Raw genomic sequence first — 72,089 nt, forward strand, 5'->3', positions numbered from 1 at the left:
TCCCCTTCTCGAAAACAGGGGTCTTGTGTCTACCTCTTCATCAGCATTTACTCCATAACTCCCCAGGAAATTACTTAAAACATCATCTGCCAAACCCTCCCCTTTGAGGGTTGAAAGCGGCCATTCTGTTTTATGAACAAGGGATGCAATTTGCTTACTTCCCTCCCTAAAACTTTAAACAGTCGAGATGAACAGATAGCAGCCTTGAAATTTTGCAAGCAAATGCGTATCTCTTTCACAAACATATTCATCACTATACTTAGTGTGCACTATTTGCCAATTTGTTTTATTCCTCTCCTGTGCCTTAACTAATAAAGAAGAAATTCCCTCTCCACTATCTCTGCCTACTCCTCTGGTTACTTGTGATACAATGAGATGTGGCCAGTAAAGAGTTTCTCTTAGTCATTCCTCAAGTCTTCCTCCATGAAATTAACTTCCTAAAAATACTGAAAATTGACATGGTGAGATTCTAGATAATTTTGCCTATTAATATTTTTAAGGGCGTAGCTGATATATGCACAGTGCCCCCTACCAGTAGATAATAAATAATTATTTGTTCAATTAATAAATGAAGGCTAATTTCAAGGCTCTTCATTATGAAATCCAACCCCCTCTGACACCTGCCAGTTTGTCAGTGTTTCTTTTTCTTTTTTTTTTTTTTTTTTTTTTTTTTTTTTTGACAGGCAGAGTTAGACAGTGAGAGAGAGAGAGAGAGTTATAGACAGTGAGAGAGACACAGAGAGAAAGGTCTTTCTTCAGTTGGTTCACTCCCCTATGGGCCACTACAGCCGGTGCTGCGCCGATCCGAAGCCAGGAGCCAGGTGCTTCTCCTGGTCTCCCATGTGGGTGCAGGCACCCAAGCACTTGGGCCATCCTCTGCTGTCCTCCCGGGCCACAGCAGAGCTGGACTGGAACAGGAGCAACCAGGACTAGTACCCAGCACCCCAAAAGGGACTAGAACCCGGGGTGCCAGCACCAAAGGCGGAGGATTAGCCAAGTGAGCCGCAGCACCGACCAGTGTTTCTTTTTTATACTAGAGTAGAAAGTCTCTGTGGGTGTCCTTGAAAAACCACTCAGTATTTGCTTGCTTAATCATTTGACAAGTATTTAATTTCCATCCTGTATGGCACTTAGTGGGTGCTCAATAAACAGTCCATGACATGACTAATTGGGAGATGGAGAGAGATCTAAATTTGATGTCCAATAGGAAACTTTTTTATAGTTTGTTTATTTATTTATTTGACAGATAGAGATAGACAGTGAGAGAGAGAGAGAGAGAGAGAGAGAGAGAGAGAGAGAGAAAGGTCTTCTCTCTGTTGGTTCACCCCCAAAATGGTCGCCACGGCCGGCGCTGTGCCAATCCAAAGCCAGGAGCCAGGTGCTTCCTCCTGTTCTCCCACATGGGTGCAGGGGACTAAGCACTTGGGCCATCCTCCACTGCCTTCCTGGGCCACAGCAGAGAGCTGGACTGGAAGAGGAGCGACCAGGACTAGAACCCAGAGCCTATGTGGGATGCTGGCGCCGCAGGCGGAGGATTAACCTAGTGAGCCATGGCACCAACTCCCTACCAAGCCCTTCTTTTAAATTTTTAAAAGGATGGCCATATTTTAACCAAGAAGGAGCGGCACTCAGAAGGTAATGACGCTTGTCTAAAAATGACCGGAGCATGGTCAAGGATCCCACCTTTGTTTTACAGCTTGACATATGTTGTTTATCATCGATCCTTTGCATTAATTTGATTTTTTAAAATTCTGCATTAAACAATTTATCTTTTTAAAAAGATTTACTTATTTATTTGAAAGTCAGAGTTAGAGATGGAGAGACAGAGAGAGAGTGATCTTCCATCACTCTTACATTAGGGAGTGGTTCACTCCCTAAATGGCCACAACAGTCAGGGCTGCACCAGGCTAAAAGCAGAAGCCTGGATTTATCCAGGTCTCCCATGTGGGTGCAAGGGCCCAAGCACTTGGGCCTTCTTCTGTCATTTTCCCAGACACATTAGCAGGGAGCTAGATGGGAAGTGGAGCAGCCAGAACGCGAATCAGAGCCCATATGGGATGCTGACATTGCAGGTGGCAGCTTAACCCTCTGCACGACAATGCAGCCCTATTATTTATCTTTTTTTTTTTTTTTGGACAGGCAGAGTTAGACAGTGAGAGAGAGACAGAGAGAAAGGTCTTCCTTTTTCCGTTGGTTCACCCCCTAAATGGCCGCCACGGCCAGCACGCTGTGCAGATCTGAAGCCAGGAGCCAGGTGCCTCCTCCTGGTCTCCCATGCGGGTGCAGGACCCAGGGACTTGAGCTATCCTCCACTGCACTCCCAGGCCACAGCAGAGAGCTGGCCTGGAAGAGGAGCAACAGGGACAGAACCTGTGCCCCAACCGGGACTAGAACCCGGAGTGCTGGCACCACAAGGCAGAGGATTGGCCTAGTGAGCCGTGGCACTGGTCAACTATTTATCATTTTAATAGCCTCCTTGTCACCCCTTTGAATTCTGTCCATAAAGTGACTGTCCTTCTCACACTGCCTTCATCTCAGCCCTACACGTGACATTTATCCCACAGGCTCAGTGATTTCTCTCCAGCTCCACTTACTCAAATCATAACATCTTTCAAAACCTACGTTAGGATTTCGGGCTGGGAGTTTGTAAAGACTGAATTAGCACTGGGATAGGGAAACCAGGTATATGCAAATAACTTCATCCCAGAGGGCTCAACAGGGAGATAAGTCCGGGCCGGGGGAGTGACAGATGGGACTCCAGGTAGCACTTTATTTTGAGCTTGTGGCAAACCACACTGGGACACTGATGCAGATTCAAGTCCTAAACAGGACTTTGTTGCGGACTGAATGATGATCCCCAATATTTCATATACTTTACCTAATACTGTGCCCCCTAATACTGCAGTCCTAACCCCCAGAGCCTAGGAGAGTGCCTATGTTCAGAGACAGAGCATGTAAGGAGGTAAAGTAAGTTAAAATGGGATGGTTGGGATGGCCCCGAATCCAGTGACTGTTGTTTGTAAGAAGAGATTAGGACTCGGGTACAAAGGAAAGATCACATGAAGACACAGCAGAAGATGGACATCTGCAGGCCAAGGAGTGAGTCCCCTGCTGACACCTTGATCTCAGACTTACAGTCTTCAAGAATCATCAGAAACTGGGCCAGCGCTGTGACGCAGTGGGTTAACGCCCTGGCCTGAAGCACCAGCATCCCATATGGGCACTGGTTCTACTCCCGGCTGCTCCTCTTCTGATCCAGCTCTCTGCTATGGCCTGGGAAAGCAGTAGAAGATGGCCCAAGTCCTTGGGCCCCTGAACCCATGTGGGAGACCTGGAGGAAGCTCCTGGCTCCTGGCTTCGGATCCGCGCAGCTCCAGCCATTGAGGCCATCTGCGGAGTGGACCAGCGGATGGAAGACCTTTCTCTTTGTCTCTACCTCTCTCTGTAACTCTGTCTTTCAAATAAATAGAATAAATCTTTAAAAATAAAAAAAATTGTCAGAAAACTGATTTTTCTTGTGCATCTTAGCTCTCAGTCCATAGAACTTTGGTGTGCAGCCATTAAGATACTCATACAAACATTCACTCTGCTCCTATGGCCAAGGTTAGATCTTACCATTGCTCTGCAATGAGAATGTGGGAAGCAGGATAGAAGCACCCTTGAAAAGAAGGACTCACAGGCAAAATGGGAGCCTCTGAGGAGCACTACCCACACAGCCTCCGCCTTTGTTGGTGGTAGGATTGAAGATGGAGATGGAGGAGAGTGATCTGTCCAGACCAGAAGATTTCAGACATTTGGACGCAGAAGAGAGAGTCTTGCAAAATGCACTTGACCCAGTGTGATGTCCTTTGGCCCTACTCAGTAGGAAATGCACGCCAATTCCATGAGTCACGGTCAGGATTTGAGCAAATCTGTGTTCCTTTCTAACAGAAAAATCAGGAGGATGATGGGAGACAGTAACAGAGGCCTTCTCCTCCCCAAAGCCCAATTCAATTGTTATTCTTGAAAAAGTCTGCAAATTTATATCCACCCTCATTCCCAACGCTAATGGTGGATTCTTCATCTTTTAAACTCTCACATAAACTAGTAGTTCTTTTCCCATGGGCTTACCACACTTTGACAACTACTCTCCAATGAGTCAGGCTACAGCAGTTTTCAAATTGTATGACATTGAATCTTACAGGTAGCCTATGCGTCCCACTTCAGAGGGCCTAGGGCCAATTCCTGACTCCAGCTCCAGACACCAGATTCCTGGAAGGCAATGGTGATGACTCAATAGGCTGATTCCTGCCAAACTCATGAGAGACCCATACTGAGTCCCAGACTTCTGGCATCAGCCTCAGTCCAGTCTTGGCTGTCGGGGACATTTGAGGAGTGAGCCAGCAGACAAAAGCTCTCGCACCTTATCTGTCTCTCTCTTTCTCTCTATCTCTATGCCTCTTAGATAATTAAAACAACAATTATGGATTAGATATTCCCTTAAAATAACTATGTCAGCAAATATGTATAAAGAACCTCTACAGAGAAACCTCCAGATATGGACTACCTGAAATGTTCTCTACACACAACAAGGATGCAAAGGTAAGAAACAGTTGTCTTCAAGAAGGTCTTAGTTTGGGGTGGACAGATGGCACAAGGATTAAGATGTCCACATCCTACATCAAAATGCCTGGATTCAAGTCCCAGCTCCACTTCCAGGTCCAACTTCCTGCTAATGCACACCCTGGGAGGCAGCAGGGGATGCTTCAAGTGCATGGGTCTCTTTCACCAATATGGAGACACAGATTGAGTTCTGTGCTCTTCTTATCATTGTGGCCTGATCCCAACTATTGCAAAAGTTTCAAGAATAAGCCAGCAGATGGATAATAATTTCTCATGTTCTCTCTCTCTCTCTCTGCCTTTCAAATAAATAAATATAAATAACTAATTTTTAAATGAAGGTCTTGTTTTAATAGAGGATGCAGACACAAAGCTTTAGATTATGATGTAGTAAGTCAATTTCTTCATTCAAAAAAAAATCTGTTGATGATCTACTCTGTCCTAGGCACTGTTTTAAGTATGAGAAATATATTAGAAAATCAGACAGAGAAAAACTGAGTATAACATAATATGACATAATCAAAAATTAGGAAGTTATAAATATAGAAAAGTGCAGTGGAAGTAGTATCATGGTGCCAGGAGATGTGGGAGTTGGGTTGCAAGTTTATTATTCTTTTTAAAGATTTATTTTATTTATTTGAAAGGCAGAGTTACAGAGAGAGGTAGAGACGGACAGAGAAAGAGAGAGAGAGAGAGAGAGATCTTCCATCTGCTGGTTCACTCCCTAGATGGGAGTCTGCCATCTGCCCATCTTTTTCTTGCGTGCACACTTTAATTTTCCTTAAAGAATGTCTGCTCCCCACTCTCAGTCTGTGTGGTTGGGTGGGCGCATAACCTAGATCCAGCCAGTAGAGTTGTCCAGCTCCCTGTCCACAGTGATTACCTGGACATGGTTGGCATTTTTTAAAAGATTTATTTATTTTATTTGAAAGGCAGAGTTACAGAGAGAGGTAGAGACAGAGAGAGAGGTCTTCCATCTGCTGGTTCATCCCCAGATGGCCACAATGGCCAGAACTGCGCCAATCTGAAGCCAGGAGCCAGGAACTTCTTCCAGGTCTTCCACGTGGGTGCAGGGGCCCAAGGACTTGGGCCATCTTCTACTGCTTTCCCAGGCCATAGCAGAGAGCTGAATTGCAAGAGGAGCAGCCAGGACTAGAACCGGCACCCATATGGGATGCCGGACTTAGGCCCAGCCTTTAATTCACTGCACCACAGTGCCAGTCCCAAGTTTATTATTTTTTAAAAGATTTATTTATTTATTTGAAAGGCAGAGTGATAGAGAAAAGGAGAGACAAAAGTCTTCCATCTACTGGTTTGCTCCCCAAATGGCTGCAATAACCAGAGCTGAGCCAGGCTGAAACCAAGAGCCTGGAACTCCATCTGGGTCTCCCACGTGGGTGGCAGATATCTAAACATGGGCCATCATCACCTGCCTTCCCAGGTGCATTAGCATGGTGCTAGATCAGAATTGCAGCCACCCACACTCGAACCAGTACTCCAACATGGGATGCTGGCATAGCAAGCAGTGGCTTAACCTACTGAGGCACTAAGCTGGGCCCTGGGTTCCAATCTGAAAGTACGTGATCACAATGGACCTTGTACAGAAGGTGCTGTTCAACCCAAGACGTCAAGTAGGTTCACCAAACAGATGTCTAGCATGGTAGACCTCTAGGAGGGAGTAGTTGGTAAAGTGATTAAGCACAAGGAGGCCCAGTGTGTTTAATAAATACAAGGGTACTTCAAAAATGTTGTGCAAAAATGGAATTAAAAGATAACTTTATTCTGGTGCAGAAAGAAAATGTGGAATTCATCCATTGCTTTACCATAATACACATTTTCATGAACTTTTTGAGTCTGCATGGATTTCAAAATTTTTGCCCCATAAATGAACTTACCTCTCAATTCCATTATTCTGTGAATGTTCTGAAGTACCTTCATTCATGGGGAGGAAAAGCAATCAGGTACTCAGAGTCTGATATGCTACAATTGCCCTCAAGAGGAGTCAAGGACCACACATGGAGAACACTGTACAAGTCATTTTTGCAGTGAGAATGGTTAGATTCGGGACTTTAAAAAGATTCTATAGTCACACATTAGACCCTAGGGTCGGAAGTCAGAGCTTGTAGCCCCTTCCACACATGTTCTCCTGCACCAAGAGACCTGCTAGAGGTTGAGACCCTCCTGGAAGACAAGATTTGCCCAGCTGATGGCTTCTGGGTGGCTGCACGTGGGAACTCATTAGCTTCTTCCTCATTCGTTTCTTTAATTCAGAACATTTTGTTTAATGTTCATGTTCCCAGCTAGCCTAAGAGAAGACTTGGGGACACTTAGAAGGAATGACTTCTCTTCTTCTCATCCCCAGCTTCCTAACACGCATGTGAACATGCGCACGTGCACGCACACACACACACGTACACACACTCTGTCATGTTTTCTCCCTTAAAACTGTTTTTCTCTTCTTTTCATGTGTTGAAAGTTTTGCCTAAGACTGGCATCTCTCCTTCCACCCAGTAGGGCTCATCTGGACTGTCAGAATTGGATTTCTAGGGGCAGAGCTGTGGCTCGGCCGGTTAAGCCACGACCTTCAACCCAGGTATCCCAGATGAGTACCCATTTGAGTCCTTGCTGCTCTACTCCTAATCCAGCTTCCTGCTAATGTGCCTCGGAAAGCAGCGGAAGATGGCTCAAGTCCTTGGGGCTCTGCACCCACGTGGGAGATCCAGACGGAGCTCCAGGCTTCTGGCTTCAGCGTAGCCCAGCCCCCACCATTGTGGCTCTTTAGGAAGTAAAACAGTAGATGGGAGATGTCTCTCTCTCTCCCTCTCTTTCTCTCTCTCTGTAACTCTGCTTTTATTTTTTAAAGATTTCATCTATTTATTTGAGAGGTAGAGTTACAGACAGAGAGAAGGAGAGACAGAGGGAGAGGTCTTCCATCTGCTGGTTCACTCCCCAAATGGCCACAGTGGCTGGAGCTGGGCCAATCTGAAGCCAGGAACCAGGAGCTTCTTCCCGGTCTCCCACGTGGGTGCAGGGGCCCAAGGACTTGGGCCATCTTCCACTGCTTTCCCAGGCCGCTAGCGGGGCGTCCATATGGGATGCCGGCACTGCAGATGGAGACTTAACCTACTACGTACACCATAGAACCAACCCCTCTGCTTTTCAAATAAATAAACCTTTTTTAAAAACTTTAATTTCTAGTGTTAATTCTCTTGTCCCTCAGCATCCTAGGGCATGCATGTAATACAGAAACCTCAAGAAATCAGTAACGGAAACACCCCCCCCCAAAATCTCTTCCTCTCTCTCTCTCTGTTCTGCCAACTTACAGAAGAGACCCAGCGCAAACTTAATGTTTTCTGGAAGCACCCATGGACTACAGTGAGAAGCCAATCACTTAATTCAGGTGTTGCCCTGGCTAAAACTCCTCTCCCTAAAATGTAAGATTCCTGATGGTTCAACAATAGCCAGAAATTTCAGCTACTTCTTTTAAGTTCCTAAGCCTTGACAATGAACATATTACAAATCTTCCAGCAAGAAACTCTGTTTTCAGATATGCATCAGTCATGGAAGTAAAACTAAATGGCTTTGCCATCTCCTCTCTGGGCCAGCTGCCAGAATTAGTCATTGTATTAAAGAACTCCTTTCACAGGGCTTCCGGCTGACTTTCCCTTTTTTCAGAAAGGAAGGTAATGTTGTTACAGACGGGTTAAGACCTGGGTCCTGAAATCAGACAACCAAAGTTTAAATTCCTACTTTGCCTCTGGTGAGCTGTGTGTCTTTGAGCAAGTAGCTTAACTTCTCTCAATCCTGGCATTTCTTTCATGAAAAATGGGTTAATTTTAGCAAGGCATTCACAAAAGACAGAATAATTCTCTCTCTCTCTCTGCCCTCCACGTGTCTCTGATTTTCAGTGTGCATATGCTGTGCTTATCAAATTCTGCATGCATAAGGTATTTGGAAATAACCCTAAAACTCCAGGAGAAATCATGAAAAATGTAGGAAACAGGGAATAGAGATTCTGGGAATACAAGGTAACATTAAAATGTTTGCAGAAACATGGAATTTAAAGAATTTAACTATATTTTGGTGCACAAACTTTTTGAAATCTATGCATAATTTTTTCATAGTATGCATTTTCCACTAATGTGCCAAAGACCTCTTGTAGCTTTTTCTCTCAGCAATCAATAGCTTGTGCCAGTCATTCTGTGGCTCAGTTTACCCACCTGGAAAAATGGTTGCTTCATTGAGAGAGATCTTTCCTGTAGTCTCTTCTCCTTCAGAATTATATAAAATTCATATTGATAAACAGGATTAAGGGGCTGGTGCTGTGGCGCAGGTTAATCCTCTGCCTGCAGTGCCAGCATCCCATAGGGGCACTGGTCCTAGTCCCAGCTGCTCCTTTTCCAATCCAGCTCTCTGCTATGGCCTGGGAAAGCAGTAGAAGATGGCCCAAGTGCTTGGGCCCCTGCACCTTCTTGGGAGACCAGGAAGAAGCTTCTGGCTCCTGACTTCAGATCGACACAGCTCTGGCCTTTGTGACCATTTGGGGAATGAATCAGCAGAGGGGAAGATCTTTGTCTCTCCCTCTCACTGTCTCTAACTCTACTGCTCAAATAAATAAATAAAAATCTTTTAAAAAGAAAAATAGCATTAAATAATACTTATTGTAGTGTTGCTAAGTCTGAACATTAAATATAGCTGTAAAAATAATCTTAGAGCCCCCCAAAAAGTAATTCTGTTTGACTTTTCTAAAATCCGAATCTAGCAAAAATTTCCAAATGACATATTTATCAAAAGCCATTCCTTTAAAAATATATTGATTTATTTGATCTATTTTCAAGGCAGAGAGATAGAAACAGAAAGCTCCCATCCTTTGGCTCACTCCCAGGATGCCTTCAATAGCTGGGACTGGTCCAGACTGAAACCAGTATATGGCTTCATCCAGGTCTCCAGAATGGGTAGTGGGGACCCAAGTACTTCAGCCAGCACCTGCTGCCTCCCAGGGTGCAATTAGCAGGAAGCTAGAGGTAGGAGCAGAGCCAGGACTCAAATCCAGGCACTCTAATATGTGCTGTGGGCGTCCCAAGGGGAATCTTAACCACTGTACCAAACACTTGCCACCCCCCCAATCATTCTAATTACCAATTCACCCACAATGTATGTACCAATTGAGAACTGCACATTAATTGTTTCTTAAGCAGCTAAAATAAGGCTTTGTCAGCCTGTTTAGCACTTGTAAGGGTAAACGCCTATGTTCCTGACATATTTTATGTATATAAAATGGTCAGAGAGCTTGCCACCCTTTTGGACCTCTTGCGATTAAGGAACCCTTAGTTGAGAGCCATTTGCCTATAAAACCCTGACTCAATGCTGAGAGAGCAAGAATAGCCTGGCCCACCATTGTCTCAGTAACAATGAATAGCACTAATCATTTACAAGAGCCCACGAGGGACTTCGGAAATAACCTCAAAGCAATTAACTAAGGACCTACTTTGATTCTATCTCCAGCTTTGAAAGCAAAAGGTTAGAGTTCATATGCCAGGCTGATGTTGAGAGAGTGACAAAGCAGGGTGGCCAGCTCTCTTCCTGAAGGGGACACATAACTCCTACCTGCTTAATCTCCCTTCCAAGTGCACTTCCAGCAGATGGTAATCTTTATAGCCTTTTAACATTTTTATAACGTCTTTTTTCATTCTAATTAAAAACTATTGCTCAAGGTGGAAAACTTGAAGACTACAGAAATGCACAAAGAATTTTTTAAAAATATTATCCGTAATTTCATCAGATTCACAAAAATTAGTTTCAACATTTTTTTGTTTGCCTTTCTGATTTTCTTCGTATAAATGTATACTGTTTTACTCGAGAAGCAACAAAATGAAGACGCTGCTATTTTGCCTGCATTTTTAAAATCACAACATACTGTGAACATATTTCTGTAGCTATAGATATTTTATCTGGTTGTGCAATCTTTTATGTGATTAACTTCTTTCTGTTGGACACACGTGTAGACAAACCCAAGTGTTTCACCAGTGTAAATAATACTGGGATAATGATACTTCACCTGTTTATTGACAGCAGCCGGTAGGCATCCTTTCGATCCAGAAAAGATCTCTTCCCACTTATGTATTTACATGGATAGTTTAAAAAAATGAGGAGAATCAACATTAATGACATTCATATGTTTTAAAGCATATTGCAAATATTTTCTCCACAGAACTAATGTTTGAAGCTTTACTCTCCTTGGGAGTGGATTTGCGAATGCTTTCTACACCCAAAAGTTAACCAATTTTAATATTTCAAAAATGGACACAAGTCAAAAACATCTCATAGTATTTTCACCTGCATGTCTTTACCTGTCAATCAAGTTGGACATTTCTCATATGGAAAAGAGTGGCTCTCCTTATCTTTTATTGAATTTCAATCCATGCTGTTTGAACATTTGTCTACCAAAATATTAACCTTTTCTTTATTGATCTCATAATCGATTTCCTTATTGACTTATTTTATTTTCATGGCCACCTCTACAAGCTGGTAGAAATGAAGCTAACTCAAGTATCTTCTTACAAGATTGCTTTAAAATGTTTTAAGTCTGTACCTAGAATGGACATTTTTACATAAATTCAAATATGTTGTATATGATGGGATTGATAATCCCATCTCTTTGTTTTTCTTGCCTCCCTCTTTTCCCTACCAAGTACACTCACATCTTCACCAGCACACCCATAATCTCCCATGTTAATGACTTAATAGATATCTTTAAATTTTTCCCCATTTTTTCATAATTATATTTCCATGTATATATACAAATATTAAAAGTGCACAGATGCAGGATTCTGTTATTTCTTACTTCATAAAAATGACATTATGTTAAACATTTTCTTCATCTTGTTTTGCTGTCTCAAAGGTACCCTGGGACCAGCACTGTGGCATATTAGTTTAAGCAGACACCTGTGATGGCAGCTTCCCATATCTGAGTGGCAATTTGAGTCCCAGCTGCTCCACTTCCAAGCCAGCTCCTTGCTAGTGCACTTGAGAAAGTAGAAGATAGCCCCATACTTGGGCCCCTGCCAGCCACTAGGGAGACCTGGATGGAATTCCAGGTTCCCAGCTTCCATCAGTCTCAGCCCTGTCCAGCCACGACATTTTAGGAGTGAAACAATGGATGGAAGATTTCTCTGTCTCTACCTCTGTCTCTGTCACTCTGCCCTTCAAATAAATAAATATTTAAAAAGTTATTTTTATATTTCATAAAAACCCTAACACGTAAATTCATGTATCTGTAACTCATGGTTTTTAATGGCTGTTATGAGGTCCTCTGGTTGCTCAGCCTGTGACTGGAGTACACTTTGCTTCCAGTTTTCTGAGGCATTAGAGGGCTGCAATAAACACCTGTGAGAAGGGTGACTTACAGGTGCCTTTATTCTGAAGGGCTCGATTTCCAGGAAGAACACTGCTGTGTCAAGACTGGGTTCCATATATTTTTATTCTAATGGACAAGACCAAGCTTTCTAAAGAGGCTGAAGCAACTCACAGCCTCGGAGGATCTCTCTGTGTTTGTCTCTGCCTGTTCCTCTCTCTCTGTAATTCTGCCTTTCAAATAAATAACTAAATCTGAGAGAGAGAGAGAATTACACTGCTATGATTATTCCATTTACGTCTCTAGTCCATGTGGATTGCTCTAAGTTTGTCATCTCTTTCTCCCCTTTTGTCTGGATTTTTTAATAGGGTGGGGTGAAGTCCCAGTACCTGGCATAGCCTTTGTCTGGCCCAACCCAGCCAGTGCAGGCGTTTGGGAACCCTGTCACTGCATGAGAGCTCTTTCTGTCTCTCTGTTGCTTGGAAAATAATAATAATAAAAAAAGTACAAGAGAACATGAGACTGAGATGTAGATTTTGCCACATGACCAGGTTTTTGTTTTTGTTTCAACTCCAGTGATTGAGAAACTATCCATCTTGGCCTTGTTTTATTTTATGCTAGCTGTTACTCAATTTTACACAAGAAATAATCATACATGTATGTATGTATATATGTGTGTATATGTTCACATGTACACATATACATGATCTATAGCCTCTATCCTCTGCATAAATGTATTTTTAAAATTTATTTGACAGATAGAGTTATAGACAGTGAGAGAGAGAGACAGAGAGAAAGGTCTTTCTTCCATTGGTTCACCCCCCAAATGGCCATCACAGCCGGCGCTACGCTGATCCGAAGCCAGGAGCCACGTGCTTCCTCCTGGTCTTCCATGAGGGTGCAGGGGCCCAAGCACTTATGCCATCCTCCACTGCCCTCCCGGGCCACAGCAGAAACCTGGACTGGAAGAGGAGCCACTGGGACTAGAACCTGACACCCATATGGGATGCCGGTGCCGCAGGCGGAGGATTAAACAAGTGAGCCACAGCACCAGCCCCATAAATGTATTCTATTCAAAGATTCTGTGGTCAGTCAAACCAGCCACATGCTGTGGACAATGACTAAATTTATATTCTAAAAAAATGGGTGGAAAGTGAAATTTTCTTCTGACAGTGAACATGCACCTATTATAAGAAAATCAATAAAGTATATTTTTAAAGTCATCACATTTGAGCAAATATTTTTCTCACCTAAAAAATAAAACTATATACTGGCCTCCTGCTTTTTCATTCAGAGAGAGCCATTCAAGTACGCTTTCCACATTCTTGATTTGATTTCCGTAGAAGAGATTCTGCCTTGAATGAATTTTTAAATTCCATTAGAGTATGTTTACTTATCAGAAATTCTTTTCTTATCTCATTTCTTTTTAATTTCTGCTTGGTTTCAATATGTTTCCTTCTCCATTCAAACTTCTTGTTTTTCATCTTTTATCTCATTTGTGCATGTTTCCTTGAATCTTGGGAGAACAAGGCACACGCTGGTGAAGAGCTTCTTCTGTTTATTTCAGTAATAAACAGTATTTTGAACAGTGTTTTCGCCTGCCTTTTTCTCCCTTATGTTATGGTATCTGTTCCCAGGCCCACACAGGTTTGCATCCACAAGTCCAATGTCAAGCTCCGGCCTCCAGAAGACGTGGCCTCTGCTTAGCTCTCTCATCTGAACATTGCTTATCCAAAGGACAGAGTATGAGAAAGGTAGTTAGCTACATTATTTTTATCCTTTTTACAATTGCCATCCTCTCCTAGGAAAGAAAAACCCCCTTCTGCTTCTCCTAAGATCTTCAGAAACCCATCACTCCCACATTCAAACACTTCCCCCTTGAATGAACTGTCAGGACACTGGTAGAGAGAATATTCTACCTTTTCTGGTGAATTCTCCTGGCTCTGAATTTACTGCTCACTTATAGATATCATCCAGAGTTCCCCAAGACAATACCAATGCAGGTGTAGCCATGGTGCCCTATCAGTAGTAAGAACTTTTGCTTAAGAACAAGCATCGGGCTGGCGCCATGGCTCACTAGGCTAATCCTCCGCTTTGTGGTGCCGGCACACGGGGTTCTAGTCCCGGTTGGGGCAATCTTGTAAGAAGATGCTTGAGTTAGCTTCATTTCTACCAGCTTGTAGAGGTGGCCATGAAAATAAAATAAGTCAATAAGGAAATCGATTATGAGATCAATAAAGAAAAGGTTAATATTTTGGTAGACAAATGTTCAACCGGATTCTGTCCCGGTTGCCCCTCTTCCAGGCCAGCTATCTGCTGTGGCCAGGGAGTGCAGTGGAGGATGGCCCAAGTGCACCCCATGGGAGACCAGGAGAAGCACCTGGCTCCTGCCTTTGGATCAGCGCGGTGCGCCGGCCGCGGCGGCCATTGGAGGGTGAACCAACGGCAAAGGAAGACCTTTCTTTCTGTCTCTCTCTCTCACTGTCCACTCTGCATGTCAAAAAAAAAAAAAAAAAAAAGAACAAGCATTGTGGTACAGCAGGTTAAGCCACCGCCATCCCATATGGGTGCTGGTTTAAGTCCCAGTTGCTCCACTTCTGCTAATGCACCTGGGAAAGCAGATGATGGCTCAAATGTTTTGGCCCCTGCTACCCATGTGGGAGACCTGGGTGGAGTTCTTGACTTAGGCCTGGCGCCACCCTGGCTGTTGTAATCATTCAGCAAGTGAAACAGCCCATGAAAGATATTCTCTCTCTCTCTCTCTCTCTCCCTCTCTCCCTCTCTCCCTCTCTCCCTCTCTCCCTCTCTGCCTTTCAAATAAATAAATATATATTAAAAAAGAGAAAAAGTGCAGAAACTCAGTCCTCACCCAGGCCCGTGAATCAAAGCCTTCATCAAGATGAATCCTCAGCATACAATGGAGTTTCAGAAACGTGGTTTTACTTTAGTTCAAAGACTTCTTCTCCACCTATTTCAGGAAACGTCCTGAAATAGCTCACAGAGATGTGAGCTGGAACCTGCAGGACAGTCTCCAGGAGGCCGGGGACTGACCCAGTTCTCCCGACTTTCCCCTTAGAGTTCTCAAGAATAACTGGGAAACACGCTAGGAATGCAACACCTGAGACAGACAGGGAATGCCTGGAACAGCCCAGGCTCTGTTCTTGCACCCCTGGATACAGAATACATTAGCCCAGCACACTACCCGTCCCCACTGGGGGGTCCTTCAGCTGTGCTGCAGGTGGACGCAGGCTGACAAGACGCCAGGCACCCCGGGCAGCTTCCCTGTGCCTCAGAAGACCAGCTCATTGCCATTTCTAGGCCTCCACGTCCCTCGCTGCCTATCAGTGATCAATTTGCATAAGACGGATGCTGCCTTGTGCCAGAGCCAGACAAGCTGGTATCCAGTGCACATTGAGCCTGCTGTATGGCACCTGCTGCTCCTTTTTCTGCCCCCTGAAAGAATTCTCTGGTGGCACACATGGCTGGATCTGTCACGGCCAGTGGAGATCAGAAAGCACCTGTGCCCTTGGTCCATGGTAGGCCCCTTGCTGCTGAGCAATGCTGCTAGCATCTTACCACCCCAGCTTCACATCTGCTAGTGCAGGTGAGCGAGGTCTTTAAAATTCAGAGAAACACAGGCCCTCCGGACATCACAGCAGCTCCGTATTCCTAGCCCATGAAAAAACAATGCTTCTGACCTATCTGTTGGATCAGTGGCTAAATTAAGTGTAACTGCACTCCCAATGTCTTATTTAGTGAAAACGCTTTTTAGGTTTTATTTGCATCCCACCTTCTCCTTACAATAGAGACTTGAATCCAAGGCAGGCTGAGGGGTTGCAGCAGTGGGGAGCCAGGGACTGAGTGAAGGATAACAGAATTCATTCACTAACTTATTTACCCACTTATCCATTCAAATGATACGTTTCTTGAATGCAGACAGAGTTGCAAGAAACATATCCTTTGATATCAGGCATTGCTGAAGACTGAGGACACAACACCTTCTATCATAGTAAGGCACTGACTTTTCTGTTTTGTTTTTAATCTTGTTGTGTTATATTTATTTATCTTATGTATTTGGATAGCAGAGATTCAGAGATAGAGACAAATAGGGAAAGATCTCTCATCTACTGGTTCGCTTCCCCAAATGCCCACGACAGCCAGCAATGGGCCTGGTCAAAGCTGGGAGCTGGGGATTCCATCATGTGGGTGGCAGGGATCCATGCGTCATTATCTGCCACCTCTCAGGGTGTGCATAAGCAGGAAGCTGTGATTGGGATTGGAGCTGGAACTCAAACTCAGGCCTCAGATATGGGATGTAGGCATCCCAACTGACATCTAACATTCTGTGCCAAGTGCCCATACCATTATTTATTTTTAATTGACAAATGATAATTGCATACACTTATGGGGTGCAATGGGATGTTTTGGTGTATGTATATATTATGGAATAATTAAAGCCAGATAATTAATAGATCCATCACTATGCATACTTACCTCGTATGAGTGTGTGTGTGTGTGTACTGACATTTAAGGTCTGCGTCTTAATAATTTCAAAATATGCTTTGCATTATGATTGATTATTGTCACCTGTGCAATAGATGTCCAAATAATTGGGTCAAATTTATATACGGAACTCCTTGCGCCCCCAGTGAATTCCCCCCATACCTCACAAGAAGCCCTCTCACCCTCCTTAGGCAAAATGATCTCAAGTCTTAGGGAAAGAACAGTCTAGCAGATTAAAGAATATCTCAGTAAGAGAGTGGTCACTTCTCTCTGTGTCTGCATCTTTCTTACATTCTATTTTATTAGATTCTATGTTCCCTAAGAAAAGGGTCACAAAGCCCCTGCCTGTAGTGTCGGCATCCCATATGGATGCTGGTTCGGGATCTGGTTGCTCCACTTCCTATCCAGCTCCCTTCTAATGTGCCTGGGAAAGCAGCAGAGGATGGCCCAAGTCCTTGAGCCCCTGCACCCACCTGGGAGACCCAGAGGAAGCTCCTGGTTTCTGATTGACTCAGCTTTAGCCGTTATGGCCATTTGAGGAGTGAACCAGCAGATGGAAGACCTCTCTCTGTGTGTCTCTACCTCACTCTGTAACTCTGTCTTTAAAATAAATAAAATCAATCTTAAAAAAAAAAAAAACAATATATTACATCAAGTGAATTAGAACACTTGGAATTTTTTTTTAATTTAGAAATACTTAAGTCTCACATCAGTGCGCACAGGGATGCTTAATAATGCTGATTCCCAGACTCACCCATGAACTCTCTGCTTCTCAATCTGAGAGCTGTTCATGAAACTCCAAGGAGCATCTCTGAACCTGTTTAACCTTTTCCCACTGAAGCCAAGTATGCTCTTAGATCTATGCCTGTTCACGTACTGGACATCTGCAGAAATTTCACTTTGATAATGCTTGTGGTTACTTAAAGGAGAGCTTGGTGATGATCAGTCTGCAACATCCAACAGAAGCACGTGGTATATGACAAGGGGAGAAATGAGGAGACATCGCCAAATCTTTAGGAGCCTAAAGCACAACAGACATGGAGGCAGGCTGGGTGTGGGGAACAAGCTACCTACAGAAACTAGGAGGAACCAGGGGTTGGTTTGCATGAGCATCCAGCGGCAGGGTCCAAAAGATTTAGCGAAGTGACAGGTGGAGAGATTATTGGAAGCCTTTAATGGGTGATCCAGATGGAGCTGCAAAGATCACATCAGCTGGATTCCCTCTGAGGGCCTGGTGTGTCTGCCCTGTAACGTGCGCCTCTGCTGCTCTCAGGAACTGTGCCTGGTCCTTGGGAAAGCCCCATCTGAGCTGAGAACAGGAGAGCAAGGGAAGCTTAACTCAGTCTCACGGGCAAAGCAGAGGAGCTGAGCCACGTGTCTCCCCACGACCCTGCCAGGGCGGCATGCTGCACTCACGAGGACATGGCCAGTCCGCTACTTGAATTTGAGCATCATCTATCTGATCAACGCCAGCGTGGGTGCAACAGTATTTTTGAGATCTTGTACATCCAGGTATGAAGTAATAACTGCTGAGCCTCCTACGTAGAAAGTTTAGTCTAAAGAAGGAAGCTGTGCTTGTGCAGGCCCAAAGGGCTTTTTCTAGGAAATAAATGACTGAGTTCAAAGAAGTGAGGGCATTCCTTGCAACTCATGAAAAGGCTTCCGATACAGGGAAGAGGTGGAGAAGATGATGGGAATCACTGCCGATTCCAGATCGAACTGGAGAGGAAGGGACTCCAAAGCCGGCTGCCTTACAGACAAATCCAGCTCAAGGCAGAGGCAGGCATCAGTTTAGTGGCCTCTGCTCCCTTGGGGAAACCATTTCCACTGAGATTTTTCAGAGGCCAGATCTGGATTCCAGGGCAATTTTATGAGGTGTTACTATAAGGTAATAAATATATTTTTACCAAATGTTCCAGAACTTACAGAAGTGAGCCTTGAAAATTCCCTTTTGTCAACTCTCCCAGTACCTGTGGCTCACCTTAATCCTCGGGTGCGTTTTGAGGTTTACAAACAGGCAGCACACCGTTGGGGTGAGGAGGGTGACTCAGACTAGTGCCCTACCCCGGTACTTGAGGTCATAGAAAGGTGACATTTCTCTGTCGTGAAGACATATCCTTTGTATGATAAATCAAAGTAGCTACTTTCGCAAAATCAGACTGACGTCCCTATGGGACTCAAATTAGCTTTGAGAACAATATGATAAGAGGAAAGAAGTATGGCTAGCAGGATAGCGTCATTAGAACTCAGAGCCGGCTTCCCATGGCGATGATACTATGGGAAATAACACTCGCCAGAAATGCAGGCCTTTTTAAAGGTCTTTAAGTAGAGTCCTGACACCAGCATCCTGTACAAGGATTAGCTATCACTAGCATTGCCCAGCCACAAAGGCACCCCTATCTGAAAAACTGAAGGTCTGGGCTTCTGAAACCTTAGCTGCACTTGCACTCTGCTACCTCTATTAGCCCAGGGTGCACCTTGGCCTCCTGTCAGGGACCCTGGCCTAGTCCTGAGAGCGAAAAAATGCTATAGGAACTGGAGGGAAACCAAAGGACCAGGCTGGCTGCCTAAGGTGTTGGGGGTGTTTTCAGTATACCTCGGAAGCAGGAAAACAAATATTCATGACCAGAGTGGGGAAGAAACACTAGGCCAAATCATTGGCCCCTCTGGAGCCACTCCTACCTCCCATGCACAGAATCCAACACTGCTGGTTACCTACTTGCCCTGCTGACAATTGAGTAAGGCTCCTCTGACCATCCCATTTTGCAGATAGATTTCAGCCCAGAAAGTTTAAGGTTGTGCACCTAACATCACTTTGTTAGTTAGTGACAGAGCGACAACTAACCTCCATTCCTCCAGACCAGTGCCGTATGCTGCTGGATGCTTCCACTCATATTCTTTAACCTGTATCTGTTTCTCTTCCTGCTGTACCTCTGGGAGTCACAGCCTTGCCAACTCTTGACTATTACATTACGGCTTTTTAAGCTAAAGCGTTTCTCTCTGCCTGACACAACTTGGTTCTGCACTCATCACTAACGAGATGCTGACTTGAAACAAATCATGGGATGAGAGAACCTTTGTGGAGGTCAAAATAGCCCAGTGGGGGTACCGGAGATCATCCCAAATTCCTTAGATAATCATTCAGACTTCTTGTTTGGATTTAATCAAAACATCGTGTCTACTGTTGAGAATGAGCATCAAGACTCTCTGAACACAATCCCAACACAAGGCATCAGGAGATAGTGCCTCTGGGCAGGATGCCAGAGCTGCCAGGGTTTAACTACTCCCAGAGGGAAACGCGCTCCTCCCAGCACGATTCCAATCTCCTATGGCTGATTCTTATCTCAAGGCCAAGGCCAATAGCATCTTTTTTCTTTATAACAACAGTTAATTTCCCCAGGGAGTTTCAGCGACTTTTAATAAGAGAAAATTTATCCAAGAATGTGGGTGTGTGTGAGTTTGAGAATGTGCGGGCTTTCCAATACCTGTTTGGGGGCAAAATGAAGTAACCTTGAACATGGAAGGCGTCTTTTTCAGCTCTGTTATGACCCCTGCTTAGTGGAAAATTAGGAAGTGATCTGCAGAATCGAATGGCGAAGACTCAGAAGCTGACCCCCTCAAAAAAATGCTCATTCACAGCTAACATCATTGGCATAGACAAAGAGCAAAAATAAAAAAGGATGATTGATCCCCAACGGTCCTTTCTCCAATCACCTAATGGACTCCTGAGCCCACTGTGTGTTGGGAGTCAAGTAGAGAGATCAAGGATATGCAGCGCCATCCCTGCAATCACAATGTGCTCTTCCCTCTATCTGTGAGAGTTTGGTTCCAGGGCCCCCGGAGACACCAAAATCTGAGGATGCTCAAGTCACTGATAGACAGTGGTAGAATATTTGCCTAGAACCTACGCACGTCCTCCTGTATATCTGAAGTCTTTTCTGGGTTACTTCTAATATCTAATGCAATGTAAATTCTGTATAAGTCATTGTTACATTGTGTTGCTCAAAGGAGAATGACAAGAAAAATGTCTGTACCTATTTGGTGCGGACACATTTTTCTAAATGTTTTTGACCCACAGCTGGGTTGAATCCATGGATGCAGAACCCAAGGATGATGGAGGGCTGACTCTATTTCGAATGCAGACTTTTAATACTTCCTAAAAAGAGCCTTTATCTCCTCAACTTGTTGTAACCCAAATTCTAAGCAAAGAGAGCTGTGGTAGCCCAGCAAGTGAAACACAATAAGGCACAGGCAATGGACATCCTAAGATTGGCCTAAGAATGTGATTCCCTACTCCATGCCTTATCTCAGCCCTAGTGCTCCTCGTATGTACTTCCAAAGGCAGAACAAGTTGGAGTGACAACTGTGGTCCCTTTCTTCACAGTGTCTAATATATAACATGCCTCCTAGTTGCATTTTTGGCTGTATTTCCCAGAAAGAAGAACCCAAAGCAAAGGCTTATGCCCACTATTGAGGTAGGAAGCATAGTACTAAGGGGCTAGGAAGGAGGAGGCGGGAGGAGGTAGGAGAATAGTCCATGTGAAGGTGTGTTACTGAGCTGGCCATCATCTGATGACAAAAGATACTTACAAGCAAATTCCCTTCACTGTAGAACAGTCTTATAAGAGGTTGTATAAGGGCTGGCATTGTGGCATAGTGGGGAAAGTCACCACCTGCAATACCAGCATCCCATGAGGGCTCCTGTTCATATCCCAGTTACTGCACTTCCTGTGGAACTCCCTGCTAATGGCCTGAGAAAAGCAGTGGAAGATAATCCAAGTGATTGAGCCCCTGCCATCCACGTGGGAGACCCCAGATGAAGCTCCTGGCTTCTGGCTTTGGCCTGGCCCAGCCATGGCCATTGTGATTATCTGGGGAATGAATACAGTAGATGGAGAATCTCTCTCTCTCTCTCTCTCTCTCTCTGTATGCATTCAATATCCATACTCCAAGGAACACTGTGCTTTTCTCCTCTAAGTTCTCACTTCCCCTCAGCCAGTGGAAGAGGAGGAAGAGAGAGGAAATGGGGAAGGAACCAGCTGTGTCTCCCTCTCCACAGACATCCAGTAGAAGGAGGAAAGAATTCTCAATTAAATAAGAGCCTTGAGTGTTGATGTGAGGTCCTCCTGGGTTGTATCATTGACCCAAAGACAAGAAACAAGGAAGCTCTGGAAACCTTGGGAGTTTCCATCCAGAGACTGAAAAAAATATGTGAATGGAGCAGGTTGGAAGGGGTCATGGTGAGGATGAAGGAATTGGTGCCAGTGTACAGTCACCATGGTCAACAGGGAAGGCCCATTGGTGATATCATGCATGTTGTTGCGTTAAGTAGATGTTAAAGTGGAGATTAAATGTCATTTGATGCCATCGACTATTCTTGTCTACAAAAATGAATTTGAAGATCACTGGAAAGTCTCTGGACATGTCAAGAATCCATTGAGTGGGAGGCCAGCATTGTGGTGCAGTGAGTTAAGCCACCACCTGCCACACCAGCATGCTATATCAATACCAGTTTGAGTCCCAGCTGCTCCACTTCTGATCCAGCTCCCTGCTAATGCACCTGAGAAATCATCAGAGGATGACCCAAGTCCTTGGGCCCTGGCATCCATTTGAGAGACTCAGAAGAAGATTCTGGCTCCTGGCTTTGGACCAGCCCAGTCCCTGCCATTACAGCTATCTGAGGAATGAATCACCAGATGGAAGAGTACTCTCTCCCTCTCTCTGTAACTCTACCTCTCACATAAATAAATAAATCCTTTAAAAAAAAAAGAATTAATTGAAAAATCCCTGTCCTCTTCTCCCTCTCAATCCCAATTGGCCTATTCCCACCTGGAAAACAGACTTTGCTTACAAGAAAGATGTCAAAAAGAATTTCTAGGTTAAAAAAAAAGCCCATTGTGGCTGCGAGAATACACATGAAAACTATCTCTAAATCTCTCTCTACACGCCAAGTTAAAAAAAAATGTTCAATTTGAGACTATGAAAAAAGCAAGAAGGAAATCAAGTGACAAGCAAGATAAAGCTTGGATAATATCAAGAGGAGGGAAGACAAGAGAGCCCCACCAAACTTGGGGCGCGTGAAGGAAGGGAAGGCTGACATGCTGGTTTCTGTTGCTATTTGAAAGTAACAGCCCTTGGGGACAAACGAAAAATAACAGAAAAGGGAAAAGTAGACAGCATATTTAAATACAAGAGATTCTAACAGGACCCTGAGTTTTCTAAACATGCTGCCAATGGTATGAGAGGGAGTTTTCGATTTTTCCCTGGGCTCAGAACAAGGGGTGGAAGATAGCTGCATGGTGGCTGCAACTAGCCCCAATAGCTTGCTGATGAAATGAAAGGAAATGCATCAAAGAGAAACACAGGGCTATTGGCCAGATGTGCGGCTGGGCAGCTGTGCTGGTGTGGGAGCAGCCCCGCCAAATCCCAGTGTGGCAATCAGGTGTGCCATCCTCCCCTCCCTCACTGCCGCCACCAGCCACCAACCGGTCCCTCCTGGGCCAAGTGGAAAGGCAGAACCCACAAGGATGACAGCTGCAGACCCAGAGGGGGACTTCACAGGCGCCGGCAATCAGGACGTTCTTCCTCCCAGTCTCCAACACCTGGCTGAGGTTGCAACAGCGGGATCAAAAGGAAAAAAGCCCAGAGAAAGAGCTTTGCAAAAACTGGGTCAGACTCACTCAATTGGTGGTAGCTCAGAAGGGACTCAATTACCTGATTTGCAAATAGTAAGAATTCACAGGAAAGTGGAGTTGAATGGGAAATTTATATTGGGACTCAAAATATCTTGAAATCCATATATAGAGTTTTTTTTTAATATTTATTTATTTATTTATTTATTTATTTAAAAGTCAGGGTTACAAAGGCCGGCGCCGCTGCTCAATAGGCTAATCCTCCGCCTTGCGGCGCCGGCACCCCGGGTTCTAGTCCCGGTCGGGGCGCCGGATTCTGTCCTGGTTGCCCCTCTTCCAGGCCAGCTCTCTGCTATGGCCCGGGAGTGCAGTGGAGGATGGCCCAAGTCCTTGGGCCCTGCACCCACACGGGAGACCAGGAGAAGCACCTGGCTCCTGGCTTCGGATCAGCATGGTGCTGGCCACAGCGGCCATTGGAGGGTGAACCAACAGCAAAAGGAAGACCTTTCTCTCTGTCTCTCTCTCTCTCTCACTGTCCACTCTACCTGTCCAAAAAAAAAAAAAAGTCAGGGTTACAGAGGGGCAGAGGCAGAGAGAGAAAGAGGTCTTCCATCCTCTGGGTCACTCCCCAAATGGCTACAACAATGGCTGAAGCTGGGCCGATCTGAAGCCAGGAGCCAGGATTTCTTCCAGGTCTCCCACGTGGGTGCAGGGACCCAAGGACTTGGGCCATCTTCTACTGCTTTCCCAGGCCATACTAGAGAGTTGGATCAGAAGCGGAGCAGCCGGGACTCAAACTGGCACCCATATGAGATGCCGGGATTACAGGCGGTGGTTTTACCCGCTATGCCACAGCGCCAGCCTCTTTTTATAGTTTCTTTAATAATACGTATCTTCCGTATTTTGGGGACCTCACACACATGATGGATTGGAGCAGGCATCAGAACAAAGTGGCAGCGACGGGGTCCTATTTCTGCAGGCTGTGTACAAAGGACTCACATAACTGAGAAATGACACGGTCTCAGGAGAATTTGAAATCTTGCTCTGGTGGCAGAGAGGGAAGCAGGGTGAGAGGGAACAGGCACGTCTGGCTCCATCCACAGGATTTTCTTTCCCTTCCTTGGTGACAATAATATAGAGAAAAACATAGCCCAAACCATCTCTTTGGGGGTGGTATTGTGGCATCATAGGGAAAGCTGATGACTGACGCTGGCATCCCATATGAGTGCCAGTTCACATCCCGGCTGCTCCACTTCCCATCCAGCTCCCTGCTAATGGCCTGGGAAAAGCAGTGAAAGATGGCTCCAGTCCTTGGGCCCCTGCACCTATGTGGGAAAACCAGAAGCTCCTGGCTCCTGGCTTTGGTCTGGCCCAGCCCTGGTCATTACAGCCATCAGGGGAGTGAACTAGCAGGTAGAAGATTCATTCTCTCTCTCTCTCTCTCTCTCTCTCTGTCATTTTAAAAATATACATTTCTTTGTGATTTCTGGGCTTTTTTTCTATCCAGATAAAAAATTCTGGGACCAGCATTGTGGCACAGTGCATTAAGCTCCTACTTACAATGCCCAAATCCCATAGCAGAGCCCTGATTCGAGTTCCAGCTGCTCTACTTCTAATCCATCTCCCTGTTAATGTGCTTTGGGAAAGCAGTAGAAGATGATGCAAGTATATGGGCCCCTGCCACCCACATGAAAGACCAAGATGGAGTTTCTGGCTCCAGGCTTTGTCCTGCCTTTTGCAGTCATTTAGGGACTGAACCAATGGCTAGAACATCTCTCTCTCTCTCTCTCCTCTCCATCACTCTGTCTTTCAAATAAATAAATAGATAGATAAATAAGTAATCTTTCTAAAAAACATCCTCTGTCCTATTCCCTTTGTCACATATCTTTCTATGTATTAAAGGAGCTTGCATGAATTTGTTCAAAGGTCATATACATCAATCACACTTAAATTTCCTAGAAGCTTTTGCAGTGTCTAGCAGATTCTACAAGGAGCTATGTTTTCCTTTCTTCTGAATATTAAAGAGGAATAAAACCATTTACAAATAAAAATAGGCAATGGCGAATCTTCCCCCCCTTATGAAACTGAGGAGCTGTCAGTTCAGGCCCCTCTTACTGAGAGGACATCAGGATGAACAGGAAGCAACGTGACAATTCCTCAAGGTTAATGGTGCAGAACCACCTGTATTTAACATCCCTGCTTCTACTCCATTAAAACACCTAACTCAGTTTTCTTTTATCTGCCACAGGAAGCAAGGGAACGAAAATCAATATCCTACCCCAAAGCACTGATGAGATTTTAGTCTCCCTCGACTCACGAAGGAATGTCAGATCACTTCATGGCAAGACTACCCCTGAACGGATTGCAGGTTGCCACTACCTAAAGCGACGCTACACGGAATCAAGAGTTGAAACGCTTGCCACCTCATTATTTTTTTTCCACCCTGCAATGTCTATTTCATGTTTGCATTAGTGCCTCCGCATGCCAAGGAGATAAGTACTTTAACAACGCTAAGACAGAAGTCTATGGAGGTGCTTGTTAATAGCTTCAATACATTTCCTTGTGTTGTAAATTTCAGCTTTCATATCTTTCCAAGAAGTTCCTCCCACTCTCTTGGCAGCTGCTGAACTTGCCAGGAGGCCTGTTCTCTGCTCCCCCATTCTGGGACTCAGGCCCAGACTCCCCGAAGCGCAAGCTGCACCCGGGGAGCCCCTCCCTGGCTACAAGCACACTCCGAGAGCCTTGCCACTCACACCCCATGAAGTGGGTCCTAAAACAGCTGCTTCTGCTGTAGGAGTGATGTGGTGGTACTGTCTTGGCGACCTTGATTTAGGCTGGTGTTTTTGACTCTCAAAGTGGGCAGTCGGACCCTTCTTGGCCTCCGGGACCAATCAAATAAATTGAAGGATTTGTGTCTGCGGGTTCAATCCCTCAGCTGTGATCCTCTCCCATGGCCAGATTCAATTTCTTCTTACTTTTAAGAAAATATTACACCTCTCCCGACGGATAGATATTTGTTTCAAGACACACTGCACCTGCTATTAGCGACACCTCATACCATAAGGTCCCCACGTTCCCTTTGTGTCACCCCTTGGCATGTATACCCAAAACATTGAATTCTGTCGAAGCCAATGTAGAGCAAAGTGCAAGGTCCTGAAAGGAATCCATCTCGACACAGTGGACTCATACTCGGCCAAATTTATGAGACATGACTGATTTGGAAATGGATTTTTTTATTGCGTGTTTGTAAGTAACAGGATATTTTGACTTTTGGTCTTAGTCTGCTTTAGTGCGGATACTCAGAGACAAAGTCTTCAGCTGCATCTATGTGAGAGACAAAGTGTTCAATCACTTCTACTGCCTTCTCCATTGCCTTTCCCTGAGTCTCATCAACTGCCTGCCGGTCCGACTCCTGCCCCACTGCTGTTGTGACCCTCAACATTGACCCCCACCTGCCTGGGGATGCTCCTGGCCCTAGCAGGTCCTTCGCTCCTGGGACACCCATGCCATTTCAGGTGAGAACACTAGAGCTACGTGCCCTGTGTTTGGAGGGTGCACTTCTTGTAGAACAGTCACCAGCAGTTGTTTCTCATACAGAGCTTGGGCTTTCAGAGCAGAGCCATCTCTATCCCAATAACGCAGCTCTGCCTTTGTGGTGGGAAAGCAACCAGGACAATATCTTAGCAAGTGAGACTGGCCGTACTCCAATATAACATTATTGATGCACAACTCAAGTTTGAACTTCATCTAAATCCCACATGTCACAAAACACTATGCTGCTTTTGATTTTTTTAGAAAATCACTTTAAAATGGTAAAACAGGAGCGAATGTCTGGCCTAGCAGTGATGACAAGGGTTAAGACGCCCATGATCCATATTAGAGTGCCTGGGTTCAAGTCCCGGCTCCACCTCCTGATTTTGGCCTCCTGCTAACAAAGACCTTGGGAGACAGTGGTGATGGCTCAGGAAGTTGGGTCCCTGCCCCACATGTGGGAGAGCCAGATTGAGTGCCCAGGACCTAGCTTCACTGTGACCAAACCTGGCCATTGCAGGCTTACTAGAGAGTCCTCTCTCTCTCTTCTTCTTTTTCTTCTCTTTTTTTTTTTTTTTTTTTTTTTTTTTTTTTTTTTGGACAGGTAGAGTTAGACAGTGAGAAAGAGAGACAGAGACAAAGGTCTTCCTTCCATTGGTTCACCCCCCAAATGGCCGTTAAGGCTGCCGTGCTACACTGATCCAAAGCCAGGAGCCAGGTGCTTCCTTCTGGTCTCCCATGGGGTGCAGGGAGCAAGCACTTGGGTCATCCTCCACTGCCTTCCCGGGCCACAGCAGAGAGCTGGACTAGAGGAGGAGCAACCGGGACAGAACTGGTGCCCCATCCGGGACTAGAACCCAGGGTGCCGGTGCCGCATTAGCCAAGTGAGCTGTGGCGCTGGCCAGAGAGTCCTCTCTTGCTCTCTCTCTCCTCCTCCTCCTCTGTGAGATTTCCCCGCATATCTCTCTCTGTCCATATTTCTGTATATCTCTCTCCCTTTGCATCTCTTTAAATATATGTCTCTCTCTTCATATCTCTGCACGTCTCTCTCAAATACTACTTTTTTAATGGAAAAACAGTTCTTCACTCAGCCCTGGGTTCTGTTTTGGTTGATCCCCGTGCCACAGACTTCGAATCAGCTTGTCCTGAAGCTCACTCAGAGTGGGTCCTTAAAAAAAGCCGTGATTTTGTGAATGAATTTTTCAGAAAGGACAAGGGAGTGAATGATGGAATGTAGACAAAATAAAAAGATGAATGAGAAATAAGGGAATGAGCGATCTGGGAGAAAGAGTTGATCCCCAGGAATTCTAAAAATGTTTTTGATCGTTTTTCTTTTTAATCCCGGTCTTGAGTTCCATGTCCAGACACCCTGTGGCCAATCTTCACCCTCACACTCGTGCTACAGATGCTCTCTGAACTCCTGCTGCAGTACCATGCTGTGTACTGAAGACAGCGATGGACAAGAAAGGCCCCACCATCGGGAACCCAAGCCCCATAAGAGGCTTTCACAAGTGAACGAGGGATTCAACTTCCACGTGGAATGCCTATGAAATAGTTTTCAAAAATACCCTGGGATCACATGGGCTGTCGCCAGGGTCCAGATGGAATCAGACTTCAAAAGGAACTGGGAAGGTCAAGGGAGAAGGACGCCAGGTGGACACTGCGACTTCCAGCCATGAAGACAGGAGCCTCTTGCTTCCTGAGCAAACAAAGCCTATGTAAGCCAGCAGGTGGATTCTGGAACCCTCGACAGAATGGAGCCCAAGAGACATATTGTGTAGTGAGCACCTGTGTCTTCCCAAAGTCACAGGCTATCAGAAGGCATTTGGATCGTGAGAAAGGAGTCCCCAGGAGTGGAATTAGTGGCCTTATGACAAGATGAGAGGGAGGCAGAAAGTGGTTGTGTGCGAACCAGGACAACAGCCCTCAAGGGCACTGCAGCTAGAATTGTCAGAAATAAACGTGCCGGCGCCGTGGCTCACTAGGCTAATCCTCCGCCTGCGGCGCAGGCACACCGGGTTCTAGTCCCAGTCGGGGCGCTGAATTCTGTCTCGGTTGCCCCTCTTCCAGGCCAGCTCTCTGCTATGGCCCAGGAGTGCAGTGGAGGATGGCCCAAGTGCTTGGGCCCTGCACCCCATGGGAGACCAGGATGGCTCCTGCCATCGGATCAGCGCGATACGCCAGCCACAGCGCACGGGCCGCGGCGGCCATTGGAGGGTGAACCAACAGCAAAAGGAAGACTTTTCTCTCTGTCTCTCTCTCTCTCTGTCTCTCTCTCTCTCTCACTGTCCACTCTGCCTGTCAAAAAAGAAAAAGAAAAAAGAAATAAACGTGCGTCATTTAACCCCCCCAAGTCTATAGCATCCAGTGCTAAGATGAGTCTCATCTGAGGTTCAAAACACCTCTCAGAAGTTCTCTCAGGTCTTTAATCATTCATTTGCGGGTTCCCGGCTTATCAATCCCAAGAAGAATGCGAGATAAATTGTAATCTTGAGACACATGTAAAATATTTTCTTCAAACAAAGAGAACGCAAGCCACAGCTGCCATGTGGTTTAATGAAAGATACAGAAAGGTTCTCAAAATGGATGTTTCTTGCACGGCACTCAGATAAAAGCTGGGGAAATAGCATTAAATCTTAACGGAGTGGAAGCGTTTCTGGAGGGGACTGAGATAATACGGACCAGACACATGGCTTTCTGAAGAGCTAACTCAATACCGGCCAGAGCTCCAAGAATGCAGATGAATGGATGTTTAACATGAGCCCGGGATGGTCTCTTACACACATCAAATGTCTCCAGCCAGCTTCTGGCAAGTGCTGAATTGTAGCAAATTCATGACGGGCTTCCCTGATGAGTTCCTGAAGTGTCAGTGGATTCCGCTTTAATCAGTGCAAGGCAGAGGCGGCCTTCCGGGGAGGTGGAAAAAGGCCTGCGCGGTGCGGTGAGGGAGGCAGGAAGGCCCCACCGCCCGGAGACATGTGCGTGGGGCCAGGTGCCGCTGCGCTGCCGCCTGCTGCCCCGTCCCCACGCGGCCGCCGCCACTCGCCGTTCTCCAGCGACTCCCATCAGCGTCCAAAGAAAACCCACACCCCTTGGAGTGATATAAAGGGATCTTCATAGCAGAGAATTAAGTTAGACCTCTACCTCATGCTTGAAACCCCAAATAATTTCCAGATGGGTGGAAGAGTTAAATGTAGGAAATAAAACGTAAAGGAATCTGAAATACACACACACACACACACAGACTTAAGCATTCTCTGTTCTGGGAATTGTAAAGATTTACCCAACAGACAAGCCAAAAGGAAAAGATGGATAGATTGGGCCGTATAAAACTTAGATGGGTCTATATATCAGACACACCAAAAAAAAAAAAAAAAAAAAGGCCATAGAATCCAAAGGTGACTGGCAAATGGAAGACACGATTTTACTGCATGATGAAGGGTTCGAGTCTTTAAAATGGAAGCAGTTCTGGGCTGAGAAATGAAGGGAGAGATGCAACAGGGGAAAAAATGCGTATAAGCCATGAATGGAAGAAGAAAGAGGAATCCATTGACTGCTTGAATAAATCTGAGGGTACTTGACAAAGTTCATAGAAATGGAATTAAAACTTTATTTTGAAAAAAAAAAGGTTTATTTTGGTGCAGGAAAAAACTGAAATCTCTACAAGCCTATCTTCAAAATGTCAGTGAAATATCTGTAATTAAAAAAAATAGATGGAGGCCAATGCTGTGGCTTAGCGGGTGGAGCTGCCACCTGCAGTGCCAGTATCCCATATGGGCACCGATTCGAGTCCTGGCTGCTGCACTTCTGATCCACTTCTCTGCTATGGCCTGGGAAAGCAGTGGAAGACAGCACAAGTCCTTGGGCACCTGAACCCCACCTGGTAAAAGCTCCTGGCTCCTGGCTTCGGACTGGTGCAGCTCTAGCCATTGCAGCCATCTGGAGAGTGAACCAATGGATCAAAGACCTCTCTCTCTCTCTGTCTCCCTCTCTCTCTCTGCCTCTCTGCAACTCTGCCTTTCAAATAAATAAATAAATAAATCTAAAAAAATTTTTAAATGCATGAATTTCAATTTTTTTGCACCAGAATAAACTTATCTTTTAATTCGATGCTTCCACGAACTTTTTCTTGTACCCTAGTATGTGTGCTGACTCAACGCTGATTTCACATCTGCCAACAAGGAGAATGTCCTTGTCTGTGCCCACAGAGGCCAGGAGCTGGAAATGTCAGCTGCTAGGGGTTCTGCTGAAGTCCTTCTCTAGAAATTTCTAGATTCCAGGCTGCCTCTTCTACAGTGTACTCTTTCAGTAGGAGACCCTATGCCCAATGATGGATCTGAGGAGGACTTACAAAGAGTAGACCCCTCTGACCTACACTCAAGGCAACCTTGAAGGTGACCCCAACCCACGTTCACAGCCCCCTGCCCTATCCCATTCACTTTCTCGGGCAGTGTCCCCAGCATTGCTGCCCAGCAGACACTGGTGGCCCCGTTACTGCAGGTATGTGTTCAGGAACCTCGTGGGAGGCAGGTGTGTGGCCTAACCAACAACCAAGCCAATGCAAACAGAAGCAATGGAATTCCCTTTTGCCTGTCAAGTTTAAAAAATTTCTTGAAAAGATTAAATAGGATTTTAAAATATATTTTAGTGATAATACCTTTAGAAATGAAATGTTTCTCAAGGAAGAGGGCACTCTCGTCAGCCCAGTGGGATGCAAAGTGGGAATACAATTCAGCCACACATGTCAAACTGCTGTGTGTGCAGCTGATCACTGCTCCTTCTCATTCTAGATTTCCAACCTTAGATCTCTTCAATAGTCATGTGACTTCCAATTCTAGACATGCCGAGTTGGAGGGGGGACTATTTAGGGAGAATCCAAATGTTCATCTAAAAGGGAATTCATTACCTAGGGCTGCAGTTATGGCACAGCCAGTTAAGCCGCTGCCTGAGACCCCGGCCTCCCATATGAGCACTGGTTCAAGTCCCAGCTGTACCACTTCCAATCTAGCTCCCTGCTAATGCACCTGAGAAAGCAGCAGAGGATGCCCTGACTGCTTGGGCCCCTGAACCCCTGTGAGATACCTGCATGGAGTTCCTGGTCCTTGGCTTCGGCCTGGCCCAGCCCAGGCCATTGAGGCCATGTTGGTGCTACTCATGCAATGGGACTATTGAAAAATCAAGTTTCCGAAGAGGATAGGATGACTTAAACAGGAGGCATGTTGAGTTCAAGGTGCTTTTGAGATAGTCAACTAAAGACACTCAGTGAGAAGCAAAATCTCTGGGCCTGAAACTCTGAATGGAGATGTTTACTTCTGCCGTCAGTGTGAGTGAAACCAACAACACAATGGTGTAATGTTAGCAGAGAGCACCAGACGACACCATGAGAACATGATGTTTCAATCCTCACGTTACATGACTGAGCACAGCCTGCAAAGCTATTGACCTCTGTTCCTGAGGTCTCTTAGACACAACCCTCTTCTGTCCTGACAGTGAAAGATGGAGCCACAAAGGACAAGGAAACCAGAAAAATGTCAGAGACACTGCTGCGAGATGATTCAGGGACAGCTGGAACACCAACTGCTTGGAACACCTACATCCCGTGTTGGAGTGCCTGGTTGAGTCCCAGCTTCTCCGTTTCTGATCCAACTCCCTGCTACTGCACACCTGGGGAGGCAGCAGATGACGGTTTAAGTACTCAAGCCCCTGCCACCACCCCCAGGTGGGGTTCCAGGCTTTTGACTTTGGCCTGGCCAAGCCCGGGCTGTTGTGGGCATTTGAGGAATGAACCAGGGGATAAAAGATCTCTCTTTGCCTGCCTTTCTTTTTCCTTTCAAATGAAATGAAAATAAATACATATAAATTTTATGAAGGATGTTTCAAAATGAAAATGGTGATCAATTCTAGCAAATGATGCAGACAAAGGAAGGAAGTGAAGGATTTTTAAGACCATCCCTTGCACTCAGCAATAGTAAGGTTTGCTGCAACCTGGGAAAGAGTAGCTTTGGAAGAGTGAGAAACATCAGAAATTTGAAAAGAGAGTGGGAGGTGAGGAAGACTTAAGAGCCTTCAAGATGTAATACTGGCCGGCGCCACAGCTCACTAGGCTAATCCTCCACCTAGCGGCGCCGGCACACCGGATTCTAGTCCCGGTCGGGGCACCGGATTCTTTCCCAGTTGCCCCTCTTCCAGGCCAGCTCTCTGCTGTGGCCAGGGAGTGCAGTGGAGGATGGCCCAGGTGCTTGGGCCCTGCACCCCATGGGAGACCAGGAGAAGCACCTGGCTCCTGCCATCGGATCAGCGTGGTGCGCCGGCCGCGGCGGCCATTGGAGGATGAACCAACGGCAAAGGAAGACCTTTCTCTCTGTCTCTCTCACTGTCCACTCTGCCTGTCAAAATAATAAATAAATAAATAAATAAATAAATAAATAAATAAATAAAGATGTAATGCTGAACAGCATCATATAAATTTCACAGGAGAACATTCATACCCACGTACACCATTCATGTTTGTGTGCTTTACATAACGTCCAAGAGTCAGGCTTGCCATGGTACTTCTGTAGAGAGCCAGTAGCAATAATTTTACACTATGTGGGCACGTGATCTATGCATGGTAGAATTTTCCCAGCACATCTCTGGAGGGGCTCTAGTACGGTTCTTTATTACAGAGATTCTTGGGCCTTTCATATGCATCAGAATCACTTAGATGGCTTGTTAAAGAGTTCATTTGAGAGGCAGCTGTTGTGACATAGTGAGTTAAGCCTCTGTCTGTGATGCTGGAATCCCATATGGTCATGGGTTCGAGTCCCAACTGCTCCACTTCCAATCCCGCTCCCTGCTAATGCACCTGAGAAAGCAGTGGAAGATAGCCAGAGTGCTTGAGTCCTTGCACCCATGTAGGAGACTGGGATGGAGTTCAAGGCTCCTGGCTTCAGCCTGGCCCAGCCCCACTTGATGTGGCCATTTGGGGAGTGAACCAGCGAACTGCTCCTCTATTTTTTTTTTTGACAGGCAGAGTGCACAGTGCACAGCCGGCGCACCGCGCTGATCCGATGGCAGGAGCCAGGTACTTCTCCTGGTCTCCCTTGGGGTGCAGGGCCCAAGTACTTGGGCCATCCTCCACTGCACTCCCTGGCCACAGCAGAGAGCTGGCCTGGAAGAGGGGCAACCGGGACAGAATCCGGCACCCCGACCGGGACTAGAACCTGGTGTGCCGGCGCCGCAGGTGGAATCATTTTATATTTAACGACCCAGCAGCAATTCAAAATCAGGTAGAGCCAAACATTTCTTTTAGGGGGAAGCTGTAGGGCTCACCTCATACAACCATGATCAAAGACCATTAGCAGGCTGAACTTCAAAGAACCTGGATGGATGGGGTGCAGCAGGTTAATGCCCTGGCCCGAAGCACTGGCATCCCATATGGGAGCCGGTTCAAGACCCAGCTGCTCCACTTCCAGTGCAGCTCTCTACCATGGCCTGGGAAAGCAGTAGAAGATGGCCCAAGTTCTTAGGCCCCTGCTCCCATGTGGGAGACCCAGAAGAAGCTCCTGGCTCCTGGCTTCGGATCAGCACAGCTCTGGCTATTGCAGCCAACTGGGCGATGAACCATCCGTCGGATGGAAGACTCTCTCTCTCTCTCTCTCTCTCTCTCTCTCTCCTCTCTCTGTGTAACTCTGACTTTCAAATAAATAAATAAATAAATAAATCTTTTTTTAAAAAAAAAGAATCTGGATGGAAAGAAGCCTTTCATGGCTCGGAGATGGAGGAGGGTTTTTTGTTTGTTTGTTATGCATGGAATCTGAGATGTAGCAGACAAGAGAAGAAACAGCCATGATGTATTCTCGATGGTGATTGGGTGTTGTGAATATCTGTCATCTGGAGAGGACTAAGCAGGGAGGGCTGAGCAGGTCTACTGTCCCATAGGATCAGATCTCTTCAGCATATACAGCTGAGCTCCCAGAGATAATACTGGCAAAACAAGGCCACACTTCTGCCTGGAGGGTCGGCCTTGTTGTCGGCTGCTCAGCCAGCTGCCCTGAGTGTTCTGAGACTGCTCTTCCAATGACTGTGGTGAGAATCAACTTAAACAGCACATGCACACAAATCCTGTCCTAGGGACCTGCTCCCCAGCCACCCATTCCATATGCTTATCCTCTGGCGTATAGCATGCTCTTGTGGCACAGACTCTAGTCTGTGAATGACTTCTAGTCATTCAGGCTTTGGAAATTACAAAGCAGGGGCTGGCATTCTGGCATAGCAGGTTCAGCCACCACCTGCAATGCCAGCATCCCATAGGGGCACAGGGTTAGAGTTTCAGCCACTCTGCTTCTAATCCTGCTACTTGCTAATAACCTGGGAAAAGCAATGGAAGATGACCAAAGTACCTGGTCTACTGTCACCTACACGGGAGAGCCAGAGCTCCTGGCTCTTGGCTTTGGCCTAACACAGTCCTGGCCATTGAGGCCAGTTGAGGAGTTAACCAATAGATGGAAGATCTCCCTCCCTCTCTCTCTCCCTCTCCCTCTGCCCTTCAAATACATATTTTAATTTTTTAAATATTTATTTCGTTAGTTGAAAGAGTTATAAAGAGAGACAGATCTTCCATCCACTGATTCACTCCCCAGATGGCCACAACAGGCAAGGCTGGATCAGGCCAAAGCTAGGGGCCTGGGTCTCCCATGTGGGTCCAGGGGCCCAAGAACTTTGGCCATTTTCTACTGCTTTTCCTAGGCCATTAGAAGGAAGCTAGATCAGAAGTAGAGCAGCTGGGACTTGAACCGGCACTCAGATTTGGGATGAAGGCATCACAGGTGGCAGATTTACCCACTATGCCACAATGCGGACTTCAAAGAGATTAAAAAAAAAAAAAAGAAATTATAAAGGGGGCAGAGCAGACTTCTCAACCCTAGATGCTCATTGGAATCTCCTGAAAAAGGATTATTAATTTTTTCATGCATAAATACCAATGCTATCTCCCTGATTTGATCCCACTCACCTTGAGTGTGAGTCATGGACTTGACTGAAGAAATTTTTTGTTTGTTTGGTTTTAGTTTTTTTTTTTCTTTTTGTTTTTGATGTATAGCTATGGCCAGAAACCTCTGAGCTGAAGCTAGATCATTGATTGTTTGTCCAAAGGGACCTGGACCCCAAAGTCCAACTCTCATTTCAAAGATAAGAAAATTGGAACCTAGGAAGACCGAGGGATTTTCTTGTGATCACAGGCCATCTGATTGCGCAAATGGGCTAGCCGTCTGTGCCCTGGGACTTCTAGTCCAGGGCTCTCTCTGATTCATCTCACTCATTCTTGAGGTCTAAAAGGTAGTGATGCTAAAGACATTTGCCCCTTCCCGGGCTTTCCTGTGAAAAGGATGTGGGGACTCAGCTACTCAGCCCGGTGCCCTTTATTTCCAGCAGGAAGTTGCTAGCGTTTATGTTAGAGGAAGACAAAAGGGATCTGCAATTGCTCCCTGCTCCTGTCAATAGTAAGTCATCTTGGAATCATCTTTTTTCCCCAACCCAAGAGAAACTGTTTTCTTGCATTGGCATGCTCACAAATACAGAAATTAAAAAGAAGAAGAAGAAGAAGAAGAAGAGTGATTAAATTTGCTTTTAAGTTACCAAATGCACCATGCAGGTCTGTAATTGACCATGAGAGTGTCGGGAAAATATGATCTATCCTCTATAAATCAGGAAACCTTAAACAGGCGCTCTCGTCGTAAATGCCGGTGCTGGCAGTGTCCAGAAAAGCTCATGTTTATAAATTGTTCCCTGATGTTTTAAGTAAGTGCACAAACACAAATCATACTAAGGACTTCAGAAAAGACTTAGCTGTGTGGCAATTTATTATAAGCAGTGTAATTTTCATCAGTCAGGCGGCCATAGACTGTAATTACCTCTCCACCGAAAGAGTTACAATTGCTTTCATTACATTTTCCTAGTCATGTGCTCCTCGACTTGCCACCGAGATGCTGGATGGAAAATGCATTTATTTATTGTTCGTTCTCCTAATGGCTCATTACGTGGATTCTAAAGATGTTATCAAGTCACTTGCTCTCCCTGCTCCTCTCCCCACCCCCAGTGGCGGCATTTGCAGAAAAAGAGAGAGAGAGAGAGACAACTTGAAAGCGCTCAGCTCAGGTTGAGCATCCAAGCTCTCTGCAGTCACAGAGAGCCCAAGTTCAAATACAGAGGATTAATTAAAACCACACGACACTGAGCACAATGACCAGCCTCTCTCCTCTTGACAACTGAAAGGAAACCGCATTTTGCTCCCTATAGTTAGAGCTTTACAAGAACATTTAAAGGACTCGGAAAGGGATCTCCAATCCTGTCTCCCACGTGGGTGGGTGCGCTAATTAGAGGGCATTGTGGCACCTTGGGCTTTGAAGCACACAGAGACATTTTCATCCCTGTCCTAGCACCCCGTTTCTTCCTGTTGCTGTGAAAGATAAAACTGGACACAGAGATGGTGCATTTGGAGATTGGGAATGGATGGGTAGAGGATTAGACTGGGTCTATGTACACACAGATGAATTTCATAAAGCCAAGGCAATCTGTCACTCATGGGTGAAGGGTTTGCTTTCTGTCTGAAGAAGTGACAACTGTGGGTCACGTTCTACAGAAGCTTTCCCACGCATCTGCTGTGTGCGTGCAGCCCTGTTACTCAGTAGCAATGACTTCGGCAGGATGTTTAATCTGCATGAACCTCTGATCCCAGATCTACTAAAGAGTTGACCGTGGGAGCTCAAAGCTAAGGCTTTTTCACCGTCGGCTCAAATGTGGGCACATAAGAAAGAGAAGGGGCCATGGACCAACACTGGGAAAGTTCCTCATTTGTTTTTTTTTTCTCTCTTGTTGTCTTTATTTTTCTTATTGAAAGCCATGTCACTACAAGACTGAAGTAGTAGCCCAGCCTGAGAGCTCCTCGCAAGTAGCATTGAGACAGAGGAGACTGTACTGACTAGTCCAGAACAGTGAATGTGAACATTTAAAATCTCAGAAGGGGCCGGCGTCGCGGCTCAATAGGCGAATCCTCCGCCTTGCATCGCCGGCACACCGGGTTCTAGTCCCGGTCGGGGCGCCGGATTCTGTCCCGGATGCCCCTCTTCCAGGCCAGCTCTCTGCTGTGGCCAGGGAAGGCAGTGGAGGATGGCCCAGGTCCTTGGGCCCTGCACCCGTATGGGAGACCAGGAGAAGCACCTGGCTCCTGCCATCGGATCAGTGCAGTGCGCTGGCCACAGCGCGCCAGCTGCGGCGGCCATTGGAGGGTGAACCAACGGAAAAGGAAGACATTTCGCTCTGTCTCTCTCACTGTCCACTCTGCCTGTCAAAAAATAAATAAATAAATAAATAATAAAAGCTCAGAAGGAAGTGAGTCATGTTGTCCACCTGAGTGCTAACTAAGAAACTGAGTTCCAGGAAGCTCAACCAACCAGAGCCACAGAGGTGCATTATCACCAGTCCCCCAACTCTGAGTACAGACTGCTCTACCAACTCATCCCTCCCTGATACACTTGAATGAGTGGCAGGGCTGCCGTGGAGAATGCCACAGTCCTGAGACTGCCCCTGCACATTCCAGCATATTCATCTTCTTGAGCATGTGTTGGAAGTGGCTTAGAACAGGAAACCCAGTGAATGTAAGCTAAATCTTAATGCCCTGCCTTCCTTCTAGAGCCTTCCTTTGGAATTACTCTGAGTTTGGAGTAAAGGAATAAAATCATACTCGGCCCACTGGGGAGACAGGCCCAAGGGATGCCACCCACGTAGCATGAACAGTGACCAAACAAGCATGTCCCTCCATGGCCAGCTGCTGAGAAGCCCAGGAGCAGCCTTAACTCACCCTGAACAGCTTCTCACAGAGTGGGAGATAGATATAATTTCACCTCTCCCCAAATGAGCCCACGTTAGCTATGCCACAGCTGGTTAAAGGTAACCCAAATTGCTCCCCAGTGACAGTTGGGTACAAGCGCATACTTTATGTGGCTGGGTCATTCGGAGTAAAAGTTTCTGCATGGTAGGATTCGTCAAATGGAGGAGCTCCTGCTGTTGGATGAGTGTGTCACTTCGGCAGAAATCCTATACCCTCCATTTCCTCCCATTTGCTTGTATTTCACAAATAGCCACATCATTTTGTCAAATTGTGGAGCCACTTGGAAATTGGGCATAGAGTTTTGCATAATCATTCATGGCATGCCTGTGACACTCTGTGATTATGTGTAATGGTGTCTGGGGAGTCCCGGTGTAGGGGAATGCTACCTGGTCCGCCTCCGAGCCAAGTCTCATTACAACCATTTCATAGAGCAGGACGTTGAGGAAAATTACTTGTAGCTACAGCTATATAAGGTGCCTGTGTTAACAACTAGGAAAAGCCGGAAGCCCAGTTTTCTGACCTTGTCCAATTGATGTCTGAACCTAGTCACCTAAGGCCAAATTTCACTAGAAGAGAAAGAATTGGCCTTTGCTTCAAACCAGTTTCTCTCTGGAGGTAAAGACTGCAAAATTTCTTAAGAATGGAAAGATGTCATTAAATATAGCTATTGGGTGACAGGTATATAGGGACCTGTTACTATTCTCTCTGCTTTTCTGTATAACTGACGTTTTTCATAGTAAGACTGATTTCTTATAAAACAGGTCATGTTTCTGTTTGGTTGTACTATTGGAATGTTTGACCGTAAGTTGAATTTCAGACTGTGTAGGAAAATAAATACACTGCAGGAAATCCCAGAAAAGTAAAATCTCCAGAAACATGGTGAAATGAAAGGGTAAGGGCATTTTGTGCCTCTTGATCCAAGAAGATGAAGGCAGCAAGTGCCCAGCAAAGGGAAAGTAGCATGGTATATTTGGGTGCAGGAATTTTATATAGTCTTACAAGGATCCCCAGAACTCACCTCAGTAATGGAAACACACATGGCTCACGTACCCCTAACAGTGACATAGAAGTTGTAGACATGGTTGTACCAGCTCGAGTCCTGACTGCTCTGCTTCTGATCCAACTTCTTGCTAATGCACCTGGGAAGGCAGCATATGGGAGACCTAGAATGAGTTCTGGCTTTTGGCTTTGGCCTGGTCCAGAACTGGCTGTTGTTACCATTTGAGGAGTGAACTAGAAAATAGAAGATTTATCTCTCTGCCTCTCTCTCTCTCTCTCTCTCTCTCTCTCTCTCTTTTTTCCTGAAATAATGAAAAGAAGGAATTTTTAAAAATGGTTAAATATAATTTTGGGTCAGATGTCAAATTTTACAGGGCAAATACATTTTAGATCAAGCATTTATTTATAAATAGAATGATATCTTAAATGACTTCTCTTTTTACCCAGTAACTGTTATTTTTATAGGCAGAGTTCCATAATCATGGGTATCATCTGCTTTGTGCTACAACTATCAACTAACAATTTTAAAGTAAACCCTGAAAAAATATTCATTAAATAACCGACAATGACAGATTCTTGGCATAAGTAAATCAATCATATAGCTGGAAATAAATAGAAGCAAAAGACATGTCAAAATAGAAAAATAGAATACCTTGAGGACTTTATAAAAGCCTGAGCATTCCTTATGATGGAAATGCTAGGCACATCACAATCTGAGTCCAACGAAGAATTTGAAAGAATGTCCACAAAAGTTCACCAAATTTTGCTCAGAAATGGTTATATTTTTCTATTTGCTCTAAGATGAAACAACATAAATGTTAGCTAATAACATCCTGTCTTCCTGTCACCGGCATTGAGGTCACAAGAGCATACCTAAGGAAACGCCACTGGAATACCCAGCCACCACTGATCTGCGAAGCTCTGCCTCTCTCTTTCTCTCTCTCTCTCTCTCTCTTTCTCCCTTCTCACTCCCTCCCTCTCTGTCACTCTGCCTTTCAAATAACATAAGTAAATAAATATATTTTAATGGCTGTTAGACCAGAAAAAGCCATACAAGGGAAATAAGGAGCAATTCCACCCCAGAAATGCTGGTCATGATTATTTCCAGAACTTTAATGTGACCCCAAGATATCAGAAGAAAATTTCTTGAAATGACATGTATCAAATTTCTAATAGGTAGTGGAAGTTGAAATAAATCAAATCATAGAAAACTAGAGTTACATTTATTGTACACTTGAGCATGTACGGAGATTTGTCCCTGCCACAAAAGCCCACCTGGAGAGCCACCCTCTCTGTCTTAGCACTTCTTGATTCTCAATCCTGTCTGAAAATCACCACTACCAGGGACCGTTTGCTGAAGTTTCTAATCCTTACTTCTCTCCTCCTCTTCATTTCTATGGCATTTTCTTTCCCCTCTCTGGTTTCAAGGATTATTTCCCAGTTACCATGCTCACTCTTGTCTCAAGCATTAGATTTACATCTCCATAGACTGAAAATTCTCCCAGGATTGGAGTTATGTTGTATAGATCTAATCTCTGCCCTAGCTCAGTTTAAAACCCGTCTTTACTGTGCAATGCTCTCCAGTGGTTACGGTCAGTAGCATCCTCACGTTGAATACTGGTGAAGTCTGTGTGACAGTTAACATATTGGGATATTCTGGCACTGTACCTATTCTGCCACTGTACCAAACACAGCATCTCTGTGTTAGTGAGCAACAGAACAACGGCAGTCCGTTTGGCTGGCATCACCCTTTGTCTGCTGCTTCTCCCTATCTTGACCCCTTTCACACTTGTGCACATCCAGTCTCAGGGTGGGAGAAACTGAAACTTTACCAATGGTCCCCAACTTCTGACAGTTCAATTTATGATTTGGGGGCTTTACAATAGCGTGTATATGACACAGGCTTAGCAGTTTGTAATTTTGAGTTCTGATCTTTTTTCCAGTTAGCAAAATGCCTTCTGATCCTGTCTGTCCCTGCCAGGCAGCAGTGGCAATCACAACTCCCAGTCAGCCCCGTGGTTATGGGGAGAAACAACTGATGTTCTACAGTGAACTGTGCTGCAAGGTAGGATGTGCGGCATATTAGGTGCATTTCATGTGCCTTTGACTTACAATATTTTCAACTTACAATGGGTTTAATTGGGGTGTAACCTCATCAGAAGTCAAGGAGCATCTGTACTTCTTTTCCTTAGTCCCCTTTGCAGCTAGAAGTGGCCAGGAGATAGCAGCATGGCCACTTGGATTGGAGAAGAAGCCTACGCAGCATGGCCACTTGGATTGGAGAAGAAGCCTACCCCAGACTTCAGGAAAGGCTTTTACTTTTCCCAGTAGTAGGAATAAATACGATGGGAACACCTCCCCCTTCCCTTTCATCCTTCCTAGCTCATGGACTCTGGATCTGATAACTGATGCTGGAGTAGCTCCCTTGTAATCACAAGGGAGAAGCAAAAGGGAAGGCAGAGTGGCTGGGCTTGACCTCACTGAGCTACTGAACCAACACCAGCAGCCCCGCACCTCTAGACTTCTTGCTGTGTGAGAAAATGCACCCTTCCCTGCTTAAATCACTGTTGATTGGAACATCTTTCACTTGCAGACAAAGGCATTTTGACACAGACTTCATTGTTTTAAGGAGTACCATAAAGGTAAATAGATGAATTTTAGAAAAGATGGTAGGGTGACAAAGAGAACTCAAGATTACCTCTAGGAAACTTAATGAAAATAACCGAAGGGCTGGCATTGTGGTGCAGTGGGTAGGCTGCCACCTGCAGTGCCAACATCCCATGTAGTCCACTGTTTCCAATCCCTGCTGCTCCACTTCCAGTTCAGCTCCGTGTCAATGAGCCTGGAAAATCGGCAGAAGATGGCTCAAGTGTTTGGTCACTGCACTCATGTGGGAGACCTGGGTGAAGCTCCTGGCTTCTGCTTGCAGCCTGGCCCAGCCCTGGGCATTGTAGCCATTTGGGGAGTGAACCAGTAGATGGAAGATCTTTCTCTGTTACTCCCTCTCTCTTTGTGTCTTTGCCTTTCAAAAAGTAATTAAATCTTAAGCCGGCGCCGTTGCTCAGTAGGCTAATCCTCCGCCTTGCGGCGCCGGCACACCGGGTTCTAGTCCCGGTCGGGGTGCCGGATTCTGTCCCGGTTGCCCCTCTTCCAGGCCAGTTCTCTGCTGTGGCCAGAGAGTGCAGTGGAGGATGGCCCAGGTCCTTGGGCTCTGCACCCCATGGGAGACCAGGAGAAGTACCTGGCTCCTGCCATCGGATCAGCACGGTGCACCGGCAGCAGCGCGCCAGCCGCGGCAGCCATTGGAGGGTGAACCAACGGCAAAGGAAGACCTTTCTCTCTGTCTCTCTCTCTCACTGTCCACTCTGCCTGTCCAAAAAAAAAAAAAATTAAATCTTTTAAAAAAATACCTAGGCCGGGTGCCACATCTAGACCAACTAAATATAAATCTATCTGTTGAACTGGGCAGTAGTGGTTTTGCAAAATACCACAGTTGTGTCCAATGTTCAGCCTTACGGGAGAACAATTGCAATAGACCAGATGTTTTAAATGTGGTCTGGGGGCTCACAGCTCAGTATCACCTGGGAACTTGTTAGAACTGCAAAGTCTTTGGCCCCACCCTGGACCTCATGAGCCAGAAACTCTGGAGATGAGATCCAGCAACTTGTTTTAATACAAAGTCTGGGTGAATTTTGGCAGTATGCTGAAGACTGAAACGCATCCTCAGAGATAAAGCTGTGAGCAAAGGTCATCAAGCAAAGCTTTTTAGGGCCAGTGTTGTGGCACAGTGGGTTAAGCCACAGCTTCCAACACCAGCGTCCCATATGAGAGCACTAGTTTGAGTCCTGGCTGCTCTGATTTCATCCCAGTCCCCTGTTAGTGCACCTGAGAAGGCAGTAGAAGGTGTCCCAAGTACTTGGGTTCCTGCCACCCCCATGGGAGACCTGCATTGAGTTCCTGGCTTCATTCTAACATGGCCCTAGCTATTGCAGACATTTGGGGAGTGAATCATGGCAGGAGGAAGAGAGAGAAATCTACCTTGCACTAGCTCTCAAAACTTCGACCTATAACAACTTTTGCTCTCAATTTTCATGACCAGAGAAAAATCCAATAGCCACACCAATCTTGAAAGAAGACAGCAAAATATTGTTTGATCATCTCGCCAGGTAGAGAAGAAAACCTGATTATGACTATCACAGGGGCTGATGTTAGCCCAGGAAAGTATATCAGTGTTCTTCAGCTGCAGTCAAAAATGAACTCTGGGAAATTTATGCAAAATAATTAATTTACTTATTTATTGGGAAGGTTAAGGTTGCTTACAGAAGTAAGGGAAATCTACCTCCAAGAGAACAAAACCAAGGTTAGCCCAAGGCATGCAGATGAAGGAACTGATTGGCAGGCTCTTCCCAGTGCTTCCGGTAGAATGAGTTAGCTACAGTTGTATTCTGTCTTGGCATCATTGGTGTAAGTTTCAGATTCTTAGGTGAGAGCTTCTAATTGGCTGAGCTTGGATGATTTGCTAACCTGGACCAGGGATGGGTGCAGAGCTGGAACTGTAGCCCCACTGAGACCGCGTGCAGTGGAAGAAAGGATAGTAAGCCAAAGAGAAAGCAAGACACTCTTGGGAGGAGGAGCAATAATGGAGGATGGGAAAAGGTACTCTTGTTTGGTAAGTATAGATGATTGTATAAAAATTTTAAAAGCTGACAGACAGATGGCATGCCTATGCAGCACAAAACTGTACAAAGACTGAATTCCCGTCTCCCTTGTCAGGAGACCATAAAACTGCAATTTTCTTTTGCCTCACATCTTTTTTTAAAAAAATGTCTAACTCTCACTTTTCTTATCAAGCGCAAATCCTAATTTATAGCATTAGCAGCAGTATCATACGATGGTGAGTATAAAATAAAAGCAGACATTTCCCTTTTAGAGAGCAAAGGCAGATGTCGACTCTGTCACAAAGCTTACAGCAAATGCACAGCTGGTTTGCTCCTGTTTTCCCCGGTAGGACCTGATCCTAAACTGAGTGGCCACATGCATAGACTGGGGACGACAAAGGAATCAATTGCAGATCAATCAGTCATGCCTAGCAACTCTTCCTACATCTCCAGACTATAAAACCAGAAAGCAACAGCCTCAAGATAGAGGGCTTAAGACCCATTCATCGGCCAGCGCAGCAGCTCACTAGGCTACTCCTCCTCCTGCGGCGCTGGCACCCAGGATTCTAGTCCTGGTTGGGGCACCGGATTCTGTCCCGGTTGCTCCTCTTCCAGGCCAGCTCTCTGCTGTGGCCCAGGAAGGCAGTGGAGGATGGCCCAGGTCCTTGGGCCCTGCACCCACATGGGAGACCAGGAGGAAGCACCTGGCTCCTGGCTTCGGATTGGCGCAGCGCCGGCCGTAGTGGCCATTTGGGGGGTGAACCAACTGAAAAGGAAGATCTTTGTCTGTCTCTCTCTCTCACTGCCCACTCTGCCTGTCAGAAAAAAAAAAAAAAAAAAAAAAAAAAAAAAAAAAAAAAAAAAAAAAAGAAGAAGCCCGGTCTTGTCTCCTCTGGATAATAGGTGACATGGGCCCAGCTGTCCTTATCATGTCTGCACATCCAGCCCTGTAAGTTGGTGATGGGCTGACTGCACTCGCAGTGTGACCCAGCTGAGAGCGGCACAAGAACTGGCTAGCAGAGCCCAGCCCTAATGTCTGACTTCCAGAATTGTGAGCTAAACTAATGGCTATTGTTGTGAGTCATTAGTTTGGGCTGTTCTGTTACATAGCAAAAGCTAACTGATACAACTTCAAACAGGAAAGGCCTACTAAAGGATGGTATTTTGTGCCTTCCAATTTGGTTTCACACAGGACATCTCTGATATGTTTATTCTTTTATGCAAGCTCTTATTTGTTCTTCTGAAAAAAAAAATTTAATTGTCTTGAGAGACAGAGAACTTCCAACTGCTGATTCACTCCCCAAAATGCCCAGGGCTGGACCAGGCTGAAGCCTCTGAAGCCTGCAGTGGGGAACACAATCTGGGTGCTATGTGAGGGGCAGGGACCCAATCACGTGAGCTATCACCCCTGCCCCCCAGGGTCTACATTAGCAGGAAGCCAGAATCAGGAGCCAGAGCTGGATATCAAAACTATGGGCTGTGGCTATCCTCAATGATGTCTTAACCATTGGAACAAATGCCTGCCCCTAAGATCTTACTTGAATAAAGGGCTCGGGTGGGTCGTTAAGGGTGTGGGGGCACTTTTTTTTGGACATAGGCTCTAGCATCCCAGAATACTCCTGTTGCTGATGAATGGGTCTTTTTAAAAAATTTTTTTTTATTTATTTATTGACAGGCAGAGTTAGTGAGAGAGAGAGAGACAGAGAGAAAGGTCTTCTTTTGCCATTGGTTCACCCCCCAGATGGCCACTACGGCCGGCGCACTGTGCCGATCCGAAGCCAGGAGCCAGGTGCTTCCTCCTGGTCTCCCATGGGGTGCAGGGCCCAAGGACCTGGGCCATCCTCCACTGCCTTCCTGGGCCAAAGCAGAGAGCTGGCCTGGAAGAAGGGCAACCGGGACAGAATCCGGTGCCCCAACCGGGACTAGAACCCGGTGTGCCAGCGCCGCTAGGCGGAGGATTAGCCTAGTGAGCCACGGTGCTGGCCTAGACCAGGCTTCTTTTTACGGTGACAGAGGCAGGGGTTGCCAAGAGCAGCAGAAGGGCACGCACCAATGCACAAACGCTTCCTGAACACTTCCTTGTCTTGTGATGGCTGACGTCCCTCTGGTCAAGGTAAGTCACGGGTCCAATAAGCATTCAAACAGTAGAGCAATATCTCCATCTCTCAAGATGGGAGATGAAGCTGCAATGGCACACTGAAAGGTCTGAAAAACGGCTGAAGCCAGATGGAACTCTGCGGGTCAGAATTTGGAACTCGCTGGGCTCGGCTACCCTGATATATCCATCCCCAGCCTGGACAGATGACTTCTAACCTACCTAAGTAATTCACGGGGAGCCAGTTCTGTCCAAATCTGTAATTTTCTGCAGGCTGCTAGGTGAATAGGTTAGCAAAATTGACTGTATTGCCCAACTGAACAGACATTTATCTTGCCTCCACAGCCTTGGCCATCTGCCCTGACACTGCCAGTTCCTTTAAAACGCAGCATTAGCAGGGAGAGACCACGGTGCCATCCGCAGACCTCGGAAAGCGAGGCCGCCTTTCAGTGCAGCACATTCTGCTGATGGTTGAGCAGTTCAAAGTGGGATCATTTAAAGCTCTTATTTGACTCAAAGAATTCATTTGTCTTTTGATCCACCTTCCACTCTGACAAATGCTCCCTTTCCTATCACATTTAAACACACACCCTCTTTAGAAGCCAGGAAACTCAACCCCTGCCAAGGAATGGATTTTCCCCATATTGCTCTATCTGAGTGATAAAAGGGTTTAATGTCCCAAGTCCGTTTTTCAGTAGCTAACTCAGATATACCCGACACAGCATAGCTCCTAAGCTCTTTCTCCAGTTATTAAACTGTTATCCCTAATTCCTTTGGAGCCTTGACCTAGCAGCCATGATTCTGGGGGCATTTCCTATTAAATCTGCATTTTGCGCCGTGAGATAAAGGCAGGCCAGCTTGGTCCTGTTTACAAGGATGACAGAGGCCTTCCCGCAGGCTGCCGGGGCTGTCAGCAGTTTTACCCGCTCCAGAAGGCCATGCACGATGGTGGCCCAGGAGCATTTGGCAACTTTGCGAACTTTTCAACAGCACACCACTTCCAAAGCCAGAGCGCAGAGCAGCCTGGGAGCTCCATGGGGAAGCTTTGCTGCAGGCACGAGACGAGCACATAGCAAACACAATCAACCTGCAAAAGACAGGGGACGTTTCCAGACACGTCTGTGGGGAGCCAAATATCAGCTTAGAAGGAAACAAATTTGCATGGTGCGTTATAGAAAAGAGATCTTCAACTTGTGCACACATACCCTGAGCAGGATGCAAGATGACACACTGATGTATAGGAACTATATACAGGCATGCATTGCTCAATGGAGGGCTATCTTCTAAGAAGTGTGTCATCAGGAGATTTCTATGTTGTGCAAACATAATACGAATTGCACTTACACAAACCTAGATTTGCAGCCTACTACACACCTTGAGTCTCTATTGCATCTAGGCTACAAACCTGTACAACTTGTACTAAATACAGCAGGTGATTGTAACACAATGTTGAGTATGTGTGTATCTAAACATAGCTGAACATAGAAAAGATAGAGTGAAATTACTAGATAGTAGTATATGCAGTCATTGGCCAACACGTACTTTTGGAGCTCACAGCCATGGTAGAATTATTTTCCTTTATTTTTGTTAAAAAAAAAAATACCGAGCACCCTCACTGCCTCACTGTAGCAGATGGTACAGTCTCATGTGATGTCTGGGCCTACAACATGTAAAAGTAGGGGGGAGATTGAAGAGATGTCCTTCTAATTTTTTGTGATTTATTTATTTATGTATTTGAGAGAGAGAGAGAGAGAGAGAGAAAGAGAGAGAGGTCTTCCAACTGTTGGTTCACAACCCAGATGGCCACAATGGCTGGGGCTGGGACAAGCTGAAGGCAGGATCCTGAAACTCCATCCGAGTATTTCATGTGGATGCAGGGGCCCAAACACTTGGGCCATCTTCCACTGCTTTCCCAGGCCTTAGCAGAGAGCTGGATTTGAAGTGCAGCAACCAGGACTCGAACCAGCTCCCATACAGGATGCCTGAGCCACAGGCAGAGGCTTAGCCTACTATGCCATAATGCCAATGCCAACCCAAACCCTTGTCTAACTTTAAGCAGACTTTGAGGAATCACATTTCACATAAGATCAGTAAAATGAATGGATTGATGACATAATCTATTCTAACCTAAACAGCCCCTTACAAAACACAGCCATGGTTTAAAAAGATCTTTGAAAAGATATTAAGGATTGAAGAGCATACCGCTAACGTAGATAGAAAGCAACAATAGCCAGCTTGTCCATCCTCTCATTGCTGCTTTATCTCTCCAACAGCCACATTGTGAGAGGGAAAAAATGAGACCAATTTGAACTGAGAAAAAGTCCAAAGCTTCAAGTGTAAAATATGAACATACACCCAGAGTTATTGATGACAAATCTCACCCAGAGTACCTTGAAATAAGAGTTAATGGTGACTTGAAGCCTTTAGGATTAGAGAGGGACTAAAGTATTGCTTGTTTCTTAATTATCACTAATGTTTTGTCATTTCTGGTTTGTGCATTTTTTTCCAACATAAATAAAGATCACCAGACATTTTTAAACAAAAAGGCACACAATCAAAAATAGTTTGGAGGGGTGAGCTTTGTGGTGCAATGGGTTAAGCTGCCACTTGTGATGTTCATATCCCATATCAGAGTTCCTGGGATTGAGTCCTGCCTTTACCTCCCCTCCAGCTTCCTGCTAATGCACGTGGGAGGAAGTAGATGCTGGCTCAAGTACTTGAGTTCCAGCCACCCACATGGGAGACCTGGATGAAGTTCCTGGCCAGCTTCAACCTGGCTCAGCCTCAGCTCTTGTAGGCATTTGGGGAGGGAACCAGAGGATGGAAGATCTCTCTCTCTCTCTCTCTCTTTCTCTCTTGACTTTCAAATAAATAAATAACTAAAATCTTTAAGGAAAAAACAACAGTTTGGAAACTCTTGCTTAAAAAGATGATAGAGATAACAACTACTTTGCCCACAAAGTCATAGTTTCTCAGATTCCAAACCCTGTGCATGTACCACTCACCATGCAGCCATCTACTTAAGAATATGGAATTAAATAAGCAAGATTATTGGAATTATTTTATGATTGTACTGTATTTAACTACCATAAGAATTTGTTGAACTTCAATCCTGTCATCTCAGGTCCCCTCAACACCGTTAGAAAATCCTGGCCGGCGCCGCGGCTCACTAGGCTAATCCTCCGCCTAGCGGCGCCGGCACACCGGGTTCTAGTCCCGGTCGGGGCGCCGGATTCTGTCCCGGTTGCCCCTCTTCCAGGCCAGCCCTCTGCTGTGGCCAGGGAGTGCAGTGGAGGATGGCCCAGGTGCTTGGGCCCTGCACCCCATGGGAGACCAGGAAAAGCACCTGGCTCCTGGCTCCTGCCATCGGATCAGCGCGGTGCGCCGGCCGCAGCGCGCCGGCCGCGGCGGCCATTGGAGGGTGAACCAACGGCAAAGGAAGACCTTTCTCTCTGTCTCTCTCTCTCACTGTCCACTCTGCCTGTCAAAAAAATAAAAAATAAAAAAAAATAAAAAAAAAAAAAAATAAAAAAAAAAAAAAATAAAAAAAAATAAAAAGAAAATCCTTCAGGTCTAGCGCCATGGGGTATGACGTTAGGCCTCCACCTGCAGTGCCAACATTCCATATAGGAGCTGGTTTGAGACCCAGCTGTTCCACTTCCAATCCAGCTCCCTGCTAATGTGCCTGGGATAGCAATGGAAAATGGCCTAAGTGCACCCAAGTGGGAGACTCAGATGAAGCTCCCGGCTCCTGGCTTCAGTCTGGCCCAGCCCTAGCCAATGTGTCCATTTGGGGACTGAACTAGTGGATGGAAGACTTCTCTTCCTTTCTCTCCCTCTCTCTCTCTGCAATTCTGCCTTTCAAATAAACAAAATAAATCTTAAAAAAAAAAAAATAAAGAAAATCCTTCAAAAGCAAGTTAAAGTTGGGATCATGTTCTCCTGATGGTGAAGATAACATCATCTCCACTACAGCCAATAGTTAGTAGACTTCTTTGAAGGAGGGCTCTCTTCCAAGGACTCTATGGATATTGGCCCCTTTACTCCTCACAATGGCCCCAGGATGCACTGGGGTGGACAGACCTTAGAGGTGACCCCCAACTCCTCCTACCTTTGTAAAGTGGCCTCCCCTCTCTCCAAGGCAGGACCTGTGACCTGTTTCTACTCAACGGAATACAGCAGAGAATGCAATCAGACATACGTGTTTAAGTGTGCATGTTGCCTGAGTGTAGGTACAGGATTGCTGGAGTCTCTTCCTCCCTGGCTGATTTTGAGAAAGGAAGTGGCTGTGTTGGGGGCACACCTGGGAAGAAACAGAGGGTGGCCTTCAGCCAACAGCCAATAAAAAAATGAGGCCCCCAGTTCTACAGCCCCAAGGAAGCACAGTCTGCTGACAACCTGAGTGAGTTTGGAAGTGAATCCCTCCCCGGCAGAGTCCCACATGAGATTCCAACTCTAGCTAACACCTTGACCTTCACACTGATTCCTTGACCTCAACCCTGGCTGACAACCTTGACCTCCACACTGAGTGACACCTTGACCTCCACCCTGAGTGACACCTTGACCTCCACCCTGGTTGACACCTGACCTCCACCCTGAGTGACACTTTGACTTCAGCCTTATGCTGGATCCAATTGAGTCTAAGCCCCAACTCTCAACCCACAGAAACTCCAAGATAACAACTAGGATGAATTTTCAGTCTCTGTGTTTGTAGCTATGGATTACTGATACAAGTGTGTACATTGTCATACCTGTATTGTAGATGGAAGGTTAAATAAATTGTTCATTTTACACACCGGGCTTCTTGTCTCACCAGACCATTGCTCCCTCTCACAGGCACTCCCACTATGATACCATCTGCTGCAAGGCCCTCACCAGAGCCAAGTGGATGCTGGTGCTCTGGAACCTCCAAATCTTTGAGCTCAATGAACTTCTTTTCTCTATATAAAGTGCTCAGCCTCTGGAATTTTGTTATAGGAGCCAAGAGTAGACTAACACGGGCTGAAACCCTAGGCCTTGCCATCCGCAGTGCCAAGGCCATGGCATGGTATTTGTTCTAGCACAAAGGAGGGAGTGAGAGCCAACCAGTCGCTGATGTCCCTGCCCCAGCCCTGGCATCTGGGAAGGAGCATGCGTTGGTAGCAGACCAAAGGCTCCAGCTGTCTCTGGCGCTGAATAAGCTCTGCCAATAACTCAAGCTCCCCACACATAAAGGAGAAAAATAAGTCTGTGGGTGTCACGGAGACAGCCTTGGCATGAACGGCAGGAGACTTGGGCAGTAACCTCGGCTCTGCCAACTGGGAGGCCGTGGGAACCTGAGGAAGCCACTCACTCCTTCTGTGCCTCTGCTTTCTCATCTCTAAAAGGACAGCTTTGGATTGGATGATTTTTTTTAAAGCCTCCAAAACACTTTCATAATTCTAAGATACCATCGTGGTTTGAATTTATTTAAATGCCTTCCTCTTGCCTCAATTCTTAAATTCACAAGGGCCTTCATTTCAGCTGCCCAACTTTGAAACCCAGGTGAGGTACGAATGTACTTCATTCATGGAAAAATGAAATGAAAACACCAATGTGTTTTGGTGGAAACCATTTCTGAAAGCCATGCAGAGTTGTTGTTTTTTTTTTTTCATAACGCACATTTTTCCAAGAGCATTTTGAAAATTGTTTGCAATGCCAGTGGAGGGTAAACTAGGGAGAAAAAAAAAATGCAAAAGGAAAAAAGCAGAAACCTCATGGGATCCGAGACACAAGGAAGGATGGAATTAACAGCTGACGAGAAGAAATTCTCATCCAAAGCTATTGAGATCCGGAGTCCCCAGCCCGTCGGCCCATCGCCCGCACCTGGCTGCCACGGCTCCTATGTCCCTGCTTTTCGTTGCAGATTGAGTCCCAGCCTGCGTGACAGTCTCATTTTTCACTGAATGCTTGCCGTGAATGCTAAACTGTAATCGCTTTTTGCATGCTTCAGTTCCAAATTCATAACTGGCGGAGCAGACCTCGTGATCCGCAAGCCATCACTATGAGCTGCTCTGCCGAGCTGTGCCACGCAGCCCTGAGACCGAGGGCTTTCTCCCTGCTTCACACTTTGTCAGAATGTATCATGGGGGACACAAAGAAATGGACGCTGGAAACTCCCCCGCTTTCCAATCCTTTTACCATCTAATTGTTCTTCTTCGTCAAGGCTTGGCCATCCTCAAAATAGGCCCGGGTCCCTGCCTGGGTTGTTTCCATTTTGAAGCAGAGTGTGGGACAAAAGAGAGGCCCTTCCCACAGCTCTGAGCTCCCCTGAGTGTTGCTATTGTCTCCGATTCTGCTTTCTGTACCCTAGGCTGTCTTTGAGATGCTACTTCCCCTCGCTCCACATTATTTCAATGAGCCAGTTCCTTCCTGCACTCTTGAAACCTGAACCAATGAAGAGATAGGGGAAGGGTTAAGGAAGTCCCCCCTTGGAGAATCCTCTGCCAGTTTCTGCTTGCATTTAGATAGATGTGAACTCCTTGCCATGGACCACAAGCCCTGCCTGCTTGTCCCACATCACCCCCAGTGGATCTTAAAGGGTCAGGGTGCTCCAACCACACAGACCTTCCTGCTCTTTCTCTGTTGCCCACAGGACTTCGGCATGTGCCATGTCCCTTGCCATGAAAGCTCTTCCCATGCACCTCTCCTTGACTTCCTCCTGCTCATCGTTGCTGTCGGCTGTAGAGAACTGGGCCCAGTATCGTTGTCCCTAATGAAATGAACACAACCGGGGCCTTGTGCACATGTGCTCAGCGCTGGCCACACAGATGTCCCCACTCTGGTTGTCAACATGTGTGATGCCAGCTGAACTTTGCTCTGACCACCAGAGCCCACCCTGCCCAGATGCAGGGCAAGCTGAGCACATCAGGGAATTGTTGGCCCTCAGTCAAACACAGTCCCTTTTCCCCCAGCTGGGATCACTCTGAGGCATGTGTTCTAAATGCATCACACCATTCATGCCCCCTGAGTGTGTGTATATGTGTGTGTGTGTGTGTGCCCATCATATCCGGGTGTGCAGTGTACCTGCTGTGTGCAAGCCACATTCACCCCTTACCCACTCCTCCTATGCCTGGTCCATTTTCATAAGTTCCCTGGATCCACGCACAAGACCCAATATCCACTTGTATATCACCCTGATCTTAGGGTTTCCAATAGTTGCTGTCTACACAAGGTGATAAATAAATATTGGGGGAAAGGCATCGTTGATGCATGAATTTTACTTCTCCTAGAGGAAGAGTCACTAAAATTCTTTAGAGATCCAAGCTGAGTCTTCAGGAGCCCTCTATGAAGACCGAGGCGGTGAGGATGACCAGCCCACTAAGAAAAAAGTCGTAATGTCCAAGAGAAGGGACAAACAGCATTTAATGTGCAACAGGGCTTCCTCCTGTGTGATTTCTGCATAGGCGGCCATGACGTAGCTGTAAACAGATGGGCTCATTTCAAGACAAGTCCAACACCAGTGTGTTGTTGCCAGAACTGCCTTCTCTGCCAAAGATGTCCAAATTGCTTTGTGGTCAGGAGGGGCACCTCAGCCCATCTCGTAGCATACCAGGTGACAAAGGAGTGGTGAGTACCAAAAGGTGGCTTGGAGGAGGCACTTGGCTTTGGAACCCAGAGGCTGTAGAAACTGCCCCAGCAACTGAGTGAGATGATATATTCAGGGGTCTTTCATAGACCGTAAATCTCTTCAGCCACACTGTGTGTTTTCATGATGATGATGATAAATACGGCTGCTAAGTGCATTCAGTGGATAATTAGTCCCAGATGATGTCCCTTGGAAAAAAAAATCTGTATGGTCAGAAAGAGTGAAGCTCTGTTAAAAACATAGGCTGCCATCTCACTCAGACTCAATGCCTTACCATGGTCCAATATGAGCAGTCTGGCCACGTCTCCAGTTCTTGCACTGCTATTCTTTTTTTTTTTTTTTTAAGATTTTATTTATTTATTTGAGAAGTAGCGTTACAGACAGAGAGGGAGAGAGAGAGAGAGAAGTCTTCCATTCTCTGGCTCACTCCCCAAATGGCCGCAATGCCTGGAGCTGGGCTGATCCAAAGCCAGGAACCAGGTCTCCTACTGCCAGTCTTAAGGCCCTCTGCCAGTGCCATGCTGGCCTTCCTGCTGAGCCTGGATTGCATCAGTCTTACGGTTCACTCTCAGAGCATCCTTCATGTAAAATCCACATGGGTCATCCAAGAAAAGATGCTCAGTTTCACCAATCATAAGGGAAATGCACGCCCAAACCTTGAGAGACACCTGCCACATCCAGCAGGAAGGCCATCTTCAAAGGAAACATAAAATAACAAGTGTTGGTAAAGATGTAGAGAAATTGGCTGATGGGGATGTGGGCTGACAGGGCTGCTATGGGAAACAGCAATATGGCAGCTCCTCAAAATTGTACGAACGATCTAGCAACTACACTTCTGGCACATCCCAAAGCACTGAAAGCCGGCGACCCGACAGATACTTGCATAACCTTGTTCACAGCAGTGTTATTCACAAGAGTCAAAGGCAGAAAGCCACCCAAGTGTCCAACGACGGATGAACAGAGCGTGCCATGTAGACGCGTTTGATGGAGTGCTACTCAGCCTTAAAAGGGAAGGGAATTCTGACCCATTCCACACCACAGGAGAACCTCGGAGACGTGCTGTGAGAAACGAGCCAGCCACACACAGACAACATTCGTGTGATGCCACTTACACGCAGTAAGTCCCAAGACAGAAAGTGGAAAGGTGCTTGCCAAGGGGCTGTGAAATGGAGGAGAATGGGGAGTTCATGCTTAGTGGGTGTGGAGTCTCGGCTCTACAAAGACAGGAGAGTTCTGGGGATGGATGATGGCCATGGTTGCACAACAATGTGAGTGAGTTTAATTTCCCAGGACTGCACGCTTAGAAATGGCTAAAATGGAACATTTTATGTTTTATATATATATATGTATAACATAAATGTTATATATGATGTATAATATATATGTATATGTATATGATCACAATTTTTGGAAAAGACCAAGGGGAAGCTGAGGATTCAGCCGGTCTCTGGTTTGCTGGCAGTCCCAGAAGAGCAGCTTTTTGGGAACTCTGAGCTGTGGGGCCACTGCTGAGGCCGCGCTGAGCAGGCTGCCCCCAAGGGTCAGACACCAGTTACCAGGATTCCCTCACCAAACTGTCAGGGTGTGTGACTGAATGAACTCAGAACCGACAGATTGTTTGCTGGTGTTTAGACAAAACTAATACTACTAGAAATAACGAGAGTGGCCTGGTGGGGAGTGTCGGTTCATGAATCACAGAAGTCAACGATGTCTTCACCGTGTGGCCAGAAACACCTCCCGCTGGATTAGAAGGAAGGAACTACTGATAAGCACGAAAACACGGATGAGTCTGAGAGGCACTTCACCGTGTGAAAGCCGTCAGGCCCCGGAGCCCTTGCTCAGCGGTCCCGTTCAGAGGAGGCTCAGGTGAAGCCAATCTGTGCTGAGAAAAATGAGAATGGTGGATGGTGGCAAAGGGGATGAAGGATGGGGGTGGGGACCTAGGAAGGACCATGAGGAAACCCCCAGAGGTAAGGGAAATATTTTGTATTCCCCCCACACATACATGTTATTATTTATTTATTTATTTGGCACATAGAAATACAGAGTTCCATTCTGGGGGCTCATTCTCCAAAGGCCCACAATGACAGGAACTGGGTTGGGCTAAAGCTGGGAGCCAGGAACTCAGCCCAAGTCTCCCCTGTGGGTGGTAGGAAGCCAGTTGGTTGAGGCTAGGGTATGCACTAACAGGAAGCTGGAGTCAGTAGCACTTCTGAACCCAAGTGCTTCCATGTGGGATGTGGATATCCTAACCGATGTCAGAACCGCTCATCTGAACAGCATCCCTGAAAATCTTTTGTATCTTGATGAGGGTGTGGGCTACGTGATTGCATTTTTTTATATTCATCTGACCTGACGATAGATCTACTCACTTCACTATATGAAATTGGAGCTGCAAAAGAGAACCACCAGAAAATATTGACCTGGATGAGGGTACTTCAAAAAACTCATGCAGGGGTGGGTGTTGTGGGGCAGCTGTTAAGCCTGAGAGCCTGGTTCAAATCCTGGCGACTCTGCTTGCAATTCAGCTTCTGGCTTATAGGCATTCTGGGAAGCAACACAGGATGGCTCAGGTTCTTAGGTCCCTGCCACCCATGTGGGAGACCCAGATGGAATTCCTGGCTCCTCGCTTCAGCCTGGCTCAGTCCTGGGTGTTGTAGGCATTTGGGGAGTGAACCAGCAGATGAAAGAGCTGTATCTTTCTATTTCTCTCTCTTTCTGCCATTCGTTCAATAAGTGAATGTTTGTAGAACTCATGGAAAATGAAATTAAATGACCAGTCTCTTTTCATGCAAAAAACTTTTGAACTCCATACATAGCTTTGTCATAATATACTTTTTCTATTAACTTTCTGAATACCACTCATACATATGGATTTCAAAAAAATGTTGCACCAAAACTGTCGCTCCCCGTCTTCGTGGGGGAACGACACAGGACCCTGCGCTGTTCTTTCGTCTGCTCGGCCCTCCCTGGGTTTGCTGCTGGTTCTTCCCGGGTTGGCTACTATCCCTTCCACCTCCGTGGAAGGGCAGTTCCCCCTGGCCACATTCCCCACTTCCGCAGGGGAGCGGCACACCGCCGGCCGGCTCTTCTCGGGGGCTGCACAGGTGTTCCTTCAGCTAGATGTTCCCCCTAGATGTTCCCGGTGCATGCCGTCTCTCTCCTCCTTTATAGTCCTCCTCCGCCAATCCTAACTCGGCTGCCCACACGCCGAGTACGCTGCTCTCCAATCAGGAGCAAGTCCTACAGTTTATTGGTTGAACTGGAGGCAGCTGTGCGGAAGCTGTTTACTTCTCTCCCAGCGCCATATTGTGGGAGAGCAGATGCATAGAATAAGTCCTAATTCCAGTAACTCAGTCCAGTCCGGTTGCTCCCCACACAAAACAAACTTACCTTTTGATTCCATCTCCTCAAAGGTTTTGAAGTACCCTCATAGCTAGTGTTTGACATGTATGCTGAAGTATTATAGGTAAAATGTGTTGATGTCTGCAACTTACTTTGAAACCAATCTAAAAATAAAATGGGGAGCAGCTGTGGGCAGTTAACCCAGCAGCTAAGATGCTAGTGAAGAAACTAGCCTCCCACATCAGAGTAATCGGGTTCAATATCCATTATGACTTCTGACTACTGCTTCCTGTGAATGCAAACCCTGGGAGGCAGTGGTGATGGCTCAAGTAGTTTTGTGCTGCAACCCTCATGGGAGACCTGAATTGAGTCCCCAGCACCCAGCTTCAACCTAGAAAAAACCAGCCATTCTGGGCATTTGGAGAGTCAACCAGTGAATGGGAAATCTTTCTGTGTGTCTGTCTCTCTCCGTCATTCTGCCTCATAAATAAAGAATTCCTGATAGCATTGCAAGACCAGACAGAATATTAAAGCTGAATGGCCATTTGATAGTGCCTAGAACAATTGCTCTCGAACTGGGTTCACCAGAAGTGTGTTGGGAACCAGCTCTGCTCCAGACAAAATAGCTCTCCTTTAATACCTTTTATATGTTGAGGTTCTGTGTACGATTTTTATTTGAAAAAAGGTGTTTTTATATTTAAGAAAATTGGTGTTTCTCATTGCCATGATATCTACACGTGTGACTAGTAGGTCTTTCAAGACTGTCCCTCTAACTGCTATACATTGGCATCTCTGATCTTCAACTACTAAAAGCCAGCAGCACCTCCACCATCATTATAACAATTTTAAATGCCTCCACCCCACTGATTTGCCCATAGTCACTCTGGAGTTAGTATCAAACCTAGTAACACAGCTCAATAGCTAGCTCTTCCCTGGGGTGGAGACAGTTTTCCTGCAATGTTATAGCACCTGAATTTCTTCTTGATGAGTACATATGATAAAGGGATGGGGCAAGTGTTTGGCAGAGTAGTGAAGATACCACTTAGGATGCCCACATGCCCTATTGGAGCACCTGCTTCTGAGTCTCAGACCTGTTTCTGATTCTAGCTTCTGCTAATGTGCACCTGAATGGGTAAGCTAATGATGGCTCCACTGGTTGGGTTCTTGCCAACCCATGCGGGAGACCTGGATTGAGTTCTTAGTTCCTGACTTTGGCTTGACCCAGTCGTGGTTGTTGTGGGAATTTGAGGAGTGAACCAGCAAGATAGGAATTGTGTGTGTGTGTGTGTGTGTGTCCTTTTCTGTCTCTGTGTCTTTCAAATAAATAAACAAATAAAAATTTTAAATGTTAAAGCAAACACTAGGAGACGAGTCTTCACCATTTAAGTACAGTTCATTTGTTATGGAGTCTCTCCCAAATTTCCAGACCTGAGAAGGTGCTTTCTCTTGGTGAATTAATAACCTCCAGATATGTCTTGGATACCCATACATCTTAACCTTGGGAAAAAAAAGAATGGCTGTGGTGATCATGCCGACATTTGTACATTTGGCCTGCATGAAAATTATAGTTTCTTTTCTCTCTTTTTTTAAGATGTGTTCATTTATTTGAGAGAGAGAGAGAGAGAGAAAGAGAGAGAGACCTTCCATCCGCTGCTGGCTCACTCCTTAAATGGCCACAATAGCCAGGTCTGGGCCAAGCCAAAACCAGGAGCCACGAGCTTCTTTCAGGTCTCCCCTGTGGGTACAGGAGCCCAAACAGTTGGGCATCCTCTGCCGCTTTTCCAAGGCCATTAGCAGAGAGCTGGATCGAAGTGGAGCAGCTGCGACACATACCAGAGCCCATACAGGATGCTGGTGCTGCAGGCGGTGGCTGTTCTACGCGCTCACTACACCACAGCACCGGTCCTCTACTTTCTATTATAAATGACTAAGTTGGCACTCTGATATTTTAAAAAGCCCTTTTACTAAAAGCTCACAGTGTTTAACATCCATAATGAAACTCAAGCAGAAGACTGAATGCTATGGGACATCCCTGAGTTACACCTTTGACTCACACCCTTGTTGGGGCAATCTCATGAGATAAGGGCAAGGGTCGGGCGTCACCCCCTACTCTCCCTGACAAACTGCAGTCACACCGTTTTCTTGTAAGAATGTGCAAATGGAAAATGAGTGGAAAGCAAGCCGGAACAGATGTCTAACATCATTAGAGCTGGCTCCAAAAGAATCCAGATCTCAGTTTGGTATATTAATGCTCTATTTATCTTTAAGCGCAGATGGATATTTTTATTGGTATTACTTTGTTTATCTGGTTTCAAGGAAGGTTAGTCCAGGGGGCAGATGCCTCTGTTATGAGAGCACATTCCTGTGAGGGAGTTGGGAGAGAGGGAGGCTTTTCAGTAGAACTTTAATTAGGAAAGCCCACTTTATAGATGTTGGCACTGCCTGCTGATCTAATGAGGCCAGTTGCAACAACAAACAGAAAGACAAATAGGACATTGGCAAGCTTGGGCTTTCCCATCTCTCCTCCTCACCCACCAAACAGCAAAACATACCAACACCTCATTCCCAGAAAAAATACTCCATGACAGAGCCCAGATTCTCAACACAGAGATGCTGTCTAAGCAGCTGGTTGTCACCTAAGGTATCCAGAGCAACAGGTCTGTACCTACTGTCCTAGTTATGAGCATGTGGGCCTTCCAGAAGCTTTTGAGCAAAGCAATTTCCATGCAGTGTATGGATTTGATGGCTTCTATTATGGGATAACTTAAGATCCTGGCGGCAATGCACAGGGTCTGTCCACCATAGTTCCCACTAAAGTTTGCGTTTCACTCAAATTGATTGCTAATGAAGTTTCTCTTTTTGGAGGAGTTAATTAGGATTATAGACCCACATGCACAGGAAATTCCTTCCTGGATTGGATTGGGGAGTTCATTGGCCTAATGATTTCCCCCAGGAATAACTGTCAATATGGACCCAGTGTGTGTGTGTGCTGTCTTCATGAGTAACCCATCACTTTGTTATTCCTCTTTGTGTTGGTTCTTTTTGCTGTCATCTTCTCTATACCTCTCCACACATGCAAGTGAATGTAGAAAAGGAAACCAACAGAGTGTTCTGAAGCCCAGAAATCTGGGCGGGAGAGTCAGTTCTACCTTCGTGACTAGGAGAACACACTCGCCTGCTCTCTGTCACAATCTTCCTACCTATAGAATGAAAATCAACAGTTTTTTTTTTTTTTTTTGACAGGTAGAGTTATAGACAGAGACACAGAGAGAAAGGTCTTCCTTCCATTGGTTCACTCCCCAAATGGCCGCTACGGCTGGCGCTGCGCCTATCCAAAGCCAGGAGCCAGGTGCTTCTTCCTGGTCTCCCATGCGGGTGCAGGGCCCAGGCACTTGGGCCATCCTCCACTGCACTCCCGGGCCACAGCAGAGAGCTGGACTGGAAGAGGAGCAGCTGAGACTACAACCCGGCACCCATATGGGATTAATCAAGTGAGCCACAGAGCCGGCCCCGAAAATCAACATTTCTAATGCACTCTCCTTACAAACTGATTTTGAGCACATGAATTCATCATGTCTTCGCCAGTCACTCAGCCTCTGATTACTCGTCCTCCCCCTCCCTGAGTGCTCATGTTGAGGTCCTAGTTCCCTCTTGCCCTCACTCCCAGGGTCTATCCACTGTCTCTCACAGACTCAACATGTTCTCTATCCTGAACGCCTCCTCTTCAATCTCAGGACCTGGACTTCCTGCTATTGCAGAGACATCCCCTGTTCCACCTGCCAGGGTTGTGTCTCCTATTGATCTGACATGCGCTGATCCAGGTGCAGCTACCTGATTTAAAGAAAAGAAATTTTCTCATTGCCATGGCTTTTAAGGGCTCCAACTGAGTTCCAGCTGTGGAACACTTTGCTGCATTGATCTTAACCCACTGGTTCAGGATTCCCCACATGGAGCTTCTGCCCTCACCTTTTCCTCTATAATGTTCCCAGACATTCCCCTTTGAACAACGTATGCAGGGCAGGCATTTGGACTAGCAGTTAAGACACCAGTTAAGATGCTGGATCCCATATCACAGAGCCTGGATTTGCTACTAGTTCCAGCTCCTGACTCCAGTTTCCTTCTAATGTACACTCTGGGAGGCATCAGTGATGGCTCAAGTAGTTGGGTCCCTGACATCCATTTGGAAGACCTGGATTGAGTTCCTGATGGCTCAAGTAGTTGGGTCCCTGACATCTTGAGTTCCAGGCTCTTGACTTTGATTTTGGCTTAGTCCCAGCTGTTATGGGCATGTAGGGGAATGAACCAGTGAATGAGCGAACAGTATCTATCTCTGTCTCTGTCTCTATCTCTCCCTTTCCCCTTTCATCCCACCACCTTTCTTCCTGGAATATATGATCAACCCACTATCTCCACAAGCGCATTTCCTCTTAAATTACACGTCCCATACAGCCTCCATGAAGCCATGCCTGTTCAGCTTTGCAGGAAGTCACTCTCCTGGTGAGTTCCGTTGTCTCTGCGTCTCATTACACATATCTCTCTCATTCACACAGATTTTTACTTCCTCTATCATTTATTTGTTGACTGCATGCTTTCTAATATAATAAAGTCCTTGAGGGTAAGACAACAGCACCAACAGTCCCTAGCACAGAGAAGCCCTTTGATAAGTAGACCTTTGTTATCAGGATGGGGTATTCTGAGCTGATCAGGTACCCAGGACTGGGAGCCCAGCATGTCTGGCCATGTCTTCCCCATGCCAGTTTGCAAAAGGAGTCGAGGAGCCCTTGGGAAAACAACCCATCCTAAGGGAGAGAAGGTGAGGCAGCAAAGGTTGGCCTCATCACAAAGCCTCAGTCATGGTGGCTGGAGCTTGTTTTTGAGTGGAGAATAATGTTTGCCTTTCAGCTTTGTCTGCCCTCCCCAGGGCTATTTACTAAAAAAAAAATCTAGAAGGTACTGGAACACAAACAGCACAATTTTAAAATCCCTGTGAAAACACAGGGAGTGGAGAGGAAAGCCTGCTGACTGCACAGAATGTGAAACACGGCTGATGCTCCAAGGGCTCCGGAGGACACGGGGGGCTGTCACATTGGTGCCTTAAAGGACACAAGCTCACTGAAACCCTGCTTGGAGTGGCAGAGACGAAGAAAAATAATGCAGGTGCTCTGTGAGACACATAGGAGGGACCTCTGGAGACATACACACACACACACACACACACTCAGAAGTAATTTGTGGAGAGCAGGGAATTGTGGAGTCTTGAGATCCTGCACCAGCAGGTGCAGACAAGAGCAGAGGAAAGGCAGATAACACACTGCAGGAATGAGGAGATAAGAGAATGAAGGGGTGTATACAAAAGAGTTTGTTAAAGCCCATACAGCTCCCAGGTTCAAGTTGTTATGATTAATTGGCTCTGTGGGTTTCTTGTGGTTATATAAACACAGTCTCACAATCTTTGAGTCTTGTCACGCCAGGATTAAACTGTCTCTCAGGACTTCCATTCCTGCTTACATTAAATTCTCTCTCGCTCTTGTTCTCTCGCTCTCTCATCTTCTCCCCCTTACGTGTTACATCTGTTTGCATCACCTCCTCTAGGGCTGCTATAAATAAGTCTATTGAGCTGGGGGAACCCAAGTGACCAGCCACAAAGACCTTTTGTTTGTCATTGCAAATATCAGCTATCAGATGCAAGCAAAGGGGAAAGTATGATGTATGTCTCTGGAGTTTGGGGACTGATGGAAATGGTGGTAGGAGAGAGGGAGCAGGGTTGCAAAGACAGACTGCCCGGCCTAACCGCTCCTCATTGCTCATGCCTCATGGTTATTAATTACTTTCATGCATTGCTACAATTTGCTAGTTTTCTGAGTAGGCGAATTACGCTTAGTCATCTTGGCGTTTTTAAATGTAAATGAAAAATCACCCAGCGCTCCGAGCCAGAAGCGAGAAAGATAAATAACGCCAGGAAACTGGTCGTTGCCCGTCTGTCATAAAATTTCATTAGTTTTGACAGCCTGTATAACACAAGCAATGAATGGATGCTAACTGTACTTCCTCGTTGGTCCGCCTCCCATAAGTCACCCGGGGTTGCACAGGCCGAAGAAAAGACGTCTGAAGACAGGGTGTCAGGATCAAGCACATCACGGTACATGGTATATGGTGACCCACAAGGAGAATCCTACAGAGACTGGGAATGGGAGCAGGCTGGGATGAGGCCAAGTGTGGTTGATTGAAGCCATGTCTATCACCCACATGCCCTGGGGGCCCAGAGCAGCCCTGTCCACGTGGGACAGCCCCACCCACCTGTGCTCTCCTCTAAGAGTCCTTCACAAAGCAAATGCTTTGTGGTCTTTTCCAGGTGCCAAAGACAGCACTGAGCGCTGGAGTGCTGGACAGGTAAGAATCCATGCAACAAATACACAATCAGATGGGGATCTATGCTGGGGAGGAAGACACGGCAGGCGTAGGAGACGAGGTCTCTGCCACGGCTGGGTAAAAGGCAGCATCGAGTTTTTTAGTTGCCCATGGAGCTAGGGAGCATGCAAGTTCTAGGAATTGGGGACAGCTTGGGAGTCCAGGGTCTGTTGTGGGGGACTAACCCAAATAAAGACAAGCAGCGGTGTTCCCACTTCTGCTTCCTTTCTCTTCCTTTCCTGAGCAATTCAACCTTTAGTCTATTGAGTGGATCAGGAAAAGAGACGGACATCATCCTCTCACCAATGGTAATATCCAAAATGTAAGGATTAGTTGTAAATTCTGTCCAAGAAAATCCAAAAATAACCATGGCTTAAGGCAAATATGAAAGGTCAGCACTGTGGCATAGTGGGTAAAGCCACCATCATGGGCACCCGTTCAAGACCCAGCTACTCCTCTTCTGATCCAGCTCCCTGCTAATGCACCTAGGAGGGCAGCAGAAGATGGCCCAAGTCCTTGGGCCCCTACACCTATGTGGGAGACCTGGAGGAAGCTCCTGGCTCCTGGCTTCAGCCTGATCCAATGCTGGCTGTTTCAGCCATCTGAGGAGTGAAGCATCAGATGGAAGCTTGCTCTCTCTCTCTCTCTCTCTCTCTCACTCTGACTTTCAAATCAGTAAGTAAATATTAAAAAAAAAGACAAATCCAAATGCAAATCCATGACTAGAGCCATAAGCAGTTCTTCTAACCCATCAGTATGACTAGTCTTTCCCTGTTGATTTGGGAATACATATTTGTAGCTCTTTTTAATTGAATCGGGTATGTTTTCCTACAACTTTCTAACCCATTATGACTTTAGTAAATCTAGAACGACACGTGGAAAGGGACCAATAGCCTCAGCTAATCATTAAAATGTGATTTTCATATTCCCTTCCAAGAAAGTAATACGGTGATGAGGCTGTCAGGGTAAAATAAAACAGAGAAGCATCTCCGTGCAAAGAGGTTTCATCTGAGAATAAGCAAAGCTAGGATCATGATCCGATACATACACACACAGTGTGCCATGATAGCCTCTGATATGTCTGAAGAACAACGAAATGGATGGGAGTTTTGGAGAGGACAGAGAGAAGCTATATAAGGTGTTTTCAAAGAAAGCTCATTGCTTCTCGTGGCTTTATGGGAGACCTGGCAAGTCTGACTAATGAATGGCTGCGGTGTTGAGCTAGAACTAGGCTGAAGACACAGCAAGTGGATCTACTGGGTTGGACTTATGAGACAGTGTGAGTGGCAGGTGTTCTGGGCATAAGTGATAGCATTCCTCATGCTAACTGCCCTTGTGTGACTCACGCAATGAGCTGTGGTCTGGGAAATTCTCCTGTGACCATGTGTGTAGCGACTCATTGCACCTGAGATCCCTCCCTTCAGGGCTTTCCCCAGCTCTGTTCTCTGGATTTTGACACTGCAGCTCCATTTCAGACCTAAGAACTTTCACAAAGCGATAATTTAAAAATTCCACTGCCTCTCAAAAATAATCAGGATAAACCACATAGACACGTATATTAGCTTATTTCTGAAAATCATAGATCTTATAAACAACATAAAGCTTATATTAAGTACAGGGAATCTCTGCTTCAAGAATCATCTTGGGGGGGAGCTGGTGCTGTGGCATGGTAGACTAAGCCTCTGCCTGCAGTGCTGGCATCCAACAAGGGCGCTAGTTCATGTCCCGGCTGCTCCTCTTCCAATCCAGCTCTCTGTTATGACCTGGGAAAGCAGTGGAAAATGGCCCAAGTGCTTGGGCCCCTGCTCCCACGTGGGAGACCAGGGAGAAGCTCCTGGCTCCTGGTTTCAGATCGGCCCAGCTCCTTGCAGTCATTTGGGGAGTGAATCAACGGATGGAAGACCTTTCTCTCTGTCTCTCCCTCTCTCTGTCTGTAACTCTACCTCTCAAATAAATAAAAAAATCTTTTAAAACGATAGTTTAAAAAATCATCTTAGGTTAATAGCATACAACGCATGCTCTTACCATTTAAAAATGCAAAGAAAAAGAAATGTGGAAAAATGTTCAGCATGTTTTAGGAAGATTCCTATATCTCTGCAGGTCAGAGATGTGCCCCATGTAGATGACCGGGTTTTCCTAAGGCATCCATGGGCAGAAACACGACTCCCGGGAGAAGAGCCCTGCTCAGTCCACCCAGCCCTGTCCCAAGGCGAGACGTCTCTCCTGCTTGAAATGAGAAGAGACGAGATGAAATGAGATGATCTGGGCTTTTTACACTCACCTCAAACATTTTCCCAAACCAGTCTGGGCTAATCACTGTTAAAGCATTGTCTTGTTTTTCTATCCAGTATTTTCCACTCGTACAGTGATAGTTTTGTAAATTTTCGAATGTAACACACACACACACACACACACACACCCTGAAGGAGGATATAAAAGAAAAGAGAACCAATACGAAACCACAGAATTTGGGGCTAACATTCTGTATAGTAATTAAGATGCCACTTGGGAAACTCACATACAATATCAGAATCTCTGGGTTCAAGTTCCGGCTCTGTTTCCAATTCCAACTCTCTACAGGTGAATACCTCAGGAGGCAGCAGGGTGATGACTCAAGTATTTCGGTCCCTGCCACCTATAAGGGAAACTTTCAAAAAAATTTTAATTTAATTTTTAAAATGTGTGTAGGACAAATTCCCCCATTCTGTCTTCTGAACAAAACTAGAAGCATGGCACCACAACAGCAAAGTGCATGGAGCTCCCAAATCCTGATTTCTAAAAGCCATTGTCCCTTACTAGAAACCATGGATCCTTAGAGAAGTGGTCAGAGTAGAGCACCTACAATGTGAACCAGCAAAGTCCTGCCATGTCAGAAAGCAAAGAAGTGTTCCAGTTTCTGGAACTGCGTTAAAATACTTTGTAAAGTTCTTGACAATGCCCCAAGTGGCCATATTTTGGGCGATTTGAGCACCGGAAAGAATAATTGCACTTGAATAAGTAAAAATTCATGATCCCCTAGTAATAATAGTAGAAAAAGGAAAGGAAAATTTTTTTTGGTGTAGATGAAAAAAACATGAAGAAAAGCTAACTAACAAAAACAACAATAACAACAAAAAAAATGAGTATTGTGAAAATCAAGATAGCAGCTATCCATAAGAAAAGGAAAACACAGCTGTCTGGTGGTTAATACAATTCACTTTATCTACATGTTTTATGGAAGTTTCCATAGGTATCTCCATTTTTAAGATAAAAACACCAACAAATTAAATCTGCCACAAAATAAATAAGCCATCCAAAAGGGCTAGGAAGAAGAATGGTCAAAATCCCATCATTGGTGGAATTTGGATGATTTTCAGTCCTCATACTTTTGCTTTTCTTTTTTCTAATTGTGTATGATGAATATGTATTAATTCAGTACGAAGAAGGAAATGAAGCTATAATGTAATATAGTATAATGCACATGAGACTGGCAGATTCCACATAGGATACCAGGAATTACATTTCCATCACTCTTTAATGATTTAATTATATGCACCTCTGTTTTTCTCTTACATCTTTCTTTCTCTTTCTTTCTATCAGAGACATACAGCAGAGGCAGAAATTTAGACACAGATGGCTAGATTAGTCACAACTCTGATTAATAACTTTCTACAGGTCTGAGTTTCATCTCTGAAGCAATATAAGAAAAGCAGGTATGAAAATGTATGAGATTGGGCTGTAAAATAATAACATTTAAATTTTTCCAATATCAAAATAGATCTAGGTCTCCTGCTAAGTTCTTCAGAGTTGATGGCACACTTCTTAAGAACCTTCAATAGCATAAATCTTCCACTTTGAGGGTGAAATTCATTTTTAGAAACAACCAAAAATCATCCAAGGCCAAGGCTAATGAATAATGTGGTTGATCAGGCAGGAAACTACCTTTTGGTTAAAAATGAGGCGCAATTTTAGGATGATGAGCTAGAAAATATAAAGTAGCTCAGAAGTCATTTCCAAGTAGAAAGCGAAGCATCTTGGGGCTCTTTGGTGAGGGTGGAGGGGAATGGACAGCCTCCCCCAGCTGAGTTTCTCTTAACCAATTTCTCTTAACCATTTCTCTTAACCAATGAGGACATAACGGCCTCCGATCCCATACCTCTTGAGGTCACCACTGATTCCCCCAAATCCTCACTTGGCACAGCAGTGTGCTCTCTGCCATCCTAGGAAATCATTTGAAAAATCTCTGTTTTCTCTCCAAGCTGTGGAGTCCAACCACCTATGAACACCTACTCTGCACTCAATGCAGGGTGAGTCTCTAGAGTTCCTTATATAGGATTTTTAGCAATTATCCCAACATCTTCAATGTTTTTTTTTTCTTTAAAATAAAACCAATCTGTTGCTCCCCCTCTTCATGGAGGAACGACACTAAACCCTGCCTAGGCTTCATATCCGAGTCACGGCACCATTATGTCACTCCCCGTCTTCGTGGAGGAACGACACAGGACCCTGCGATGTTCTTTTGTCTGCTCGGCCCTCCCCGGGTTTGCTGCTGGTTCTTCCCGGGTTGGCTACCATCCCTTCCACCCCCGCGGAAGTGGGGAAAGTGGCAGGGGGAACCGCCCTTCCACGGAGGTGGAAGGGATGGTAGCCAACCCGGGAAGAACCAGCAGCAAACCCGGGGAGGGCCGAGCAGACAAAAGAACAGCGCAGGGTCCTGTGTCGTTCCTCCACGAAGACGGGGAGCGACACCAATCAAAAGAGATTTTGTAGAAAGTCTCTTGGTTGGGTTAACCTGTTCCTGAAATCACTGTTCCTGAGGTCAGTTTTACCTACAATCTTCTCCCTGCAGAGCTGAACCTGGGGCCAGCAACACTCATGTTGGAATGAATGATTCTTTCCAACTTTTGATGCTGAGCAGTAATTGTTTTGCATCAGGGATCCTGGCCGCCAACGTCCCATGAATGCTTTCTGACTGGTTGCTGAGACAGAAATGGGAGACATTAATAGAAATCCAGCAGTCCTGGTCCCACAGACTTTTAGACTCTCTAACAAGGAAAGAGACCAGTGCCCTGGAGTATGATTGACCCCAAAAGGCTAAGATAAGTCTAGTATTGAGAATCTACTCTCTCCTTTCAGAATATCACATCAACAACAAACAAGCACCAAACAGGTAAATCCCAGCCTGAGCATCCATTTGGTGCTTTTTTAAAATAATAATAATAATAATGTTTCATGAAATGAAATATGTAGGATGGGTGAAGAGTACAAGACTGTCAAAGCCACCCTGACTGTGCGTTTTCTACACCAGACTGAGTATGCACTATTGACTGAACTTGGTTCTAGTTTCAGCAAACAGTATTCACTTCAAAGGCTCCCTTTGTTGTCAAGCTAAGTTTATAAACACAGCTATTTGCTAATAAAAGCGACCTTCACACAGCACTGCTCTAAGCACAGACACAGTCTGTGTACAGGAGGCTGCAGGGAGAGCGGAAGAGAGGGAATGCCTGCAGAAAAGCCCTGACGGAACCCGGCACAGGCTCTGCTCACTCACTCAGTCCTTAAACATTGGACGGCCCATTTCTTCCTCAAACTAAACTTCGCTCATTCTTCCACTTATTCAACATGCGTCTTTCTTAGTAATATCTGGAGTATCTGGTATGCATGCTAGGTGAATAAAGATACAACGCAGCATTAAGACATTCACACAAACAGTACTGCCCATGGCTGCATTGGAGCAGTGTGGTGTGTAAGGCAGCTGGATGAAGTCAGACTTCGAAGGGGAAGACCCACAGCTCATTCCATCTCATCCACGATGGGACAGATGGGAAGGCTTTGAAGACGGTGACATTTGAGATGGCCCTGGAAAGGACAGTTGTTATTTGAAGAGGAAGTAGATTGACGTTTCTAAGAACCCAAAGTACCCTACTACTTTCTGTCAAAAACGGAAGTAAAACAGGAAGTTTCATCAGAGAAGGTTGTTGGGTTGTTTAGAAAGTGAGAAGTTCAGTAAATGCCTTAACTTTCTCTCTATAGCTTCACACTCTGCAATCAACAGGGTTTTTTTATTCCTATTTTCATATTTATTTATTTTTAAAGATTCATTTACTTATTTGAAAGAGTTACAGACAGAAAGGGAGAGAGAGAGAAAAAAAAAAGTGAGAGAGAGAAGGGGAGGGGGAATCTTCCATCCTCTGGTTCACTCCCCAGATGGCTGCAATAGCTGGGGTTAGGCAAGGCCAAAGCCAGGCGCCAGGAGTTTCTTCCAGGTCTCCCATTTGTGCAGCAGGGGGCCCAGGTACTTGGGCCATCTTCTGCTGCTTTTCCAGGCCATTAGCAGAGAGCTGGATTGGAAGTGGAGTACATGGGATGCTGGCATTGCAGGCAGCAGCTTTACTATGCCACACTATCAGCCCCCAGGTTTCTTTATTTCTAAACTATTTGAAAAAAGGTAACAAAAGCCATGGCTCTTTCAGAGACTTTTGAAGACTAAATTGGACAGCCCTATGGCAAGCAAGTAAGATCATAATTCTGTACATCAATCATATACAGCACTATTGAGCAGCTCAAGTATATCAGAGAATATAGTCACACAGATGAATATGAGATTTAGTCCCTTAAGCCAAAGGAACTCTCAGTCAACAAAGGAAATATAATAAACTTTAGATCAATGAATTACAAGAAACTGTAAGTTGTAAGTGACATGTAGGTAGTTCTGACAAGGAGAATTATTTGAGAGCAAAGGAGCAGGTGTGTGGTTCAGCTGCTTGGGATGCTCATATCCCATACTGGAGCCCAGTTCAAAGTCCCATCTCTTCAGCTTCCAATTCAGCTTTTTGCTAACGCACAGCCTGGGTGTAGAAGGTAACAGCTCACATTGTTACCACGCATGTGGACAACCCAGATTGAGTTTCAGGTTTCTGGCTTTGGCTTGGCCCAGCCCCGGTCGCTGTGGGCATTTGAAGTCTGAATCGGTGAATGTAAGACATTTCTCTGTTTTTCTTTTTCTCTCTCTGTTTCTCCTTTCAAATAACAGGAAAATAAACAAATAAAAATGTAAAAAAAAAAAAATGATGTCCACTGTGTGTCTAAATGGTCCGACAAATTTTCCCGAAACTCAGGCATTACTTTAAAAAAAAAGTTACATTTCAGATTGGCAGGTGGGAGAGCTGTGCCCGTATTATTTCTTCTTCTTGGAGTTCTATTCTTCATGTGCCTGGCTCCGCAGTGTCACTCATGGGTCCTGCACTAAGGGTTACTTCTCAGATATATCTTCCTTAACTGCTAAATAAAGGAGTCAGCCTGTTAGTTCCAGATAGACTATCTGGTCTTAAACCTTGCTCCAATATGAGGGTAGCTCAAGAAGTTGGTGGAAAATGGAAAATAGGGGGGTTTTTGGGGTGTAAAAAATTTATGATATTCATACAGTTTTTTCATAATACTTGTTTTTCATGAATTTTTGAATATCCTTTGTACTTACTGATTTTTTTAGCCTAAATTTATTTGAAAGACAAGAGATAGAGACAACAGAGAGAAAGAGAGAAAGAGAAATCTTTCCATCTTGTGGTTTACCCCCTAAATTCCCTCAAGAGCCCAGGCTGGTTCAGGTCAAAGCCAGGAGCAAAGAATTCAATACAGTTCTTCCACATGGTCAACAGGGACACAAGTATTTGAGTCATCAACTGTGGCTTCCCAAAGTTCACATTAGCAGAAGCTGGAATCAGGAGGAGAACTGGGACTCGAACCCAAGCACTTTGATATTGGATATGGGTTTTTTAACCACTAGTCCACATGTTAGTCCCCTACTCTGTGATATTTTAATTGTTTTTACTTTTGTGTTTTTTAATCTGCTCCAGAAGTTCCAGAAAAGCAGTGATGGTGTCTTGTTCTATGGTGGTCACAGTTCCTTGAACATCACACTAGGTGTTCAATAAATATTACAGAGATGGATGAATGGGCAGGTGATAAAATGAATCATGAAGGCCGGTGCTGTGGCTCAATAGGTTAATCCTCTGCCTTGCGGCGCCGGCACACGGGTTCTAGTCCCGGTCGGGGCGCCGGATTCTGTCCCGGTTGCCCCTCTTCCAGGCCAGCTCTCTGCTGTGGCCCGGGAGTGCAGTGGAGGATGGCCCAAGTCCTGGGGCCCTGCACCCCATGGGAGACCAGGATAAGTACCTGGCTCCTGCCATCGGATCAGCGCGGTACGCCAGCCACAAGGTGCTGGCCGCAGTGGCCATTGGAGGGTGAACCAATGGCAAAAAGGAAGACCTTTCTCTCTGTCTCTCTCTCTCACTATCCACTCTGCCTGTCAAAAAAAAAAAAAATGAATCATGAAAATAGCATGAGAAAAGGCCTGGAAGAGCTTGAATGCAAAGAACAATTATCACAATGTGACAGCTCCAAACTAACGTGGATCAGTTACATAAAGGAGCAGTGAGGAGTAAAATGAACAAAGGATATAACATGCAATTCACAAAATATTGAACCAAAATATCAAATATATGACCTCATAAGTCA

The sequence above is a fragment of the Oryctolagus cuniculus genome, chromosome 17 (assembly GCF_964237555.1).
Source record: "Oryctolagus cuniculus chromosome 17, mOryCun1.1, whole genome shotgun sequence".
NCBI lineage: Eukaryota > Metazoa > Chordata > Mammalia > Lagomorpha > Leporidae > Oryctolagus > Oryctolagus cuniculus.